The sequence below is a fragment of the Hypanus sabinus genome, chromosome 31 (genome assembly GCF_030144855.1).
Source record: "Hypanus sabinus isolate sHypSab1 chromosome 31, sHypSab1.hap1, whole genome shotgun sequence".
NCBI classification, from domain to species: domain Eukaryota; kingdom Metazoa; phylum Chordata; class Chondrichthyes; order Myliobatiformes; family Dasyatidae; genus Hypanus; species Hypanus sabinus.
In genome coordinates this window covers 7,800,017-7,871,465 of record NC_082736.1, presented here as the reverse complement: position 1 = coordinate 7,871,465, position 71,449 = coordinate 7,800,017, and the positions used below count along the sequence as shown (strand labels likewise).

Below are 71,449 nucleotides of genomic sequence, written 5' to 3'. Positions count from 1 at the left end.
GGTGTCAAAGGTATGTGTTGGGGAGCACTTCGGGTCCAGTGATCACAATGCCATTAGTGCCAATACAATTATGGAGAAGGATAGGCCTGGACCCAGGGTTCAGATTTTTGATCGGAGAAAGGCTAACTTTGAGGAGTTGCGAAAGGATTTAGAAGGAGTGGATTGGGACAGTTTGTTTTATGGGAAGGCTGTAATAGAGAAATGGAGGTCATTTAAAGGTGAATTTTTGAGGGTATAGAATCTTTGTGTTCCTGTTAGGGTGAAAGGAAAGGTTAAAAGTTTGAGAGAGCCATGGTGTTCAAGGGATATTGGAAACTTGGTTCAGAAATAGAAGGAGATCTACAATAAATACAGGCAACGTGGAGTATATAGGATTATAAAGAGGATTATAAAGAACGTAAAAAAAATTTAAGAAAGAAATTAGAAAAGCTAAAAGAAGATATGAGTATGCTTTGGCAAGAAAGGTGAAAATAAATCCTAAGGTTTTCTGTTGTTATATTAATAGCAAAAGGGTAGTGAGGGATAAAATTGGTCGCTTAGAGAAACTGTGTGGAAAGCAATGTGCAGAGCCAAAAGAGATGTGGGGAAAGAGAAGGAAACTATGGTGATTAAAGAAGAGGAAGTACTAGAGCTTTTAAAGAAGATAAAAGTGGATAAAACTCCGGATCTTGACAGGATATTCCCTAGAAACTTGAGGGAAGTTAGTGTAGAAATAGCAGGAGCTCTGACAGAACTATTTCAAATGTCATTAGAGACAGGGATGGTGCCGGAGGATTGGCGTATTACTCATATGATTCCATTGTTTCAAAAGGGTTCTAAGAATAAATCTATCAATTATAGGCCTGTCAGTTTGACGTCGGGAGGGGGGTAAATTAATGGAAAGTATTCTCAGAGATGGTATATATAATTATTTGGATAGACAGGGTCTGATTAGGAACAGTCAACAGGGATTTGTGTGTGGAAGGTCATGTTTGACAAATCTTATTGAATTTTTTGAAGAGTTTACTTCGAAAGTTGACGAGGGTAGAGCAGTTGATGCTCTCTGTATGGACTTCAGTAAAGCCTTTCACAGGGTTCCATGCAGAAGGTTAGTTAGGAAGGTTCGATCGTTGGGTATTAATATTGAAGTAGTAAAATCGATTCAACAGCGGCTGGATGGGAGATGCCAGACAGTATTAGTGGATAACTGTTTGTCGGGTTGGAGGTTGGTGACTAGTGTTGTGTCTTAGGGATCTGAACTGGGTCCAATGATGTTTGTCATATACATTAATGATCTGGAGGATGGGGTGGTGGATTGGATTAGTACGTATGCAGATGATACTAAGATTGGTAATTTGTGGATAATGAAGTAGGTTGTCAAAACTTGCAGAGAGAATTAGGCCAGTTAGAACAGTGGGCTGAAATATGGAAGAGGGAGTTTAATGCTGATAACTGTGAGGTGCTACATTTTGGTAGGACTACTCAAAATAGGACACACCTGGTAAATGGTTGGGCATTGAGGATTGCAGTAGAACAGAGTGATCTAGCAATAATAGTGCATAGATTCCTGAAGGTGGAATCTCATGTGGATAGGTTGGTGGAGAAAACTTTTGGTATGCTGGCCTTTATAAATCAGTGCATTGAGTATAGAAGTCGGCATGTAATGTTCAAATTGTACCAGGCATTGGTGAGGCCCAATTTGGAGTATTGTGTACAGTTCTCGTCACCGAATTATAGGAAAGATGTCAACAAAACAGAGAGAGTACAGAGGAGATTTACTAGAATGTTACTTGGGTTTCAGCACCTGAGCTACAGAGAAAGATTGAACAAGTTAGATCTTTATTCTTTGGAGCATAGGAGGTTGAAGGAGGACTTCATAGATACATGTAAAATTATGAGGGGCGTAGATAGACTTAACGTATATAGTTTTTTTTTCCATTGAGAGTAGGGGAGTTTCAAACAAGAGGATATGAGTTGAGAGTTAAAGACCAATAGTTTAGGGGTAACACGAGGGGGAACATCTTTACTCGGAGAGTGGTAGCTGTGTGGAACGAGCTTCCAGTAGAAGTGTTAGAGGCAGTTTCGATTTTGTCATTTTAAATAATTGGATAGGTATATGGTCAGGAAAGGAATGGAGGGTTATGGGCTGAGTGCACGTAGGTGGGACTAGGTGAGATTAAGCGTTTGGCACGAGCTTGAAGGGCCAAGATGGCTTGTTTCAGTGTTGTTGTTGTTATATGGTTTATAAGGTCAATGACAGTGGAAGCAGACTGGCGAATTGTCTTTTTTCTTGCCATGAGTGAGGAGATGGCAGCTGCCATTTATGAAGGAGCTGTCCCACATTTTGTCCGCTAGTATTTCGGCTTGATCAGAGTTTAAGAGAAGGCATAATGATGCTTTAGGTGATCTGTCGGAGTAGCGATCATTTCCAACCCAAACGTTATTTGTGAGATGCTAGTTGGTAGGATATAAAATGCAGGGTTTTGACTATTGGAGTCTGTACCTGTTCTGAGTGATTCAAGATATTTGCTGATTGAGAACAAGGACCCGTAAACTACCGACAGTTACTTACTGGGAAGAAGGCAGTTGATGGATGCTGGTCTGGAGCAGAGCCGATAAAAAAGCCTTAAAGTTCAGACACATGATCTGCAATCAATCACATTGGAATGCAATATATGTATGGTTTAGAATAGTTATGCGTGCTGGCGGCCGTATCTCTGTAGAGGACCAACTATCGCCGATGTTACGCACCCTACGGACACATGAAGATTGGAGGCCGGACAGTATGGAAGATGTGGCCAGAAGCAGACACCACTTTTAAAATCGTATGATATTTTTTTTTCTTTGACTGTTCATGGCAGGACAGGAAAACTTGGTGTGCACACAAGGTATTCAGTGTATGAATTAACGTACTTGGTAATTTAGAGAATAAAGATATTTCTCGGTAACTACAGATCCCTGTGTCCCTACATGATCATTATTACGAAGAGTGATTGTTGTAACAGAATTGACGTTGCTATTGTGATCTCGAGTTAAAATCTCTCCGTCAGCGGGAAGTTCAAGTCGGACCACGTGGGTGAGAATCAGCGCTCGGGGACTGGGTAGTTTTGTGTACAGAGCCAGGATTAAGATATCAGAGAAGTCTGCAAGCCCGAAGGAATTGAGTTGTGTTGATTGGAGGGGATTCTTCCAATGTACGTATTGGGGAAATTGGCACAATACGGGGAGCAGCGGCAGAGGCAGTGAAGCTCTTTTTAAAATTGCCAAAAAGGAATCTGTCAGACAAGGAACTTAGCAGCCAGTGAAGTCAGTAGCAGTGGCATGTGTTATTGGGAATTTAATAGGATATCGACAAAAAGTTGTGACCAAGTGGGACAGATTATAAAAGGAAATGCCTGTATATGGGGGAAAATTTTGATAGAGCTGGATAGATTAGAGAAGGAGGTAGAAACCCTTATGGGAAAATTTATCTACCTGCAGGGACAGAAAAGGGGGACTTTGGTGCATACGATTAAAATTTCAGCTGGTATGAGAAAATGGTTAAAGAAAGTAAAAGGACAAATTTAGCTGTTACAGCGGAAGAAATTAAAGGAACAGTGAAGTGATTTCATAGCAGCTCTAAACGTGATGCAAAACCAATAGAGAAGTAGGACTAATGACCATACAGATATGGAAGCTGCACGACCAAATTGCTGCGCAGAGAAGAATAACAGGTGCCTGTGGATCTGAAAGTGGGAAAGAGAATGAATATGATGATATGGATCAGCAAAATTTAGAAATTCTCAAGTGACAAGGGAAGTTACGGACTGCAAAACAAAAGCCAAAGAAAGGGCTTGCCGGGGAGGAAATGTGAGTGCGAAGCTGCATGATTGTGAAGCTTTTAATATTTTATAATTGCCCACTTCAAAACCTATACGAAGGAAAACATGAACTATGAGGGTACACTAACCAATAATACAAAGCAGGGCACTAACCGATTACAGCAGGACAGGCAAATTGGAAGAATGGGCAAAAAAGCGGCAGTGGAAATGCGGGGTTGGAATTGTTTTAAAATGCATTTTGATAAAAGGCAGCAAGGGTGCAGACTGTTAACTAAATGAGAAGAAAATTCAACATCAGAGATTCAAAGGGACTTAGATGTTCTCGTGCATGACTTTCGGAAGGATAATTCCTAGGTTGTCAGTGGTAAATAAGGCAAATGCAATGTTAGCGTTTATTTCAAAGGCAATAGAATATAAAGTTCAGAATAAAACGCACGTTAGTCCGCAATTGGAGTATTGTCAACAGTTTTGGGAACATAGTTTAGAAAGGATGTATTGTTATTGGAGAGCGTATAGAGGAGGATCACGGGAATGGTTTCGTGAATGAAAGGTTTACCAGATGAGGAGCGTTTGACAGCTCACCGGAATTTGAAAAAAAAAGCATACCGAATCTTGGAATGGCTTGATCATGTGGACGTGGAGAGGTTGATATCTCACGTGGGGGTATCCAGAGCTAGAGGTCACACACTCGAAATTGAGGGACGAGCTTTTATAACAGAAGTAAGGAGAATTATTTTCGGCAACAGCGGTGTATCTATAAAATGCTCTGCCATTGACAGCGGTGGAGGTCAAGTCCTTGAGTATATTCAAAGCAGCATTTGTTTTATTCCTCATTGGTCGGGGTATCAATGGATATGGTGGGAAGGTATATGTATGAGGCTAAATGGGATCCAGTATCAACCAGGATGAAATGGCGGTCTTGATGGGTTGAGTGACCCAATTCAGCTTCTGTATCTTATTACACGACCAGCTATGTTTATGATGAGGGACCTGCAGCCGATGACCCAGGGCCGACGTACAATCAGAAAGAACCATTGCTACTGTCGGCACTAATGGCTACCCTATTTACTATCGGAGGTAGGAGCCGCAGGAAATGAAAACCGGAATAGACAATACACCTTTTGGGTTACAGCAGCTTAGGATAGTGGGACACATATGCCCGGGATGCTCCTAAGGAATTGTTCCAAGCAATTAATCTTTCAGAACACAATGCTTAAATAGATAATGCTAGTCACAGGAACTTGATTATAATGTGCTTGCATCAGAATATCCACTCCGCTTTGCAAGAACACAGAAAAAATGAGTAATTAAAAGTGCAGTACAGACAATTATGTGCAAAAACAGCGGGCACCCAACACATGAGATCCGTAAATGTTTGGAGAGGGAAGGAGAGCACCGTGGTGCATTTGTGTCCCCACTGTGGATACTGTTCCATGGGATGTGTGGATCAAAATTAGATCACAATCATTTACACCCTCACCCAAACATAGATGATTAAGAACAGTGGTGCTTCATAGCGCTGACGAATTGAAAATAAAATGTTGGAAATGTTTGATTCCAGAGACACGACGCATACTGAGACAAGGGTTCTTTGGAAAATCATTGGATCATGGGGGAGGTTGGGAGCTAGGTTTGAACTTTAAGAATATTCTACAGGGAGCTCACCTGTTTGGCTTCGAGAAAATGCACAGAATATCGTGTGGGGAAATGGAGGTCAGGGCAGAAACCAGCAGAGAGATTGTAGAAGAGAATTAACGCAGCGCCCGTATGCACTTTTTCCCAATGAGGGGAGCTGTTGTTGGAAACAGTACAGTACTCAAACTGTGGATTCAAATGTGGTCATGTGGGGTGTTCTGTTCGAAACTGGGCAGGCGACTTTCATGGAATGCAAATGACAACACAAATCAGAGATTGAAGTTACCGAAGCGACAAAATATGTTGAAATTTTGGTTAATATGGTTATTTCATGCTTTAAGCTTGTTTACTTGTGCAAGACGAATAAGTTCTAACATTTTGTTGCTCTAAAAGCTTGGAGTAATTCATTTCTTCGGTGTTACCGGATTGTTACTGATTTATTTTAGCAAGGGTTTAACCCCTAAGCGAAAACAATTTTCTGGAATGGTTTAAAGTGTAAATGTCTGTATTTTATAATTCTGTAAACTGTGTCCACGTGTGAGTTTACATGAAAGTAACTTGCTTGTGTGTGTGTGTGTGTGTGTGTGTGTGTGTGTGTGTGTGTGTGAGAGAGAGAGAGAGAGAGAGAGAGAGAGAGAGAGAGAAAGAGAAAGGAGTTGTTTTCAGAGATTGCATCAGTATTGAGGAGTCCCACCAAACAGCCCGATTTCTTCCACTTCGTTGTTTGGAAAATATGTAAATGTTTATCATCGTGGGAATTAACTACTTATTCTAAGTTTTGCTGGTGCTTGTGGAAGGCTCTGAAAGAAGACAGTACAAGGGTTGTCTTTTGTGTTTTGTCTTGTTTGTGTTTTCGTTTGGGGTTTCATTGTTTTTCCTTGAACTGATATTAGAGAAACTCAGCTTCCACACTGGCCAGTTGGAGACTGGGCTTAATTGGGAATGTATGCATTTCTATATAGCTTTGTATGAAAATCTATTCCTAATATGAAATGCCGACATTTCAAAGGGGAATGGACAGTCAGGAAAATTGCTCATTGGCAGACAGTAAAATTTGTAATTTGAAGTTAACTTCTGGGGAGGAATCTTAAAAGCTGATTTAGCAACAAAACTGCTTCCTCTTTCAGAATATAGAATATGCTGCTCAGGACCTTTAGACACTGGAACTAGACACTAGAGTACTACAGTATATTACAGACTCTTCGGGCCCCAAAGTTGTGCGACCCATATAATCCTCTAAAAAGATGTACTAAACCCACACTACCCCGTAACACTCCATTTTTTCTTTCATCAATGTGCCTGTCCAAGAGGTTCTTAAATTCTCTTAATGTTTTAACCTCCACCACTATCACGGGCAAGTCATTCCAGGCACCCACAACCCTCTGCGTAAATAAAAACTTACCCTTGATGTCTCCCTTAAACTTCCCTCCCTTAACTTTGTGCATATGCCCTCTAGTGTTTTTCGTGCCCTGGGAAACAGGTCCATGCTATCCACCCTATCTATCCCTCTCGAAATCTTGAAGACCTCTGTTAAGTCCCTTCCAACATTTTGCGCTCCAGAGAAATTCTAGCTTTGCTAACCTTGCCTCATAAGACTTATTTTGCAATCCAGGCAACATCTTGGAAAATCTACGCTGTACCCTTTCGTTGGCTTCCACATCCTTTCTATAATGAGGTGACCAGAACTGAGCACAATCCTCTAAGTGCAGTCCACCAGCGATTTGTAGAGTTGCAACATGACCTCTCTACTCTTGAACTCAGTCCCCCTATTAATGAAGCCTAGCATCCCATAAGCCTTCTTAAACATCCTATCAGCTTGTGCAGCGACGTTGAGTGAAGTATGGATTTGAAACACTCGGTTCATCCACACACTTAAGTAACCGACCATTAACCGTGTACTCAGCCTTCTGATTTGCCCTTCCGAAATGCATCACCTCACACTTATCTGGAGTGAACTCCATCTTCCTCTTTTCTGCCCAACTCTGTATCCTGTCTATATTCTCTTGTAACCTCCAACAACTTACAGCTCCATCCAGAACTCCTCCAATCTTCGTGTCATCCGCAAGCTTACTCGCTCATCCTTCCGCGCCTTCATCCAGGTCATTTATAAAAATCACAAAGACCAGGGTTCCCAGGACAGTAACTTGAGGCACTCCACTAGTCACTGACCTCCAGGCAAAATATTTCCCTTCCACTGCTACCCTCTGCCTTCTTCCTGTAAGCCAGATTTTTTTAATCTAAACACCCAGGGTTCCACTGATCCCATTCCTCATGACTCTTTGGGTAAGCCTGTCGTGGGAAGGGGGGCATTGTCAAAAGCCTTGCTAAACTCCATGTAGACCACATCTACCGCCCTACCCTCATCAATGTATTTTGTTACCTCTTCAGAAAAATCAATTAGGCTCGTGAAGCCCGACCTTCCCTTCACAAAGTCATGTTGACTATCCTTGAGTAGACTGTGCTTCTCCAACTGCTCGTATATCCCATCCTTAAGAATTCTTTTCAGTAGTTTGCAGACCACCAACGTGAAACTCACCGCTCTATAGTTCCCAGGATTCTCCCTATTACCTTTCTTAAACAAGGGAACTACATTTGGTATTTTCCAATCCCCCGGCACCTCCCCTGCAGCCAAAAAGGATTCAAAGATCATAGCTACTGATCCAGCGAACTCTTCTCTCAATTCTCACGGCACCCTGGGGTATATCACATCCGGCCCTGGGGCCTTAGCCACCTTGATGTTTTTAAGAAGGTCCAACACTTCTTCTTCCTCAATCTCCACATTGTCCAGCACACAGACCTGTTCTATTTCACCCTTACCCTGATCAATGTCCTTTTCACTTGTGAATGCTGAAGCAAAGTATTCATTTGCTTCAGCCTCCCCAACCTTCACCGCCTCCCGACACATGTGGCCTTCTTTATTCTTTAGTGGCCAAATCTTCATTCTTGTCATTCTTCTGTTCTTCACATACGCATAGAACGCCTTGGGGTTCTCCTTAATCCTACATGCCCAGTCCTTCTCATGGCCCCTTCGAGCTCTCCTAAGTCCTTTCTTAAACTCCTTCCTGGCTACCCTATATTTCTCATAAGCAACACCCCCCCACCACGCTTCCTGCTTCTTATATCTAACATATGCTTCCTTCTTTCTCTTGACGAGTTACCTCATGTGCTTCGTCAGTCATGATTCCCTTTTCCTATTTTTTTTCTCGTCTCAGTAGGACAAACCTATCCTGAACCCAGCACAAGTAGTCCCTAAACTTCGTCCACATTACTTCTGTGCTTTCACTCTTGAACATCTACTTCCAATTTACTCTCGCAAGTTCCTGCCGCATCACTTCGTAGTTAGCCCTTCCCCAGTTAAACACTCTCCGTTTTTGTCTTGTTTTTTTTTTATCATTTACCATAGCTATGCTGAAGCTAAGCGTGCTGTGGTCATTCTTACCACCAAGAGGTCTGCACCTGACCAGATTCATTACCCAGAACTGGATCCAGTCTTGCCTCTCCTCTCGTCGGCCAGTCCACATACTCAGTCAGGAATCCTTCTTGAACACGCCTGCAAATTCAGCCTCACCTGCCCCCTTGCAGTCAGGAGGTGGCAGTCAATATGAGCCAACTTGAAATCACCCCTAACGACAACCCTGTATTTTCTGCGCCATTCTAAATTCTGCCTGCTTTTTGGAGGCATATAGTCTACTCCCAACACAGTGATTTATCCCTTCCTGTTTCTGAGTTCCACCGTACAGAGACTCAGTGGACACTCCCTCTGCAGCGTCCTCTCTTTCTATAGCCGTGATACTATCCCTGACCAGGAATGCTACTCGCCCTCCCCTTTTCTAACTCCCATCCTATTCCTTTCAAAACACCTAAACCCCGGGACATGCATCAGCCAATCCTTCCCTTCCTCCAGCCAAGTTTCAGGAACCGCCACAACATCGTAGTTCCACGTACTGGTCCATGCTGTAAGTTCATACTCTTAATTTCTAACACTCCTAGCGTTGAAATAGACACATCTCAACCCCTCTAACTGGCTACATTTGTGTTTGTCCCCTGTCTGTCCTTCCTCACCAACTCAGAACACATTGCACCATGCCCTTGTCCTTCTACCCTAATCTCCACACACATTCTGATTCCCACCCCCTGCCCACCTAGTTTAAACCCTTCCCAAGAGCTCTAGCAAACCTACCCGTAAGGTTACTGGTCCGTTTCCATTTCAAGTGCAGCCCATCCTTTTTGTAGAGGTCTGACCTTCCCTAGAAGAGATCTCAGTGATCCAGAAATCTGAACCCCTGCCACCTGACCCAACTCTTCAGCCACGCATTCATCTGCCATACTTTCTTGTTCCTGTCCTCTTAGTCTCGTAGCACAGGCAGCAATCCTGAGATGTCTCTCCTTAAGGTCCTATTATTTAACTTCTTTCCTAACTCTCTTTGGCCCTTCTTCAGCACCTCTTCCCTACTCCTATCTATGTCATTTATCCCCACCTGGACCATGACATCTGGCTGCTCACGCTCTCTCCTGAAAATACCGCGAACTCGTTACGACATATCGTGGATCGTGGCACCAGAGAGACCATCCAAGATTCTCGATCTCTCTTATAGAACCTCTTATCTGTGCCCCTAACTATCGAATCCCCATATTACTAATGCTCTCCTCTTTTCCCTCCTTCCTTTCTTAGCTAAGGGTCCAGAATCGGTGCCAGAGACGCGACGACTACAACATGTCGCAGGTAGGTCCTTCCCAACAACAGTATCCAAAACCGTATACTTATTGTTGGTAGGAACTGCCACTGGGGTGCTTTGCTCTTCCTGTCTGTTCCCCTTCTCTCTCCTGATAATCACCCAGTTACCTGTCTCCTGACTTTTAGGGGTGACTGTCTTTCTGAAACACCGATCTATTTCTTCCTCTTCCTCCCAGATGATCCAAAGTTCATACGGCTCCAACTCCAGTTCCCTAACTCCGTTTGACAGGAGCTGCAGCTGGATGCACCTTTTTCAGGTGTAAGTCTCAGAGACAATTGTGCTGTCCCTGTCTTCCCACACCCTACAATCGGAGCACTGGACTGCCCTATCTACTGCTTTTATTACCAACTCCTAGGTTAATTAAATTAAAGAAACTTACCGGGCCTTACGTCGCTGTGGGCAAATTAGTCCTCCACCTCGCCGAAGTCTCTCGAGCCAATGCCTCAATGTCCCACTCCTTCACTGGCCCACTCAAACACCGGTCGCTCCGCTTGAGCTACTCCTCTTTTTATTTGTTTCAGCTCTTAATTTTCGATTGCCCAATCAGCGGCGTTCTGTTGAGTCTGAACTAATCAAATCTTGATTAACCTGTTTGCACAATCCAACTGCCAAAGCTGCCAAAACCTCTCGAGCCAAAGCCTCAAAGCTCCACTCCTTCACTGGCCTATTCACTCACTAGCCGCTGTCCACTGACATATTTTGGCGTATTGATTTTGAGTCTGAGGGCCATTGGGAAGATACTTCTGAAATAACAAGTGTTTTGTAATGTAATGTGTAAATGGGAGTCCAATTTAAATATTGGACTTGTCCAAACAGCACTTCCGTAATTATCTAACCACTGTAGGATGCTTTGATTAAAATGTCCTGATCAGTCAGTCTTAGCACCGCAGGGTTCAGATGTACCCGAAAAAGGTATCAAAGATTCCACCTTCCTTGCAAATAATCTTTATTGTCCTGCAGAATGGCATGGCGTCAGAATATAATAGTGAATAAAGTTCAAAATTGAAAGATTAAAATATATTTAATATTGAAGTATATATACTTCAACATATGAAGATTCACAGTAAACATCAGGAAACACAAGAGAATCAATGAAAGACTGCACTCAACAAACACAGCAAACAAACAATGTGCACAAGACTATAAACTACACAAATACAGTAAAAAAAAACAAACAATATATTGACATCAAATAAATTATCAACTAAAGTTGAGAACATGAAATAATCAGTCTTGAAAGTGAGTCTCTAGGTACTGGGTACAGTTCAGTGTTGGGTAATTCAAGTTAACCGTTCTTTTTTAGGAATCTGATGGTTGAGGGTAATGGACCTACTGATGTTTTACCTCTTTCCTGATGGTGCTGTGTGAAGAGGGCATGACCTGCATGGTCGGCGTACAGCATTCTGGGTAGATGTGCTCAGCAGTAGGGAGGCCTCTACCTGTGCTGAACTGGGCTGTATCCATTATGTTCTGTGGGCTTTTCCGTACAAGGGCATGGGTGGTTCCATGTCAGGTCCTCAAGCCACCAGTCAATGTACTCTCCACCATACATCCGTTGAATTCTGTCAAACGTTTATATGACATGTAGAGCGCTGCCGTGCCTCTTTTGTAATAGGAGGTATTTAACTATATAATCACATAACAATTACAGCACGGAAACAGACCATCTCTGCCATTCTAGTCCGTGCCGAGTTTTGGTATTCGCCTAGTCTAGTATTTGCTGGGCCCAGGAGAAATAATCTGAAATGATAACACTGAGGAATTTATACCTACTCCCTCATCCCTCACCTTCCACACTGTGCTCTCACTCGGATTTTCTCATAGATCTCCTTCTCACTTCTTTAATTTCATTTCTAGTGCAAAGTTTGCCAACTCACTAATGTAACTTCACTTTAGTGACAGTTTAACGACCTCACAATGTCTCCAGTGCTTCTTACGTTGTTGTCTTCTAGAGCGCCGTTTCTCCAAAGGCAGAACACGCTGCCAGGAGGTTATGACCATGGTGTATTTATTGATGTCCACATGCAGCTAATCTTTAGACAATTCCTCTGAGGTATTTCCAGGCCTGTTCTTCTTCAATATTCCGACTCTCCGACTCTCTTTGTCACATTTACTCTTTCAGTTTTCTAGATACAGCGCTTTTTGCAGTTAACTCTCTGTGTGTGTGTGTGTGTGTGTGTGTGTGTGTGTGTGTGTGTGTGCATGCACGCGTGTGAGATTCAGACAGACAAAAATACATACTTTATTGATCCTGAGGGAAATTGGGTTTCGTTACAGTCGCACCAACCAAGAATAATGTAGAAATATAGCAACATGAAACCATTAATACTTAAATAATAATAAGTAAATTATGCCAAGTGGAAATAAGTCCAGGACCAGCCTATTGGCTCAGGGTGTCTGACACTCCGAGGGAGGAGTTGTAAAGTTTGATGGCCACAGACAGGAATGACTTCCTATGACGCTCAGTGTTGCATCTCGGCGGAATGAGTCTCTGGCTGAATGTACTCCTGTGCCTAATCAGTACATTATGGAGTGGATGGGAGTCATTGTCCAAGGTGGCATGCAACTTGGACAGCATCCTCTTTTCAGACACCACCGTCAGAGAGTCCAGTTCCACCCCCATAGCATCACAGGCCTTATGAATCAGTTTGTTGATTCTGTTGATGTCTGCTACCCTCAGCCAGCTGCCTCAGCACACAACAGCAAACATGATTACATTGGCCACCACAGCCTCATAGAACATCCTCAGCATCGTCTGGAAGATGTTAAAGGACCTTAGTCTCCTCAGGAAATAGATTCACCAGCAGATATAATATCGATTTAATGTTTGGGAACTCATTCCCTGACCAAACAACTTAAGTCAAGAGTCTGCCTCTGGGAGGGGGGGGGGCGGGGGGAAGGAAAATTTCTTTAATCAAAAAGGCTCTTAAATTACATTTTTTGTGGCTTGTTTTGGTATGTGTTGATAGCTCTCGTTCAATTAATCAATTCGAATTTTATTTTTACAATATAAGAACATTTCTCAGAATAGCTACTTAATCAAAGATTTGGGAATATGTTATCAGGAAACAGATTCACTGTTTTGGTAAGTGAGATAGAAGACACGGATCAACACACACAGAATGCTGGAGGAACTCAGCAGGACAGGCAGCATCTATGGAAAAGAGAACAGTCGAGATTTCGGGCAGAGACCTTTCAGCGAGACTGGAGGGAAAAAGAAGATGAGTGGTAGAATTAAAAGGTGGGAGGAGTAAAGGGAGAAGCAAGGTGATAGTTGAAACCGGGAGGGGCTGGGGTGAAGCAAGCAGTTGGGAAGTGGTTTGGCGAAAGAGATACAGGACTGGAAAAGAGGGAGTCTGATAGGAGTGGACAGAAAGGCCATGGAAGAAACCAAACGGAGGAGGCGAGCACCGGAGGGAGGTGATGGGCAGGCAAAATGAGATAAGGTGAGAGAGGGAACAGGAGATGAGAAATGGGGAAAGGGATAAGGAGCATTACAGGAAGCCCGAGAAATCGAGGCAGGATCGAATTGAATTGCGGAGCAGGCTGGAGAAGCTGGATAGTCCCCTGCGACTTCTGTTTTCAATTTTCGCTCTTTGTGATCGGTGACTCAGAAAGAGGATTTCCAGCACATTTGACAACCCGGATATATTTCAATGAGAGATAGTATGCTCTCATGTATGATGTCCAGGATTCAACCCCCGGCACCTCCAGGTTGGTGACAGTGAATTGAAAAATCGGCGGGAACTCCCAGATGGCGAAATTCCGAGCAACACACAAAATGCTGGAGTAACTCAAATGGCCACGGGATAAGCTACTGCCAAACTGCCTTTACACCGTCCTACGTGGGAGAGTTAAGGCCCGGCCTTTACTGGGCGGGTCAGAGAGTAGGGAAGGTGGAGAAAACGAGAAAGAGGCGAAACAGGGAATCAACAAAAGACAGTGAAGTACGCGGGTATGAAACGGGAAAAACACGGGACGGACCCAGACATATACAGCCACAGAACCAGACTCAGACATGTACAGACACAGAACCAGACAATGACATGTACAGATACAGAAACATAAACGCATACATACATAGATACACACAAAAAAGCGTAGCATTCATAGTTCAACAATTGAATTCTTTTCTTGTAGCAGAGTGGCGCAGCGGAAGCGTGCTGGGCCCATAACCCAGAGGTCGATGGATCGAAACCATCCTCTGCTATATTCTCTGTTGGCGGTAGCAGGTATCTTGTGTTTTAAAATACGTTTGCAGCTATAACAAAAAATCGCTTTTCAATTGAAATTTGTCATTTATTCGTACTTTTAAATAGTCGTCTCTGTGGCGCAATCGGTGAGCGCGTTCGGCTGTTAACCGAAAGGTTGTTGGTTCGAGCCCACCCAGGGACGCTAGTGATTCATTAGGTTTTTTTCCTCTCTCTCTCGTACAAGAGAAAATTGCAACAGCATGTATGGAATAAAGTACACAGTGTGGCGACCCATTTCCTGGCACATCCGAACCGGCTCACAATTAGATAGCCTACGGGGGTTTGCGAGCACAGAGCTTTGGAGCTTCTGCGCCACGGGGGGGGGGGGGCGGGTTGAGGGAGGCTTAAAAGTGAGGCTGAGGATTTCGAATAAAGTTTTTTTTCCTTCGACTGCAGTTACCGACTCCGTGTCGTAATTTTAGCGCTGCGTGTAGCACACCGCTACAATTGGTGACCCCGGCGGTCCAAACGATTTTTGGGCCAGAAATGACCGACGCCGCCTCTGTTCATGCGGTTTCGTTGAAACTGCCGGGTTTCTGGGCAGAGCGACCGAACCTATGGTTCCAGCAAGCCGAAGCAGTCATATATTACCAGTTGGAGAACAGAATGTGAATTGAGTGTCGATATGTCTCATCACAGGTCCATTACAAAATATACTTTTCTAGTTGATAGAATGAAGTTTGTGATACTTATAAAGGATGTGGTTAATTGTACGGCCCAGTTATCTAGTCGTACTGAGAAAATTGAAATTATTGTGAAAGCTGCTGAGAAGTGTCTATGTTTTTAACTGGTGTTATGTGCAAAACTGTAAATTATGCTTTGATAGGTGGGGTGTCTATTTCAGCCTCCTGCAGATACATAATGGGATTAAGAATATTGTAGTGGATTGTGAGAACTCTGATCGTCAAGATTATTAAGAAGTTTACAACAGTCAATTTTTCAGGTCGAAACCCTTCTTCAGGATCCCGAAGCAGCCTGGGTGCTGAGTTCCTCCAGCATTGTGTGTATGTTGCTTGGATTTCCAGCATCTGCACATATTCCCGTCTGTGATTCGACTGCTGCACTGTGAAGTCTCTTCCGTGGAATTGAATTCAATGGACTTCATTAATTACGTCCTTCACATACATGAAGAGTAAAAAATTTTACGTTACGTCTCCGTCTAAATGTGTAATGTACAACATGTAATTTATATGTAATAAATAGTATGTACAACAGGATAGTCAATATAACACAGAAATACGATTGTATCAGCGTGAATTAATCGGTCTGATGGCCTAGTGGAAGAAGCTGTCCCGGAGCCTGTTGTTCCCGGCTTTTATGCTGCCGTACTCTTTCCCGGATGGCAGCAGTTTATTTCGGATTTATCAAATTCACCAAATAACGTATCTATTCAGGAAACCTGGCTGTTACCACGTTTATGTTTCCCTTTGCAGGATTATGTTGTAATTAGATGTGTTAGGTTAATCGGTAGAGGGGGTGGTGTTGCAAGTTTAATAAGGAAAGAGATCAGACATAGAGTTGTGGATGTAAATAAAGTGTGAGGCACTTGGAGTCGATGTATTTGATTCAACAGGTAGGGGTTTTAAAGTGGTAAAACTCTTGTGGAAAGCTTTGGATTGATTTGTTGGAAAGTATCTGTAGCTCCAACTCACTAACGTTTGTATGGTATGGGTATTTCAGTGCACATAGGATCACTGACAATAATGACAATACATTATATTTGAAGGCTTTATTTTGTTAAAAATAAAATAGTATCTCTGTTGTCTAATGAAAATAGAGGAATCAAATGTGTTAGAACAGGTGTTCTGGTGGAGAATTTGATAGAAGAGATTCCATTTCATTTATTGGGATGCAAGATTAAGAAGATGCTGCATGTGATTGCAGTGTGTCACTGCACTAGTTCACTGTGGATAATTCATGGAATGGCTTGTTTGTAGAAGGATTTTTAGGTGTTTCCAATCATTGTGCCTTATTGATGGGAAAAATATGAGATTTAATGTTTATAATAGTTTAGAAACTGCTGTAGATTTAACTCCAGTTTCAAGCATTCTGGCTGGAGTGAGTGAGTTACAGTATGTCATGGGTGATGAAACATTGGGGAGTAAACACAAGGAAATCTTCAGATGCTGGAAGTTCAAGCAATACACACAAAATGCTGGTGGAACACAGCAGGCCAGACAGCATCTATAGAAGCACTGGCAATGTTTCAGGCCGAGACCCTACGTCAGGACACAGGTCTCGGCCCAAAACGTCGACAGCGCTTCTCCTATAAACATTGGGGAGTGGTCATTTTCCTATATTTATAAGTTTGTGCTTGGAGTTACATTGGGGACAGGAGTCTGTTTTTGGGAGTTGGAATTTTGGTGGTGGAGTCAGATACAATAGAGTCATTTAAGAGACTCCTGGATATGTACACGGGGCTGAGAGACATACAGGGCTATGGGTAACACCAGGTAATTTGTAAAATAAGTACAGGTTTGGCACGGTATCGTGGGCTGAGTGGCCTGTATTGTGCTGAAGCTTTTCTATGTTTCTAACTAGTGGATGCATCTCAGTTCATCACAGGCAAAGTCCTCCCCATCACTCAGTACATTTACAGGATGCACTTCTACAAGTAAACTGCATCCATCATCAACAACATCCTTCATCCACCTCATGCTCTCTTCTCACAGCTGCCATCGGGAAGGATGTACAGGAGCCTTAGATCCCACACCACCAGCTTCAGGAAGAGTTATTACCCTACAGCAGTCATGGTCTTGAAATGACACAGGTATCTTCACTGAACTGATTCCATAATTTGCATAATTTCAAGTATTCAATTGAATTTTACAGTAAAATTTATTTGTTTTATTATTTGCATGATCTGTCTTTTGCACATTGGTTGTCTATCAGTCTTTGCTGTTTATGGTTTTCATAAATTCCATTGTATTTATTTTCCTGTAAATACCTGAAAGAAAATGAATCTGAAAGTAGTACCCTATTGTGCCAGAGGTTCCAACAAACTGGACCTCTACTGCACTACAATAAGGAATGCCTATTGTTCACTCCCGATACTGCATTTTGTTTAGTCAGATAATTTGACTGTACTTGTCCTCCCTGCATACAGACAGAGCCTAAAGAGCAAGACTCCAGAGATCAGGCTTGTCTGAGTGGCATAATTACAACAACCTCTCACTCAGTGTCAGTAAGACCAAGGGACAGATTGCAGACTTCAGGAGAGGGAAACCAGACATCCATGAGCCAGTAATCATTGGACAATCTGAAGTGAAGAGAGTCAATAACTTTAAATTCCAGTGTGTCACTGTCAGAGGATCTGTCCTGGACCCATCATATAAATATTATTGTGAAGAAAGCACGACTGCACCTTTACTTCCTCAGGGCTCTCAGAGATTCAGCATGTCATCGAAAACTTTGTCAAACTTCTATAAATGTGTGGTGGAAAGTGTACTGACTGGCTGTAATACAGCCTGGTATTGGATCCAATGCTTTTGAATGGAAAATTAATACAAAAGGTAGTGGATTTAGCCCAGGTACATCATGGGTAAAACATCCATAACCACTGAGCACACCTACATGAAACATAGCCGTAGAAAAGCAACATCCATCATCAAAGATCCTCCCCACCCAGGCAATAGACTTTTCTCACTGCTACCATCATGTAGAAGGCACAGGTACCTCAGGACTCACACCACCAGGTTCAAGAACAGTTACTAACCCTCAAACATCAGGGGTTTGAAGAAAAGGGGATAGCTACATTCGTGTCAGCGCTCATTCAGGGGCTCTGTTATATCGTTATTTCATGCTCATTATTTATTGCTATTTATTTTTCTGCATTTCCACTGTTTGCTTACAGTTTATAGTTCCTCATATTTACAGTTCACAGTTACTGTTCTATAGATTTTCAAAGAATGCCTGCAGAAAATGAATCTTAGGGTTGAGTGAGGTGACATGTATGCATTGTAAGAAAAAATCTTACTTTGAACTTTGAACTATATGGTGAAATATGCACACTGTGATAACCCCTATGAAATGACCCTCATCAGGTGTCAGATCTCTCGGTGGGAGAGCAAAATGGCGATAGTGATCCCAATTCTACCTCCTTTACGATAGCATTGGAGAGAGATAAGAACTGATATGTCAGAAAAGGGTTTAATTGGAGTAAGGGTAATAATGAGGCTATCAGGCAGGAAATTGGAAGCTTAAATTGGAAACAGATGTTCTTAGGGAAAAGGATGGAAGAAATGTGGTAAATGTTCAGGGGATATTTGTGTGGAGTTCTGAACAGGTACTTTCCAATGAGACAGGGAAGTTATAGTACAGTATAGGAACCATGGTGGACAATGGCTATCATAAATCTAGTCAAGAAGAAAAGAAAAGCTTACAACAGTTTCAGAGAGCAAGGTAATGGTAGAGATCTAGAAGATTAAGAGGCTAACAGGAAGGAGCTTAAAAAGAAAATTTGGAGATCCAGAAATGGCCATATGAAGGCCTTGATGGGCAGGATTAAGGAAAACCCCAATGCACTCTACAAATATATGAAGAGCAAGAGGATAAGACGTGAAAGAATAGGACCTATCAAGTGCAACAGTGGGAAAGTGTTTGTGGAACCGGAGGAAATAGCAGAGGTACATAAAAAATATTTTACTTCAGTATTCACTGTGTTAAAGGATCTTGGTGATTGTAGTAATGAATTGCAGCCAGCTGAAAAGCTTGGACATGTAGATATTAAGAAACAGGATGTTCTGGAACTTTTGGACAGCAATAAGTTGGATAAATCAACATGTACGAACAAGCTGGATGAACTCAGCAGGTTGGTTACCTGCTGAGTTCATCCAGGTGTTTGTACGTGTTGATTTGACCACAGCATCTGCAGTGTACTTTGTGTTAAGTTGGATAAGTCGCTGGGTCCAGTTGAGATATACTTCTGGGTACTGCGGGATGTGAGGGAGGAGATTGCTGAGCCTCTGGGGATAATTTTTGCATCATCAATGGGGATGCGAGAGCTTCTGGAGGATTGGAGTGTTGTGGATGTTGTTTATTCAAGAAAGGGAGCAGACATAGCCCACGAAATTATAAACCACTGAGTCTTATCTCAGTGGTTGGTAAGTTGATGATGAAGATCCTGAGAGACAGGATTTATGAACATTTTGAGAGGTATAGTATGATTAGGAATAAGCAGCGTGGCTTTGTCAAGGGTAGCATGTGCCTTATGAGCCCATTGAATTTTTTGAGGATGTGACTAAACACATTCATGAAAGAAGAGCAGTAGATGTAGTGTACATGGATTTCAGCAAGGCTTTTGGTAAGTTACCTCATGCAAGGGTTATTGAGAAAGTAAGGAGGCATGGGATCCAAGGGGACATTGTTTTGTGGATCTAGAACTGGCTTGATCACAGAAGGCAAAGAGTGGTTGTAGACAGGTCATATTCTGCATGGAGGTCGGTAACCAGTGTTGAGCCTCAGGGATCTGTTCTGGGACCCTTACTTGTCGTGATTTTCATAAATGACCTGGAAGAGGAAGTGGAGGGATGAGTTAATATGTTTGCTGATAGCAGAAATGTTGGTGGTGTTGTGGATAGTGTGGAGGGCTGTCAGAGCTTACAGTGGGACATTGATAGGATGCAAAACTGGGCTGAGCAGTGGCAGATAGAGTTCAAGCCAAATAAGTGGGCACACACTTCAATTCCACAGACCACCCCCACTCTGACATGTCTGTCCATGGCCTCCTCTACCGTCAAGATGAGGCCACACGCATGTCGATGGAGCAATACCTTATCTCCCGCCTCGGTAGCATCCTACCTGCCAGCATGAACATCCAACTCACAGTGCTCCATTGATACCCCTGCCCCCATCCCTATCTATTATTTTAGTCTGGTTCTCTTTCTCTCTCTTTTCCCCCCTCACTACAATCTCCCCCCAAACCTACCTTCCTTTCTCTTTTATTTCCCATAATTCTCCACCTTCCCCCGAGCCCATTTCCCTCCAGCCTATCACTTCCCAGCTCTCTACTTCATCCCTCCCCCCACTTCTTATCCCCTCTCCACCATCCCATGTTACTTCACTCCTGAAGAAGGGTTTTGGCCCGAAACATCGTTACTACCTCCTCCCATAGATGCTGTCTGGCCTGCTGAGTTCTGCCAGCATTTTGTGCTTTTATTTATTTCCAGCATCTGCAGGTTCACTCGTCTGACTTTAAGTGTGAAGTGGTTCATTTTTGTAGGTCAAATATGATGGCAGAATATAGTATTAATAGTAAGACTCTTGGCAGTGTGGAGGATCAGAGTGATCTTGGTGACCGAGTCCACAGACGCTCAAAGCAGCTGCGCAAGTTGACTCAGTGGTTAAAAAGGCATATGGTGTATTGGCCTTCATCAATTGTGGAATTGAATTTAGGAGCCGAGAGGTAATGTTGCAGCTATACACAAACCTGGTCAGACCCCACTTGTAGTACTGTGCTCAGTTCTGTTCGCCTCACTACAGGAAGGATGTGGACGTCATAGAAATGGTGCAGAGGGGATTTACAAGGATGTTACGTGGATTGGGGAGCATGCCTTACGAGAATAGTTTGAGTGAACTCGACCTTTTCTCCTTGGAGCGACGGAGGATGAGAGATGACCTGATAGAGCTGTATACGGTGATGAGAGGGATTAATCATGTGGAGAGTCAGAAGCTTTTTCCCAGGGCTGAAATGGTTGCCACAAGAGGACACAGGTTTAAGGTGCTGGGGAGTGGGTACAGAGGAGATGTCAGGGGTAAGTTTTTTACTCAGGGAGTGGTGAGTGCGTGGAATGGGCTACCAGCAACAGTGGTTAAGGCAGATATGATGGGGTCTTTTAAGAGACTTCTGGAGCTTAGAAAAATAGAGGGCTATGTATAAGCCTAGTAATTTCTAATTAGGGACAAGATCGGCACAACTTTGTGGGCCGAAGGGCCTGTATTGAGCTGTGATTTTCTAGGTTTCTATTAAGTAAATTTGGATTAAAATTTTGGCTTTGACAATATTTTTCCGTAACGTTCTTTTTTCTTAAAGGGGTCAGTGATCTAGTGACAACATTTTTTTTACCCTAAATTTAAAAGATTATCCACACGAAAATATACAAAATACAAACATCAGATATTTATAAGACAAATTAAAAGGTGAATATTACTATCTATAACACACTCAATTCCCGTGGGTGGGGGGGGGGGTAACTGTTCCCGAAAATCCCCCTCTGTACCTACACTGTTACAATGCACCCAATATTTCTGCAGCTCCACTGATTGACAGTTCTCTCTGCACCGCCTCCCGGGCTGTTGACAACGTCACGTGATACAGTGGAACGTGATGACGTCACAGAGGTCCCATCGTCACCGACGTCGTTTCCTGGGGAACGGTCCGGAATGGTGGGCACGGGGTTGTGGTAAAGTGGAGTCGGTCTCTACTTTGGGTTTCGGCTCCACTGTGGGAATCGGCCTCTCCTCTTCCTGCCCACGGAACAGTGAGTGTCTGTCAGCGCCTCACCGCACCGGCTCTCTGCCTCAGGTACAATATTTAAACCATATTTGTACAGTTACATGGATAGGAAAGGTTGAGAGGGACACGGGCCTAATGCAGGCGGATGGGACGAGTTCAGGTCGACAACTTGGTCGGCCTCGATGAGTTTTACCGAACGGACGGTTTCAGTTCTGTATAAATCACTGACTCTATTCTGGGCGGTTCAACCAGGGCAGGATGTACACAGTGAATGACAGGTTCCTGAGAAGGTTTAATGAACAGAGACTTTGCGGGTTTCTGCCCCCACACTTCCTCTGGCAGCTGATTTAGGAGAGCAGCTATTCTCTGTGTGAAGTATGTACCCTTCAGATCCCCTTTAAATCTGTCTTTAAACAGTTTTGTACAATTCTAATGAGAGGCGATTCGTTGGCTGATAAGGCAAGTAGATCACACAACCCTGTCTCTCTGCGATGCCACATACAGGGAACTGTGTAACAATATTAGAGACACATGCACAGGTACTTTGTTGAGCAAAGCCCGGATGGATATGAAACTAATGCAGGAAAGTGGGATTAGTATAGCTGTGCGTGATGGGGGAGCATAAATGTGATGGGCCAGAGGGTCTGTTTCTATCCTGGACAACCCTGGCAACAGCAGTCCTCCACTGCAGTGGGGTTTGTTACCTTCATTCTCAGCTGCAAGCTTGTTCCACTGAACCCCTTATCCTCTAAGAAGATATTTGCACCCTTCCATTGTGACCAAGCTGTCCGCCATCTCTCCTAATACTAACCAGTGTTCTTAACCGAATTCCAATTTAAAAGCACTGTTACTTGTGCATGGGGAATGGGTGCATTTTGGTAGCCTTTTTAGGAGGTTGATTCACTATTAACCCTAATCCAACAAAAATCTATTGTTCTGTGTTCTGAGTGTTTTAAGTAAGGCCATCCTGAAGTTCTGTGTTCCAGGTTCCCACTGAACTTTCACAGTCAGTGGTTTCTGCATGTCTATACTGACCATCGAGAATCTGTCTCCACTAACTCAGCACTTGGTCTGTCTCCTACCCTGCCCTGGTCATTCAAATGCTCAATCAGATGGTCCTGCACCACCCCCTCAGGCAGAGTGTTACAGATTGTAATCTCCTTCATTTTGCCAGCTGGTCCACATCCCACATCAAGATTTGCTAGCCACCTATACTGCCCATCGTACCCCTAATCTTGGTGTCATCTGCAAACTTGCTGATCCAGATTGTTTATACAGATGGAAAACAACAATGGAACCAGCACCGGGAAGTTAAACCAGGGCAGGATGAACACAGTATTGACAGATTCCTGGGACGTGTTCAGGAACAAAGACTTTGTGTGTCTTTGTCTCCACCACCTCCTCTGGCAGCTCAATTGGGATACCAACTATTCTCTGTGTCAAATATTTACCCTTCAGATCCCCTTTAAACCACCCCCCTCTCACCTTATAACCGTTCCCTTTAGCTGTAGACAGCCACATCACGGGAAATAGTCTCTGTCTCTCTAGCATGCCTCACATAGGTTTATCCACCTCCATCAACTCACCCTTCAGATTCCCTTTCAACCTTCACCCTGTCACATCAAAACTATTCCGTGCAGTTTTAGGATGGAGAAAACTGTTCCTTCCCTAGACGACTCTGGGGAGTGAACAGTTTCTGCCTTCCCATCCCTAGAAGATGTCCCATTGATGCATGAAACTGGCACTCTGTCCCCTGCATCAGCTCCTGAGCCGCACATTCATCACTGGTATCTCTCTATATCTCCCCCCACTAACAAGTGTCACTGGGAGTAATACAAAGCTTATTACATTTTAGTTTCTGTCTTATTTCTCTAAATTCACTGCACAGGACCACATCCTTCCACCTCCCTACATTGCTTTTACCAACACGATGTCTGGCTGCTTAACCTTTCCTTTGAAATGTCATGCAGCTACTCCGAGACCATCGGACCATAAGACACAAGAGCAGAATTAGGCCATTTGGCCCATCCTGTCTGCTGCCCCATTCTGCCAGGAATAAGAGATCATGACAGATCTTTTAACCCTCTGAAACACTCTTACCCCCCCCCCCCCCCACACAATCGAGAACCTCCGCATTCAATATACACAATGAATTGGTCACATCCGTCTATGGGGATGAATTCAGAGTTAGGACCAGAATCAGATTTATTACCATCGGCAGGAGTCAGGAAATTTGTTAATTTAGCAGCAGCAGTTCAATGCAGTACAGGATAATATAGAAATAATAAGATAAATTACAGTATATATGTATATGGATATGTATATTAAGTAGATTCAAATAGCGCAAAAACAGAAATAATATAAATAATATATATAGAATACATCTACAGCAGTTTTTGGGAGTTTTAAAGTGACAAACCAAATATCTTCAAACTACTGATGAAATATGTCTGCTGTCTTGCCTTCTTTATACTGTAGCTGCATCAATAGATCCTCAGAGATATTGACACCCAGGAACTTGAAATTATTCACTGTCCACTTCTGATCCCTCTATGAGGATTGGTTCGTGTTCCCTCGTCTTACCCTTCCTTCAATCAGCTGTTTTGTCTTACTGACATTAAGCCCAAGGTTGTTGCTGTGACACCACTCAACTAGCTGGTATATCCCACTCTTGTATGTCCAATCATCTCCATCTGAGATTCTACTGACAATGGTTGTATGCAGCATATTTATAGATTGCACTTGAGCTATATTTAGTCACATAGTCATGGGTTTAGAGGGAGTAGAGCAGTTGGCTAAGCACACATCCTTGAGGTGCACCAGGTCCGGTGTTGTTCATCAGTGAAGAGGAGATATTTGAATTTGAATTGACTTTATTTCTTGCATCTTTCACATACATGAGGAGTAAAAATCTACGTTATGTCTCCAACTAAATATGCAATGTGCAATCACAGTAATTTATAATAATTGATATTAAATAGAACAGCCAATGTACATAGAGGTACCTTCAAAGCAGTCTGATAGCCTGGTGGAAGGAGCTGTCCAGCAGCCTGTTGCTCCTGTCTTTTATGAAGCAGTACCGTTTCCCGGATGGTTGCTGCTAGAATAGATTGTGCTTGGGGTGACTGGGGTCCACAATGATCCCACGGGCCCTTTTCTCACACCTGTCTTTGTAAATGTCTTGAATCATGGGAAGTTCACAACTACAAATGCGCTGGTCTGTCCGCATCACACTCTGCAGAGTCCTGCGATTAAGAGAGGTACAGTTCCCATACCAGGCAGTGATGCAGCCAGTTGGGATGCTCCTATTTGTGCCCCTGTAGAAAGTTGTTAGGATTTGGGGGCCGATAGCAAACTTCCTCAGTTGTCTGCGGTGAAAGAGGCGCTGTTGTGCCTTTTTCACCACTCAGCAGGTACGTACAGACCACATGAGATCCTCGGGTATGTTGATGCCGAGGAATTTAAAGCTGTTTACCCTCTCAACCCCAGATCCATTGATTTCAATAGGGATTAGCCCATCTCCATTAATCCACACAATCTCTGTGGATTATTACCAATCCCCACAGATTGTGGTCTCCCGGTTGGGAAGTCGAGGATCCAATTGCAGAGAGACCAGGTTCCGTAGCTTATTGATCAGGACTGTGGGAATGATGGTGTTAAATGCTGATCTCTTATCAATGAACAACGTCCTGACATAGGTAGCGCAGATTCACTACCCTTTACTAAGGAAATTGCTGCTTATCTTTGTTCTAATGGTATGTCCTAGTATTGTGAGGCTGTGCCCTGTGGTCTTAGACTGCTCCACTTTTGGAAACACCCTCCCCACTGTATTCAAGGCCTTTTGATATTTGTTCGGTTTCAATGAGATTCCCTCATTCTTCTGAAGTCCAGAGAGTACAGGCCCAAAGCCATCAAACAATCCTTGTTCATTAACCCTTTTATTGCCAGGATCATTTTTGTGAACCTCCTCTCCGCCTTGTCCTATGTGAGCATGTAGTTTTTTAAATAAGGGGCCTAAAACAGTTCACAGTACTCCAAGTGTGATTGGACCAATGCCTTATAAAGTCTGAGCTGATCCTATGGTTATTAAATATCTTTTCCAGTGATATCCCTCCCACTAATCTAAGAGTCACCAGGGTACAGTTTCCTTTTTTGTCCCTATTGCAGTTATTAAAAAGAGGAAGAATATTTCATTTTCCACTCTTCTGCATCTTGGCCTGTAATTAAAAGAGTGTAGCGGTGTGCTACAAGCAGCGCTAAAATTACGACACGGAGTTGGTAACTGCAGTCGAAGGAAAAAACTTTATTCGAAAACTTCAGCCTCACTTTTAAGCCTCTGTCAACCGGCCCCCCATGGCGAAGAGGCTCCAAAGCTCTGTGCTCGCAAACCCCCGTAGGCTATCTAATTGTGAGTCGGTTCGCATACGCTAGGAAATGAGCCGCCACATAACCCCCCCCCAGAACCGGCGATACACCCTCCAATGTCCACAGCCTGGGCCAGAACCTGCTTGGGAGGTCGGCCTCTGCGCCGAGGCGCCGGAAACTCGGCCGGTTGCGCCAGGTCCACATGGGCCGGCTTGAGGCGGTCCACCGTGAAAACCTCCTCCTTCCCCCCAACGTCCAGCACGAACGTGGACCCGTTGTTCCGGAGCACCGTAAACGGCCCCTCGTATGGCCGCTGCAGCGGTGGCCGATGCCCGCCCCTTCGTACAAACACAAACTTACAGTTCCGTAGGTCTTTGGGTATGCAGGTCGGGTGCCGCCCATGCTGTGAAGTGGGTATGGGGGCCAGGTTACCGAGCTTCTCGCGAAGTCTGCCCAGGACTGCAGCGGGTTCTTCCTCTTGCCCCCTCGGGGCTGGTAGGAACTCCCCGGGGACGGCCAGGGGCGCGCCGTATACCAACTCGGCCGACGAGGCGTGCAGGTCGTCCTTGGGCGCTGTGCGGATGCCGAGAAGGACCCAGGGAAGCTCGTCCGCCCAGTTGGCTCCTCGCAGGCGGGCCATGAGGGCCGACTTCAGGTGACGGTGGAAACGCTCCACTAGCCCGTTCGACTGTGGGTGGTAGGCAGTGGTGTGGTGCAGCTGAGTCCCCAAAAGGCTGGCCATAGCTGACCACAGGCTGGAGGTGAACTGGGCGCCTCTGTCGGAGGTAATGTGGGCTGGTACACCAAAGCGGGATATCCAGGTGGCGATCAGGGCTCGGGCGCAAGATTCGGAGGTGGTGTCGGTGAGCGGGACCGCCTCTGGCCATCTTGTGAACCGGTCCACGATAGTCAGGAGGTAACGCGCTCCGCGCGACACTGGCAGGGGGCCCACGATATCCACATGAATGTGGTCGAAACGCCGGTGGGCGGGATGGAACTGCTGCGGTGGGGCTTTGGTGTGCCGCTGAACCTTGGCCGTCTGGCAGTGCATGCACGTCCTGGCCCATTCACTGACCTGTTTGCGGAGTCCGTGCCAAACGAACCTGCTGGAAACCATCCGGACAGTTGTCCGGATGGAGGGATGCGCCAAGTTATGAATGGAGTCGAAAACACGTCGTCGCCAGGCTGCGGGGACGACCGGACGGGGCTGGCTGGTGGCGACGTCACAGAGTAGGGTCCTCTCACCTGGGCCCACGGGGAGGTCCTGGAGCTGCAAACCAGAGACTGCAGTCCTGTAACTCGGAATCTCCTCATCTACCTGCTGTGCCTCTGCCAGTGCCTCAAAGTCTACCCCTTGGGAAAGGGCATGAATGGTAGGGCGAGAGAGCGCATCCGCCACGACATTGTCCTTACCCGAGACGTGCCGGACATCCGTTGTGTATTCAGAGATGTAGGACAGGTGGCGTTGCTGGCGGGATGACCAGGGGTCGGATGCTTTCGTAAACGCAAAGGTAAGCGGTTTGTGGTCCGTGAACGCGGTGAAGGGCCGACCTTCTAGGAAGTACCTGAAATGCCGGATTGCCAGGTAGAGCGCCAACAGTTCCCGGTCAAAAGCACTGTACTTGAGCTCGGGTGGCCGCAGGTGTTTGCTGAAAAACGCCAGGGGTTGCCAGCGACCTGCGATGAGCTGCTCCAGCACCCCACCGACTGCCGTGTTTGATGCGTCCACTGTGAGGGCGGTAGGGGTGTCCATTCTGGGATGTACTAGCATTGCGGTGTCAGCCAAAGCTTCCTTCGTTTGAACGAAAGCGGCGGCGGACTCCTCGTCCCAGGTAATGTCCTTGCTCGGACCCGACATCAGGGCGAACAGGGGGCGCATGATCCGGGCAGCTGAAGGGAGGAAGCGGCGGTAGAAATTGACCATACCTACGAATTCCTGAAGGCCTTTGATCGTGGTGGGTCGGGGGAAGTGGCGGACCGCATCCACCTTAGCGGGCAGAGGGGTTGCCCCGTCTTTAGTAATCCTGTGGCCCAGGAAGTCAATGGTATCAAGTCCGAACTGGCATTTGGCAGGGTTGATTGTAAGACCGTACTCACTCAGTCGGGCGCAGAGTTGACGGAGGTGGGACAGATGCTCCTGACGACTGCCGCTGGCTATGAGGATGTCATCCAAATAGATGAACGCGAAGTCCAGGTCCCGTCCCACCGCGTCCATTAACCGCTGGAACGTCTGTGCGGCATTCTTCAGGCCGAACGGCATGCGGAGGAACTCGAAGAGGCCAAACGGGGTGATGAGAGCCGTCTTGGGGACGTCGTCAGGATGCATCGGGATTTGATGGTACCCTCGGACAAGGTCGACCTTGGAGAAGATCCGGGCGCCGTGCAGGTTTGCCGCAAAGTCCTGAATGTGCGGCACAGGGTAGCGGTCCGGTGTGGTAGCCTCGTTCAGCCTGCGGTAGTCGCCGCACGGTCTCCAGCCCCCCGTCGCTTTGGGCACCATGTGCAGGGGGGAAGCCCAGGGGCTGTCGGACCGCCGGATGATCCCCAATTCCTCCATTCTCTGGAACTCCTCCTTCGCCAGTCGGAGCTTGTCCGGGGGAAGCCGCCGAGCACGGGCATGGAGGGGTGGTCCCTGTGTCGGGATGTGGTGCTGTACGCCGTGCCTGGGCATGGCTGCTGTGAACTGCGGTGCCAGAACCGATGGGAACTCCGCCAGGACCCTGGTGAAGTCGTTGTCGGACAGCGTGATGGAGCCAAGGTGAGGGGCTGGCAACTGGGCCGCGCCCAGGGAGAACGTCTGAAAGGTCTCGGCGTGTACCAGTCTCTTCCTGGGCAGGTCAACCAGCAGGCTGTGAGCTCGCAAAAAATCCGCACCCAGAAGCGGTTGAGCTACGGCGGCCAGTGTGAAGTCCCACGTGAACTGGCTGGGGCCGAACAGTAGCTGCACCTGACGGGTGCCATAGGTCCTTACTGTGCTGCCATTCACGGCCCTCAGGGGGGGACCCGGTGCCCTGCTGCGGGTGTCGTAACTTGTCGGAGGTAAAACGCTGATCTCAGCCCCAGTATCGACCAAAAACCGGCGTCCCGACCTTCTATCCCACACATACAGGAGGCTATCCCGATGGCCAGCCGCCGTAGCCATCAGCGGCGGCTGGCCCTGGCGTTTCCCGGGAACTTGCAGGGCGGGCGGCAACGGCGGGCTTCTGCGCCCCACCGCTGGTGGTAGAAGCACCAGTGGTCATTGGGCCGGGGGTTAGTGGGCTCAGCGGCCGGGCCTGGACTGGTTTGCTGCCGGGAGCGTGGCTGGGAGATCTGTGCGATGGACGCCCCGCTCACCTTTTTGGCGTTCCACAGCAAGTCCGCCCGGGCTGCCACCTTCCGGGGGTCACTGAAATCCGCGTCGGACAGCAGCAGGCGTATGTCCTCGGGCAGCTGCTCCAGGAATGCCTGCTCAAACATGAGGCCTGTGTGTCCCTCGGCCAGAGACAACATCTCGTTCATTAAAGCCGATGGAGGTCTGTCGCCCAAGCCATCCAGGTGCAGTAAACGGGCAGCCCGCTCGCGCCGTGAGAGCCCGAAAGTCCTGTGGAGCAGGGCTTTGAATTCCGTGTACTTGCCGTCTGCCGGGGGCGACTGTACGAACTCCGCGACCCGGGCAGCTGTGTCCTGGTCGAGGGAGCCCACCACGTAGTAGTAGCGGGTGTCTTCTGAGGTGATCCGGCGAACGTGGAATTGGGCTTCGGCTTGCTGGAACCATAGGTCCGGGCGCTGTGTCCAGAAACCCGGCAGTTTCAACGAAACCGCATGAACAGAGGCGGCGTCGGTCATTTCTGGTCCAAAAATCGTTTGGACCGTCGGGGTCACCAATTGTAGCGGTGTGCTACAAGCAGCGCTAAAATTACGACACGGAGTCGGTAACTGCAGTCGAAGGAAAAAACTTTATTCGAAAACTTCAGCCTCACTTTTAAGCCTCTGTCAACCGGCCCCCCATGGCGAAGAGGCTCCAAAGCTCTGTGCTCGCAAACCCCCGTAGGCTATCTAATTGTGAGTCGGTTCGCATACGCTAGGAAATGAGCCGCCACAAGAGCATCAGTTTTAAGTTTTGTTAAGATTTTGTCCTTATTTTATCCCTCAAGCATCAGGTTTTTTAATCAAAGTTCAAAGCAAATTTATTATCAAAGTACGTATACGTTCTTCAACTTTGAGGTTAGTTTCAAACAGGCTGTCGTGAAACAAAGAGAGCCAAAAGAACCCACTAATAAAATAAGACCATCAGACACCCAGTGTGCAGAAAGAAAGACAAACCCTGCAAACAATAAACACAAGCAAATTCTGTAGTGTTTTGAACTGAAATGCTCAAAGAGAGTTTGTGCACAGATTCTTAGTTCAGTGCAGAGTGGAGTAGCGAGCTGAACCGGCTTGTCCCTGGCCTCGGGCAGAACAACCTGACCTTTTCATTCTGGCCCTGCGTCTAAATCGTCGTCCAAACATTGGGTTCAGTCGCTTTGATACGATCTGGGGCCTGGTACCCACCACCTCGATTTGGCCTGTACTTGACTTTTCCATTTCAGCCCGGAGTTTAAATCAACCGTACTTTAGGTCTTCCTCGCCTTGGTTCTGCCACATCAAATTGCATTCAAGTCGAAAGGAAAGTTACAGGCTATTTGTTTACCAGAAAAAGAAATTCGCTGGTGTCACTTTAAACCAGAACCGGTGGAGATAACTCTATTTAACTTCACTTAACTCACCACAATCTATCCCTTCACTTTCAATGATTCTGCATCTAATGTTCTCTATTTATTTAATTATGATGATTATTATTTTCTCTCCTACGTTATACAAGTTTGCACATTGGTTATTTGGCCACCCTGTTGGGTGTGGTTGTTGGATTTACTGAGTAAGACCGTAGAACATAGCAGCAGAATTAGGCTATTTGACCCGTCGAGTCCGCTCTGCCATTCAATCATGGCTGACCCTTTTCTCTCTGTGCAGCCCCACTCCCTGGTCTTCTCCTAATAACCTATGATGCCATGTCCAATCATGAGCCTATCAAGCTGTGCCTTAAATACACCCAGGGTCATGGCCTCCACAGCTGCCTGTGTTTATAAGTTGCACTAATTCACCACCTCTGGCTAAAGAATTTCTCTGCATTTCTGTTTTGAATGGACACCCCTCTATCCTGAGGTTGTGCCTTCTCGTCCTTGACTCCCCCACCATAGGAAACATCCTTTCCGCATCTACTCAGTCTAGGCCTTTCAGCATTTGAAATGAGATTCCCCCCCACATCCTTCAAAATTCCAGCGAGTACAGACCCAGAGCTATCAAATGTTCCTCGTATGATAATAATTTCTTTCCCAGAATCATCCTTGTGAACCTCTTTTGAATCCTTTCCAATGCCAGCACATCTGTTTTTAGATGACGAGCACAAAACTCTTCACAATACTCAAGGTGAGGCCTCACCAATGCCTTATAAAGTCTCAGCATCACATCCCTGCTCTTGTATTCTAACCGCTTGATGTGAATGCTAACATTGCTTTGGCATTCCTCACCTCCGACTCTACCTGCAAGTTATCTTTGGGTTGGTCTGCACAAAGGCTCCCAAGTCCCTTTGCATCTCAGATTTTTGGATTTTCTCCCCTATTTGAAAATAGTCTGTACATTTATTTATACTACTAAAATGCACGACCTTGCATTTTCCAAAAATGTATTTCATTTGCCATTGTCTTGCCAATTCTCCTAATCTAAGTACTTCTGCAGCCTACCTGTTTCCTGAACAGTACCTGCCTTCTTGTCATCTGCAAACTTGCAACAAAGCCATCTATTCTATCATTTAATTCATTGATATACAGCATAAAAAGAAGTGGTCCCAACACTGACCCCTGCGGAACAACACTACTTATTGGCAGCCAACCGGAAAGGATCCTTTTATTCCCACTTGTTTGGCTTGCTGCCTTCTACCAATCAGCCAATGTTCTAACCACGCCAGTTACTTCCCATTCATACCATGGGCTATTAACTTGGTAAGCAGCCTCATGTGTGGCACCTTGTCAAAGGCCTTTTGAAAGTCCAAATATATTGCATCCGCTGCATCCCCTTTATTTATCCTGAGTGTAATCTCAAAGAATTCCAACAGATTCATCATTACCCCGGTGATTTCCCCCGGTGCAAACCATGCTGACTTTGTCCTTTCTTGTCCTGTGTTTCCAATGCTCCATAACCTCATCCTTAACAATTAACTCCAGCATCTTCCCAACCACTGAGGTCAGACTAACTGGTCTATAATTTCCTTTCTGCCGCCTTCCTCCTTTCTTAAAGAGTGGAGTGGCATTTGCAATTTTCCAGTCCCTTAGCACCATGCCAGAGTCCAAAACGTGTTGAAAGATCATTACTAATGGCACCACAATCTCTACCGCTACCTCTGTCAGAACCCTAGGGTCCAGTTCATCTGGTCCAGGTGACTCATATACTCTCAGGGCTTTCAGCTTTTTGCACATCTTTCTCTTATAATAATAACTGCATTCACTTCTCTTCTCTCACACCCTTCAACATCTGGCACATGGTTAGTAACTTCCATTGATGCAAAATATTCATTTAGTTCATCTGTCATCTCCTTCCCCCCCCCCCCCCACCCTGTTATTATTTCTCTGGCCTGATTTTCTAGCAATCCAATATCCAGTCTCATCTCTCCTTTATGTTTTACATACTTGAAAAAGCTCCAACAATCCACTTTGATAATATTTGCTAGCTTGCTTGCATATTTAATCTTTATCCTCTTTAGGTTGCTCTGTGTAAGGTGTTAGAAGCTTCCCAATTCTCTGTATTCTGACTGTTTTTTTCTTTGTTTTATGCCCTTCCTTTTGGTTTTATATTAGCTTTGACTTCCTTGTCAGCCACAGTTGTACTATTTTGCCACTTGAGTATTTATTTGTTTCTGGAATACATTTATCCTGTACCCACCCTCATTTTTTTTCGGAAACTCTCACCATTGCTGCTCTGCTGCCATCTCTGCCAGCATCTCCTTCCAATTTACTTTAGCCAACTCCTCTCCCATACCACTGTTACTACCTTTACTCCACTGAAACACTGCTATGTCAGACTGTACTCTCTCTCTGTCCAATTTCAAGTTGAACTCAATGATACTGTGATCGCTGCCTCCTAAGTGTTCTTTTACCTTATGTTCCCTAATTGCCTCCTGTTCATTAAATAACACACAATCCAGTATAGCTGATTCCCTCGTAGGCTCAATGACAAACTGCTCTAAAAAGCCATCTCTTAGGCATTCAACAAACTCACTCTCTTGGGATCTCTTTCCAATCTGATTCTCCCAAACGATCTGCATGTTGAAATCTCCAATAACATTGCCTTTTGACATGCCTTTTCTATTTCCTGTTATAATCTGCGGTCCACATCCAAACAACTGTTGACGGCCTGTTTATAACTGCATCAACGCCCTTTTACACTTGCAGTGTTTTTTAACTCTACTCACAATGATTCAGCACCTTCCGATCCTATGGCACATCTTTCTACTGATTTGATACCACTCTTTACCAGCAGAGCCATGCCATCCCCATTGTGTATCTTCCTGTCCCTCTGGTATGTCTAACTTGGGCATTTAGCTCCCAACTATAAATACCTTTTCAACCGTGATTCTGTGATGATCACATTATACAAGACAATCTGCAATAGGGCAATAAGATTATCCACTTCATTTTTTATACTCTGTGCATTGAGGTATAACACTTCAAGTATTGGATTTGCTACCCTTATTGATTCTGCATCCCTGTGCTGGCTGTAGTTATGTCCTATCATCTGCTCGCTCTTCCTGACAGTGTGACTGCATGCTATCTTTTCTTTCTTTACCATCTGTACTACCCTGAGTACTTTCATGTCAGTTCTCACGCCCCTGCCAAATCAGTTTATACCCTACCCAAGAGCTCTAACAAAGCAGCAGTATTCCCACAAGAAAATAAATCCTGGGGTTGCGTATGATGTGAGAAATGTATTTTGATAATACATTTACTTTCAGCTTTGAACTTTGTAGTAGAGAGCCGGGTGTTGTACTGGTCTGTGTCCTCACTGGCCGGTGCTGTGCTCTGGCAGCTCAGTGTGCTTGGAATACAGTGTCAGTGTTTTTACAGAAGTGTGTCCTCATTACACAATTGATCTTGTCCACCCTGGAGTTTGGAAGATTGACTGGAGACCAGAATGATTTTTTCAGACTGTTATTGGTCACAGGATCATTCTGGGATGGTCTGGACTATCTGACCCATCAAGTTTATACCAACTCCTGCTACAACATTTCCACAGTCCCATTCCCCACTCTGTCCCCACAGCTCTGCTGGTTATTTCCCCTGAAGGACCTGTCTAATTCCTCTTTGAACACTGGTTGTTCCCGCCACCACTCTAGTGAGTCCCATATTTCCCAAGGCAAAGTCAGGAATGTCTCCCTCCCTGGTGGACCATCTACACACTGTTTCAGGAAACTTTGCTGAACACACTTAACAAATAATGCTCCATCCAAGCCTCAGGTGGTAAGGGAGTCCCAGTCACTCTGGGGAGATTATTCACTCAGCAAAGCTACTCTGTTGTTTTTACATCAGCCCATAACCTGCCGACATATTTGTTCCTCTCTCTCACTGGCTGTTCTCTTATTTCTAATATTTGTTTATCTGTGCACTTGTAGTGCTACTGAGACACTGTAATTTATCTATTTGGACTTACCTTCTGTGTTAATCCACATCCGTCAACTCCACTACTGACCTTTCACTCTTCCCATCTCCTCTCCTGAAAGAGAACCCAATGATCCATGTAACAAAAACCTCCGTCCTGCACCAGCTTGTGAGCCACACATATAACTGTACCACCTTTTTCTTTCTTCCCGCGCTAGCAGCTGACACTGGGATTACCCCCCTCCTCACTACAGAGTTTCTACTTAACTTGTTCCCCAACTCCCTAAGTTCTGTTTGCAGGACTTTGTCTCTTTTGTTAGAACCAATATGAACAAGGCCTCTGTCTGATCACCCTGTCCTTTCAGAATGGCCTGTACTTGTTCAGTTACATCCTTGGCCCTCGTACCAGGGGGGTAATGCACCATCCTGCAGTCTCTCTCCTTGCCACAGGTACACCTGTCTGTGACCCCGACTAAAGACTCCCCCGTCACTGAGGCTCACCGAGAACACAGAACAGTACAGCACAGGAACAGGCCCTTCTTCCCATGATGTCTGTGCTAAACACGATGTCAAATGAAACTAAATCTCTTCAGCCTGTGTATAATTCATGTGCTTCAATTATCTGAATATTCATGGCTTATCTAAAACCCTGTTAAATGTCATTATCACATCTACTTCCACTACTCCCTATGGCAACCCGTACTCGGCCCTCACCACTCTCTGTATGGAAACAGAAATCTCACCTGCACTGAAATCCTCTTTTAAATTCTCACCCTGGCATTTTAAAGCTGTGCTTCTCATATTTGATATTTCTACCCTGGGGAAGTGATTCTGACTGTCTACCTTGTCTGCACCTCTCATAGTTTTATAAACTTCTGTCAGGTCTCCCCTCAGCCTCCTTCACTCCAGGGAAAACAGTCCCAGTCAGTCTGATCTTTCCTTGTAACTCAAGCCCCCAGTCCAGGTAACATTCCTGTGAATCGTTTCTGCACCTTTCCAGCTTAAGCACATCCTTCCTCTCGTGGTGACCAGAACTGCACCGGGTACTCCGGGTGTGGTGAAATTATTGATTTGTACAACTGTAATGTGATGTCCCAACTCCTCTCAGAGCCTTTGCTGATGAAGCTAAGCATTTCATGCACCTTCTTCACCACCTTGTCTACCTGTGTTGGCACATTGAGGGAACTATTTACCTGTGCCTCAGGTTTATCATTTCATCAACACTCCTCAGGACCCTGCCATTCACTGGGTATGTCCTGACTCGCTTTAACTTCCCAAAATCCATCATTGTGCATTTGTCTGACACTGTAACAACACTGCTCTGTTTCTCTGCACTAATGCCCCAGCAATAAGTAATGAACCATTCACCTCTGAACCTTGGTCATATATGGTCTTATGAACCCCTCACTGCACCCATCTCTATTTTGTTGTGCAGGCAACACCTCGACCCCTCTCTGTTTCTCTCATTTACAATTTATCTCCACATAAATAGTAGTGAACTTTGATTCCTCCTACCACATGCCATCACACTTCACCACATTAAACTCCATTTACCAAGTATCCGACACCAGCTTCCCCATATCCTGTTGTAGAGACCAAATGTCCAATCAGAACATGCGCTTACCACATTCCCGTCATTGACAGTCGTGATTCATCACACTCTGCTCCTCCTCCTTGGAATGTTGGAGAATGAGTTGCGATATTGCAAAGGTGTATAAAATTATAAGGGGCCTGGGTTGAGTCAAAGATGACAATGTTTTTGCCAGGGTTGGAGAATGAAGAAATAGAGGGCATTGGTTTGAGATGAGATTTAATAGGAACCTGAAGGGCAACTTTTCCACACACAGGCTGGTCAATGTATGGAGTGAGCGGCCGGGGGAGTGGTTGAGTCAGATATATTAAAAAGGTACTTGGTCAGGTAGATGGGAAGGAAAGGTTTTGAAGGATATGGGCGAAGGAGGAGGATAGCCTTGTTCTTAATGTGGTGATGAGGGGGTTACAGACCACAAGCTCAGATGGGAACTTTGGTCAGCGTGGACCATTTGTGCTGAAGGGCTCATTTCTGTGTGCTGTGTGAATCTCACTGTAAACCCTGTTGACTCAGTTCAATCACATTAAACTTTTCTAAATGACTTGTTATTTCTTCACAGATTATAGACTCCAGTAGCTGAAGTGAAGTTAACTGGACTACAGTCACCTGCTTTTTATCTTCCACCCTTCTTCAACAATGGTTTTCAACTCCACTGGGACCTTTCCGTAACAGTGAGTTTTGACAGACTTCAGTGTCTCTACTTTCTCTCCAGACTTCAGTGCAGATCATTGGGATCTGGAAATGTTTGCGTTCTGTCCCATTAGTTTCACCCTTCTGATGGTGATTGTTACACATTATGGCACAATGTTGAAATGTCACTGTTCGATATCTCTGGGATGTTTGCTGTGTCCCCACTGTGAACACTAATTAAAATTACTGAGTTAACCTATCTGCTTTTTCCTTGTAAGTTTTAGCTTTTGTCTCATCACTGGTTCCTGGAAAAATCCTGATCTTCTTTTCTACTGCCAACCGTTGCCTCTTTTTATGCTCTTTGATTTAATATTTCCCTTGAACTCCATTGACCACAGAATGTTCTTTGCTCTCTGTGATCCCTCTGCAGAATTAGCATCAACATCTGCTGACTGTTATGAACAGTCTCCTTAAACATCGCTGCTGCTCATTACTGCTCATATTTACCCCAAATCCACTCCACTGTCACGTCTCTGTAATTGCCTTTATTTACATTGAGGACACTGGTTCTGGACCCTAGTGTTCACCCTCAATCTGTGGTCTGGCATTCTGCCACATTGTGATCACTTCTTCAGGGATCCTTCACCACAAGATCTCTCTGTATTCCCACCTCATTACACAGATTACATCTGAAACGTCCTGTTCCTGGGTAAGGTCCTGCTGTAAGAAACTGTCTCTGACCACTCCACAAATTTCTCTTCCACTGTACCAGTTTGATCAGCTTAATCAACACACAGACTGAAGCAAACACACACAAAATACTGCAGGAACTCAGAAAAGAGTCGACATTTCGGGCTGAGAACCTTCATCAGGATTAGAAAGAAAGGGACAAAAGCCAGAATAAGGTGCTGGGGAGGGGGAGGAGGACAAGTGAGTGGGGGCAGAGGGAGTGGTTTGTGGAGGGATGATGATGAGAGGACTTGGGTGACAGACAGGAAAGGCAAAGTGATGAAGAGAAAGGAATCCAGTAGGAGAGAACGTTGGACCATGGGATGACACGAAGGAGGTGGAGAACCAGAGAGAGTTGATGGGCAGGTCATGACGGTGCATGAGGAGAGGTGAAGGGGGTAAATGGCACCAGAATGGGGGAAAAGTCAGAAGAAAAATAGTAGTTCAGTGAATGTGTGGAAACAGAGGGCAGTGACTTCTGAAATTTGGAGAAATCAATATCAGAATATGAGATGTTGCTCGTCCAACCTGCAGTTGTCCTCATCGTAGCAGGAGAGGAAGCCATGGACAGATACATTAGTGATGGCCCTCTGCTGCGTCAGGGTCGACCATGGATATTGTGCCCTCGCTGTGAAAGTCAATTTGTAAACCAGGGTAGCACGGTACGTAAAGCAAGCTGTTGCCCATGCAGGGGCTCCTGCTCTCCATGCTGCTGATGAATCCAGATCAACCGCAGGCACCAACGGTGTCACAGGATTACCAGTCTGTATTGAACATCGGACTGACAGGGAATCCAGCTCTGGATTGTTCCTCCGGGTTTACTCCCGAAGCCTTGCCCATGAATGGGTCGAGCCACAAGCCAGTAGAGGTTTCAGATCAGAAATTTGCTTCCACTAGATGAGCTGCCAACCGTGGGTGAAAGCCCCATTTGCCCATAGCAGTTAGTTATATGATGCCAGTAAACCCATTTAGACCCTCCCCGTCACTAGAAAGAGTTTGTCAGGCTTTGTAGCGAAGCCATATGTAAAAGCTAGGAGCTGGACTTGGTTGACAGAGGCAATTTGAAGCAGCAATTATTAGGAAGTGACATCTTGTCCCCATTACCGCCCCACCACTGGTTGAGACAGCTGTAAGGCACCAATATGTCAGTATGTGAATGGGAAATGGAACTAGAATGCATTGCCACTGGCAGATTGTTGTTGTTGCAGCTCACAGAGTAGAGGTACTCGATGTTGTGGTACATCAATCTGCTTCCGATTAAATCTCTCATGACAATCACATTTCCATTCTCATCTCTCTTTGATATTTACCCTTTTGTGTTTTATCCCTTCGGGAGGAACACCTGAGGATCTTGAGACCACTCCTCCCCGTGTCTTCTTTCCCTCCCCTTTCACCATCACTGTCCCTACATGTAAGGTACCTATGAAAAGTATTCATGCTGCTTTAAAGTTTTCATGTTTTATTGTTTTACAACTTTGAATGACAGTGGATTGAATTTGGCATTTGTTTGACTGATCAAGAGAAAAAGACTTTTGTGTCAAAGTGAAAACAGATCTCCACAAAATGCTTGAAATTAATTACAGATATAAAACACAAAATAATTGACTGTATAAATATTCACCCCAAATCATCAATTGTACAGCCAAGTAGTTTTAGGAATTACATAATCAGTTAAGTGGAGGTCACTGTGTGAGTCAAGGTGTTTCAATTGATTGTAGTAAAAATACACGACTGTTGGTAGTCAGTATCCTGGGAGAAACTACACCATAAAAACAAATTAACACTCTGAGCAGCTCTGCAAAAAGGTAATTAAAAATCACAATTCAGGAGATGGATACAAGAAAATTTTCAAGTCACTGAATATCCCTTGGAGTACAGTTAAGTCACTCATCCTGAAATGGAAAGAACATGGCAGAGCTGTAAATCTGCCAGGATTAGGCCATCCTCAAAAACTGAGTGACTGTGCAAGAAGGGGACGAGTGAGGGAGGCAACCAAGAGACCTATGATAACTCTAGAGAAATCACAATCTTCAGTGGCTGAGATGGGAGAGACTGTGTATACAACTGTTGCCCAGATGCTTCACCTGTCGGAGCTTTTTGGGAGAGTAGCAAAGAGAAAGCCATTGTTGAAAAAAGCTCTCATGAAATCTCACCTGCAGTTTGCTAGAAGACTGAAGTCAACTGGAAGAAGGTTCTATAGTCTGATGAAATAAAATTGACCTTCTTGGCCATCAGGTTAAGTTTGGCACAAGACAAACACGGTGCAGCATCAAAAACACACCATTCCAGCATGGTGGAGGCTGCATCCTGCTGTGGGGATGTTTCACTGCAGCAGGCCCTGAAAGGCTCAAAAAGTAGAGAGTAAAATGAATGCAGCCAAATATAGTGAAATCTTGGAGCAAAACCTAATTCAGTCTGCAAGCGAACTGTGACTTAGGAGAAGATTCATTTCCCAGCAGGAGAATGACCGCAAGTATAAAACCAAAGCTACCCAGGAATGACTTAAAACCAAAGTTAATGTCCTGGAGTGGCCAAGTCAGAGTCCAGACCTCAATCCAATTGAGTATTTGTGGCTGGACTTGAAAAAATCTATTCACTCATGAACCGCATGCAATCTGCCAGAGCTTCAGCAGTTTTGTAAAGAAAAATTGGGAAAATTTTCAGTGGCCAGATGTGCAAAGCGGATAGAGACCTGTCCACACAGAGCCAACGGTAATTACTGACAAAGGTGCATCAACTAATTACTGACTTGAAAGAGGTGAATACCAATGCAATTAAATTATTTTGTGTTTTATATTTTCAATTAATTAGATCACTTTGTAAAGATCTGTTTTTCACTTTGACACCAGGGAGTCCATTCTGCTGATCAGTGTGGGAAAATAAACCCAAATTAAATCCACTGTGAATAAACGTTGCAAAACAATAAACATGAAAACCTCCAAAGGAGACTGAACACTTTTGATGGCACTGTATCCACCCCTTCACCAGCACGTTATGAACAAATCCATCCTGCTCCTTTCCATTTTGCCAATTCCGTGTGGAACATTAAACATGTAGGAATGTCAGATTCCCAGTCCAAGTCTCTGTAACCGTCCCTGCAATAGCTGGTAGATCAAACATATTCGTCAGTACACAATATGGAACAGATGGCAACCTGCCCTTCAGTCCACAATATCTGTACCAATCATAACATTGAGACTTTATAAAGTACTGGTGAGGTCTCACTGGAGTATTGTGAGCATATCTTAGGAAGGATGAGCTGAAACTGGATGTGTTTCAAAGGAGATTCTCAAAATTGACTCCAGGATGAAACAGCTTGGCATATGAAGAGTGTTTGATTGCTCTGGGCCTGTACGCACTGGAATTTATGTCAATGAGGGCTGACCTGATTGAAACCTTTCGAATGGTGAAAGGCCTTGATAAAGTGGATGTGCGGAGCATGGGAGTGTCTGAGACCAGAGGATGCAGCCTCAGAATAGAGCGTTGTAGAATTTGGAGATGAGGAATTTCTTTAGCCAGAGAGTGGTGAATCTGTGGAATTTGTTGCCTCCGGCAGCTGTGGAGCCAAGACTTTATGTATATTTAAGGCAGAGGTTGCTAGATTCTTGATTGGTCAGATTATGAAGGGTTACAGGGAGAAGGCAAGGGATTGAGGCTTTGAGGGAAAATGGATTAGCCATGATGAAATGAAGGAGCAGATTTGATGGGCCAAATGGCCTAATTCTGATCCTATATCTTAGAGTCTGTATCACCTCCTCAGAAACCTCAATCAGCTTTCTCAAGTGTGATCTGCCTGAACAAAGCCATGCTGATTGTCCCTGAGCAGGCCGTGCCTTTCCAAATGTGCATAAACCCTGTACCTCAATATCCTCCCCAGTAGCTTCTCCACCACTGAAATGAGGCTGCCTTGCTTATAGATCCCTAGGTTCTTGTTATTTCCTTTCTTGATCAAAGCTGCAACATTTGCTACACTCCAGTACTGAGGGACCTCATATGTCGCAATTCAGGACACAGACAGACATACTTTATTAATCCGGGGGGATACTGGGTTTTGTTATAGTTGCACCAACCAAGAATAGTGTAGAAATATAGCAATATAAAACCATAATTAAATAATAATAAGTAAATTATGCCAAATGGAAGTAAGTCCAGGACTAGTGTATTGACTCAGGGTGTCTGACACTCCGAGGGAGGAGTTGTAAAGTTTGATGGCCACAGGCAGGAATGACTTCCTATGATGCTCAGTGTTGCATCTCGGTGGAATGAGTCTCCGGCTGAATGTACTCCTGTGCCTAACCACTACATTGTGCATTGGATGGGAGACATTGTCCAAGATGGCATGCAACTTGGACAGCATCCTCTTTTCAGGCACCACCCTCAGAGAGTCCAGTTCCACCCCCACAACATCACTGGCCTTACGAAGGAGTTTGTTGATTCTGTTGGTGTCTGCTACCCTCAGCCTGCTGCCCAGCACACAACAGCAAACTGGATAGCACTGGCCACCACAGACTCGTGGAACATCCTCAGCATCCTCTGGCAGATGTTAAAGGACCTCAGTCTCCTCAGAAAATAGAGACGGCTCTGACCCTTCTTGTAGACAGTCTCACTGTTCTTTGACCAGTCCAGTTTATTGTCAATTCGTATCCCCAGGTATTTGTAATCCTCCACCATGTCCACACTGACCCCTTGGATAGAAACAGGGGTCACCGTTGCCTTAGCCCTCCTCAGGTCCACCACCAGCTCCTTAGTCTTTTTAACATTAAGCTGCAGATGATTGTGCTCGGACTATTTGACAAAGTTTCCCACCGTAGCCCTGTACTCCGCCTCATCTCCCTTGCTGATGCATCCAACTATGGCAGAGTCATCAGAAAACTTCTGAAGATGGCATGACTTTGTGCAGTAGTTGAAGTCCGAGGTGTAGATGGTGAAGAGAAAGGGAGACAGGACAGTCCCCTGTGGAGCCCCAGTGCTGCTGACCACTCTGCCTGACACAGTGTTCCAAGCGCACGTACTGTGGTCGGTCAGTCAGGCAATCAATAATCCATGACACCAGGGAAGCATCCACCTGCAACACTGTCAGCTTCTCACCCAGCAGAGCAGGGCGGAGGGTGTTGAACGCACTGGAGAAGTCAGAAAACATGACCCTCATTGTGCTCGTCGGCTTCTCCAGGTGGGCGTAGACACGATTCAGCAGGTAGGCGATGACATCCTCAACTCCTAGTCGGGGCTGGTAGGTGAACTGGAGGGGGTCTAAGTGTGGCCTAACCATAGGCCGGAGCTGCCCTAGAACAAGTCTCTCCAGGGTCTTCATGATGTGGGAGGTCAATGCCGCCGGTCTGTAGTCATTGGAGCCACTGGGGCGCGGCGTCTTCGGTACAGGGACAAGGTAGGACGTCTTCCACAGCACATGAACCCTCTGGAGACTCAGGCTTATATTGAAGACATGGTGAAGTGCTCCACATAGCTGGGGGGCACAGGCTTTGAGCACCCTGGGGCTGACACCATCCGGGCCTGCAGCCTTGCTTGGGTGGAGACGTTTCAGCTGTCTTCTCACCTGTTATGCTGTGAAGCCCACCATGGTGGTTTCAGGTGGGGGAGGGGTGTAGTCCTGAGAGCAGGGTGGGGGGCTGTGAGGAGGAGTAGGAGGGGAGAGTGGAGTATATGTTGGTTGGGGGCCGATAACAGATGAATCGTGTGAGGGATGGGCAGGGGCCACAGTGTCAAATCTGTTGAAAATCAGGTTAATTTTGTTGTCCCTGTCCACACTGCCTTCAGCTCCTCTGTTGCTAGTTTGCCGGAACCCAGTGATGGTCCTCATCCCACTCCAGACCTCTGTCATGTTGTGCTGGAGTTTCCACTCAAGCGTCCTGACGAAGGGTCTCGGTCCAAAATGTCGACTGCGATTCTTCCTATAGATGCTGCCTGGCCTGCTGTGTTCCACCAGCATTTTGTGTGTGTTGTTTGAATTTCCAGCATCTGCAGATTTCCTCGTGCTTCCTCCTACACCTGTCTTTAGCTTCCCTGCTCTTGGCTTTCAGGTCCCTCTGTATTGTCCTCAGCTCCTCCCTATTTCCATCTCTAAGTGACCTCTTTTTAGCGTTCAGGATGTCCTTAATGTCCTTTGTTACCCATGACTTGTTATTTGAATAACGAAGGACAGTCCTTGCCGGAACATTGCAGTCCACACAGAAGTTGATGTAACCAGTGATGCACTCTGTGAGCCCATCAATGTCCTCCCCATGTGGCTCACAGAGTGCCTGCCTGTCTGTCACCTCAAAACAACTCTGGAGTGTCTCAGATCAGTGGTCCCCAACCACCGGGCCGCAAAACACGTGCTGCCAGGCTGTGAAGAACAGATATGATTTGGTGATATGAAACGATATGAGTCAGCTGCACCTTTCCTCATTCCGTCACGCTACTGTTGAACTTGAACGCACACAAGGTCATCAGTCAGTATGAGTAAAAAACAATGTCGCTTGAGAGTTTCTTTGGAAGAGGTGGCAGGGGACATAAAAGGCCCAATGATGACGACCACGCAGAGACGGCTGAGGCCAAGACTACAAAAAAAAAGAAAGCTTCCTTCAACTGAAAATACGACGAGTCGCACATAAAATATGGCTTTATTGCGACCGGTGACTCGTATGCTCCAAGCCCCTGTGTGTGATATGTGGAGACATGCTGTCTAATGAGGCAATGAAGCCCTCAAAACTGCTTCGGCATCTCGAGTCCCAGCTCCCTTCACTTAAAGACAAACCCTTTAAGTTTTCTGAGTGGAAAAAACGTCAGCAAGCAGGACAGAAGCAAGTGCTGAGAGCCACCACCTCCACAAATGCTGCTGCTCTGAGAGCGTCATAGTTAGTGGCTAGCCGTATTGCTGAGGTTAAGAAGCCTTTCACTGTTGGGGAAGAATTGATTCTGCCTGCTGCCAAGGACTGTGAAATGTGCTGTGAACTGTTGAGAGAAGCTGCAGCTAACAAGATGGCACAGGTTTCTCTTCCAGCTACCACAGTTTCAAGGAGAATCGATGACAAAGCGGAGGACATCGAAGCACAGATGTTAGAACGGCTTAACGAGTCACCATGGTATGCTATCCAGGTCGACGAGTCTACCAATGCGACAACAAGGTAACACTGCTGGTTTATGTTGTTACGCCTGTGCTTCCCCCTCCCCCCCCCCCCCCCCCCCTTTTTGAGAATCGCAAGATCGCTATTAAGTCAGGTCAGGAGACCCAGGAAATGAGAGAAAGACATGCAGAAAATCCACAGAGAGTCTAGAATGTGTCCTGACCTCCAAAAGGCAGAACCATTGATAATGGCTATTGTCTCTTGGAGTTGGAATTGTGTTTTGAGCGCTGTGCTATTCATCGATGCCCTCAACGAATCAGGCAACAGGGGCTGGTTGGGGGATGGCATCCTCCCCAACCTGATTGACATCTGAGACCCCGTGAGTGGGGATAAAAGATGGTCTGTGGGAACAGCCCCTCAGACGTACCAGAAGAAACGCTCAAAATCCTGTAACAGCGTAATAGCGAAAGCCGGTGGAAAGCCACGTGCGTCCTTTTCCATTTGCCTCGGAATTGGTGGGCCTTGCCTCAGTAGAACGGCTTTAGCCGACAACAAAGGGGAAATCAGCCCCCAACGACTCTCGAAGGATTGACATCATAAAAGGAATGGGCAAGTTAAACATCCGTCTTCCTCTTCAACCAAAAGCTGCAGTTTGAATGAACTTGAGTGACTTTTATATTTCCATCGGACTATACATTTTGCCCTAGACAACGATAGAGCTATTTCTTATTGATTATTATTATACCCGCGCTTTTAGATTCAGTATTGACGATGTATATTATCTGTATGTTTGCATTGATATTATTTTTGTGTATTTTTATCAATAAATACTGTTAAAAGTAGTACCATCAGACTTCAATGGACCTCTCTATCTTTGCTGGTAAGTGACCCAGTTACAGGGTTCGTAATGTGCAATATATATTTCAAGATGATGTGCACGAGGATACGTTGTGCGCACTGCCACTGCCAACTAACACAACTGAGGCAGAATTGTTCAAATCGTTGAATGATTACATGTTAGGCTAATCGGACAGGTCATTCTGTGTTGGAATATGCACAGATGGGGCTGCAGCTATGGCTGGACGGCTGTCTGGTTTCACTACCCGAGTCAAAGAGGTTGCTCCTGAATGCCAGTCTGCAAACTGTGTCATAAACAGGGAGATGCTGGCCAGCCGAAAAATGTCACCTGATCTTAACAGTGTATTTAGTGACATCGTTGAAGTTATCAATCACATCAAAGTAAAAGCCCTTAACTCACATCTGTTTGAGCAGCTTTGTTAAGTAATAGATACAGAGCACAAACGCCTGGCCAAGTACCAAGCCCTGGCCAAGGTTTTTGAGTTAAGAGAGCAGCTACAGAGATTTCTTTCAGGAAAAACATCACCACAGGCAGCACACTTGACGAGGGGCGGATAGCAAAACTCGCTCATCTGTGTGACATCTTCAACCTGCTCAATGAACTCAATTTGTCACTTCAGGGGAGGATGACAACTATCTTCATTGGCAGATAAAGTGTCTGCTTTCAATGCCAAACTGGGACTGTGGGGACAGCAAGTGGACAGGGGTATGTTTGACATGTTCCCAACATTAACCGTGATTTTGGGGGAAACTGAGGCTGCACCGTCCTTCTCACAGCTGGTGTGCGATCACCTATCTTCGCTGTCGACAGAATTCGAGCGTTACTTCCCAACTGCTAATGACCCAAGATGTGCAAAGGAATGGGTCGCTGACTTATTTGTGAATGTTCCCGGTGAATCATCCTTGACAGCGTGGGAAGAATATCAACCCCTCGAGCTTGCAAATGACAGTGGGTTGAAAAATATGTTTGACATAACATCTCTGCCGGCATTCTGGATCAAAGTCAAGGCTGAATATCCTGAGATAGCCACGAAAGGACTGAAAACGTTGCTTCAGTTTCCAACATCATATCTCTGTGAAGTGGGGTTTTCTGCAATGAATGCAACAAAAACTAAATTCCGGAATAGACTGGATATAAAGAGCAAACACGAGGAAATCTGCAGATGCTGGAAATTCAAACAACACACACAAAATGCTGGTGGAACACAGCAGGCCAGACAGCAACTATAAGGAGAAGCACTGTCGATGTTTTGGGCTGAGACCCTTCGTCAGGACATAAGGAACCCCCTTTGAGTATTGCTGTCTCCCATCACCCCTCGATGAGTCTGCCTTATTGCAGGGAAACAAGCCCAGGACTCTTACTGATTCACCGATATTGGTGTGTTGCAATGATTTTATATGTTCATACGAGGAAAACATGCGCTGTGTTTAATATCCAAATGTTACTTAAAATGTTATGATGCTATTGACTTATAAGTGACCTATAATTGATTTATCACTATATTCATGGGAGGAAAATATACACTGTGTGTTTAATATTAAATTCTTTAGATAAACCCTTCTAGAAACAAAATTGAGTGTATTAATTAGCCAGTTATAAGTGACTTATAGTTTCACCTTTATTCTGGTATATATTAACAAACCCCCCCCCCACCGGTCCGCAAGAATATTGTCAATATTAAATGGGTCCACGGTGCCAAAAAAGTTGATGACCCCGACATAGATCCTTGTCAAATCCCCAGCAATCTGCTCACTTGCTTCTTTCACTATTGTAGGAGATATGCCTTCAGTTCTCGGAGTCTTATCCATCTTATTGCTTTTCAGACATCACAGCACAGCCTCCTCCTCAATCTCTTTTTCTTTTCTTTCTAAATCTTTTTATTAATATTAGTAATATGGACAGAATACAAATGATATATTGATAAAGAAATTACCAATATAAATTCCATTACATATGAAAAAAAACATACATAATAGTTACAATATAAATGAGTTTACCAAAACATAAGCCATAAAATATATGTATGAACATAGTAAGTCTAAATATTTCATAATATATGATATAAAGAAAACAGAAAAAAGAAAAAAAAAACAAAAAAAAATAATGCCAAACTAGCTAATTTAATCTAATAACTAATATAGAAGAAAAAATAAGCAAAAAAAGAAAAAAAAGGGGGCTGTTTATAATATCTCCCAAAAATAAGTATTCATCAATGCCGTCATTTCCGGTCCTCTCAAAATCCATAAGCTAAAAGCTGGGAAATCAAATGAACTTGGCACAGGGTCATATTACATCATATGAAAATGTTGAATAAATGGTCTCCATAACTTTTCAAATTTAATAGAAGTCTCAAAAGTACCACTTCTAATTTTTTCTAAATTTAAACATAACATAGTTTGAGAGAACCAATTAAATTAATTTCTTTCCAATTCAACAATATAGATCTTCTAGCCATCAGAGTTAGAAATGCAATCATTCGAAGGGCAGAAGAAGATAAATGCAGTGAGTCTAAGATTGGTAAACCAAAAATTGCAGTAATAGGATGAGGTTGTAAATCGATATTCAAAACCGCAGAAATAATATCAAAAATATCTTTCCAATATTTCTCCAAAAATGAACAAGACCAAAACATATGAGTTAAAGATGCAATTTCAGAATGACATCTATCACAAATAGGACTAATATGAGAGTAAAAATGTGCTAATTTATCCTTGGACATATGGGCCCTATGTACGACCTTAAATTGTATTAGTGAATGTTTGGCACATAACGATGATGTATTAACTAATTGAAGAATTCTATCCCAATTCTCACTAGAAATACTAAGACTAAGCTCTCTTTCCCAATCCTTTTTAGTCTTATAAAGAGGCTCTGAACATATCTTCATAATTATATTATAAAGTTTTGAAATAAGCCCTTTTTGAAAAGGGTCTAATTCAAATAAACTCTCCAAAATATCTGAATGCACAAAATTTGGAAACGTAGAGAGTACAGAACTTAAAAAATGTCTAATCTGTAAATATCTAAAAAAATGAAATCTAGGCAAGTTATATTTGTTGGATAATTGCTCAAAAGACATGAAACAATTATCTAAAAATAAATCAGAAAATCTTAGTAATCCCTTAGTTTTCCAAGCCGAATAAGCTTGACCTATAATGGAAGGGTGAAAAAAACAATTAGATACAATAGGACTATTTAAAACGAATTGAGTCAACCCAAAAAAATCTCCGAAATTGAAACCATATACGCAAAGTATGTTTAACTATCAGGTTGTCAATTTGTTTTGACAATTTAGAAAGAGCAAAAGGGAGAGAAGTCCCTAAAATAGAACCCAGAGCATAAGCTGATACCAATTTAGTTTCTAAACTCAGCCAACAAGGGCCAAAAGATCCACCCCCATCTTTCAACCAACATAACAAATATCTAATATTAACTGCCCAATAGTAAAATCTGAAATTAGGTAATGCTAACCCGCCTTCCTTTTTTGTCTTCTGTAAATATGTTTTACCTAACCTGGGATTTTTATTCTGCCATATATATGAAGAAATTTTAGAGTCAACATTAGTAAAAAAATATTTCAGGATAAAAATTGGTATCGCTTGAAAAATATATAAAAACTTAGGTAAAATAACCATCTTAATAGCATTACTCCTACCTATTAGGGATAAAGATAAAGGTGACCACTTAGTAAACAAATCTTTAATCTGATCAATTAAGGGTAAAAAATTAAATCTAAATAAATCTTTATGGTTTTTTGTGATTTTGATCCCTAAATAAGTAAAAGAGTCATTAACTAATTTAAAAGGTAAATTTCCATAAATTGGGACCCGTTTATTCAAAGGAAACAATTCACTTTTATTAAGATTTAACTTAAACCCAGAAAACTCACTAAATTGAGCCAATAATGATAAAACTGTTGGAGTGGATTTCTCCGGGTTAGAAATGAATAGTAATAAATCATCTGCATACAAAGATAACTTATGAATATCTGTCCCACGATTAATACCCAAAATATCCTGTGATTGTCTGATGGCAATTGCCAAAGGTTCTAAGGCAATGTTAAATAGTAATGGACGAAGAGGACATCCTTGTCTAGTGCCCCGAAATAAGCGAAAAAAGGGAGATCTTTGATTATTGGTAAACACTGAGGCTACTGGAGTATGATAAATCAATTTAATCCATGATATAAATATCGGACTAAAATTAAACTTCTCCAACACATTAAATAAGTAAGGCCATTCAACTCTATCAAATGCTTTCTCCGCATCTAATGAAATCACGCATTCTGAAGTGTCATGTGAGGGAGTATAAACAATATTCAACAATCTCCTAATGTTAAAAAAAGAATAACGATTTTTAATAAAACCAGTTTGATCATCTGAAATAATTTTGGGTAATACCTTCTCCAATCTAGATGCCAGTAACTTGGAAAAAATCTTGGAGTCTACATTCAATAAAGATATAGGTCTATAAGAAGCACAGTTAGTAGGGTCTTTATCTTTCTTCAATATTAAAGAAATGGAAGCTCTATAAAAAGATAGTTACAAATTCTTTAATCTAATGGCTTCCTCAAAAACCTTACCTAACCAAGGGGAAAGAGTAGCGGAAAAATGTTTAAAAAATTCAACTGTATAACCATCTGGACCCGGTGCTTTCCCAGAATTCATTGAGGAAATAGCCCCCTTAATTTCTACATCCGTAATAGGAGTATCCAATATTAAAAGATCATCAGATGATAATCTTGGAAAATTTAATTTCCCAAGAAAATCAGACATGGTATTATGATCTTGAGGAAATTCAGATTGATACAGGGAGGTATAGAAGTCTTGAAATGCCTTATTTATCTCATCATGATTAACTGTCAGATTCCCATTCTGTTGACCAATCTTAGTGATTTGACGTTTAACCAAAGCATTCTTCAATTGACTAGCTAACAGTTTACCAGATTTATCACTATGTATGTAAAAATCAGATTTAGATTTCATTAATTGATTTTCAATCGAGGATGTAAGTAACAAACTATGTTCCATTGAAGTTCAACCCTTTGTTTGTAAAGCTCCTTACTAGGAGCAATCGAATATTTATCAATCTCTTTAATTTTATCAACCAATAAGAGAGTTTCCATCTTAGTACGTTTCCTCAAACCAACAGAATAAGAAATAATCTGTCCACGTATATACGCTTTAAAAGTGTCCCAAAGTGTTCCGCAGGAAATATCATCTGTAGAATTAGTTGAAAAGAAAAAGTCGATCTGCTCCTCCATAAATTTTATAAAGTCAGAGTCTTGCAACAAGGTAGAGTCAAATCGCCATTGTCTAGCATTAGAAGCTGTATCCGTAAATTTCATAGAAAGTAATAATGGAGCCTGATCAGAGATAGCTATAATATCATAGTTACAACCGCTTACCAATGGAATAAAACAAGAGTCTACAAAAAAATAATCAGTTCTCGAATAAGAGTGATAAACATGTGAGAAAAAAGAAAACTCTTTGTCATTAGGATGCTGGAATCTCCAAATATCAAAAACTCCATTGTCAGTCAAAAAAGAGTTAATACAAGTGGCCGACTTATTAGTAAAGTCTTAGGTAAAGTCTGAATAGAGAAAGCTTTATCCATCAGAGGATTTAAACAACAATTAAAGTCACCACCCATTATTAACTTATATTAGTTTAGATTGGGTAAAGAGGTAAATAAAGACTTAAAAAAGTCAGGACAATCCACATTTGGAGCGTAAACATTAACCAAAGCAACCTTTTTATTACAAAGTAAACCCGGAATTAACAAAAATCTGCCATTCGGATTGGAAAAAATATCATGTTGAACAAATGAAATAGAGGAGTCAATAAAAATTGAAACTCCTTTTACTTTAGCGTTTGAATTTGCGTGATGCTGTTGACCCCGCCAAAATCTAAAAAAACGAAATTTGTCCTCCTTCCCCACATGAGTTTCTTGTACAAAAATGATATGAGCATTAAGTCTTTGGAATACTTTGAAAATCTTCTTTCGTTTAATTGGATGATTTAAACCATTAGTATTCCAAGACACAAAATTAATGGTCTGAGCCATAATTCTAAAATCAACCCTTTGGTATAGAAAGGGTTAACCAACATATAAACTCATGCACCCGGAAGAGGAACAAAAGTAAAGAGAAGACCCGGAAGTGACGACAACACAGACATATTTGAAGTTCAAAAACAGCCCAAATAAAAAAACTAACACAAACTGGTACAAAAAAAAATAAAATTAGAAAACAGACCATCCCCCCACCCCCCCAAGAAAAAGAAAAAAAGCCAAACTATGACTTAAAAAGGGTAAAAATAAGACTAATCCTACCCCCATGTCAGCTGAAGAACACTCCATATATAAAGGATATATATAAAAGAATCACCCCAACTTTAAAAATTAAAATCGCTATAATAAAAACCATATTTCTAAGTATAGTTAGTTGTAAAAAGAATAAAAATATAATCACTAAAAAAAATTATAAATTGGGCTCTAGCCCAGAAAAAACAAAAAATATTTAAGCTATGATAAGCGATGGATTGTAGCAAAACCAGAAATCTTTATCAAAAAACCACCATCTTAATCAAAGAAAAATTCACCTTCAAAGAATTAAAAATATACCTTCGAAGGAACAAAGTTAATGGACAAGTATGAAGTTAAATGATTAAAATATATAAGGCAAAACAATTAACATGACGAAATCACACTTTAACTTACGTATAAAGTATAGGATGAACCTACACCAATAACCAGATTTTAATTCTGGTTTAAGAGATCGAGAACCATCTTACACGATCAGAATCGTTCATTTATTAGAGACTGGTGTCTGTAGCAGTAGGGAAGTTCTCCTCCAGATATTTTCTCACTTCTGAAGTTGAAGTGAAAACTTGTTGTGGAGCATTCGACGGAGAAATTTGAAGCTTCGCAGGGTATAGAAGCGCAGGTTTCAGATTTTTCTCATAACATTCAGCCATCAACGGTTTAAAAAGAAGCCTTCTTTTTAAAAGGTCAGGACTAAAGTCTTCTACCAGGCGGAAGCAAAATTCTTTGAATTTAATCATTCCTGCTCGACGAGCTGTTCTTATAAGTTGTACTTTGTCATGTACATAATGGAACCGGATAATTACCACCGAAGGTTTGTCTGTAGCACTCGGTGATCGACATCGAATTCTATCTGCCCGATCCAATAAAGGAGGGTTATTCGGGAAAATCGTCGGAAACGCTTCTTTTAAAAGTTGAGCAAAATATTTCGAAGGGTCATCTTTTTCTATGCCGTCTGGAAGACCAAGTATACATAACTTCTGTCTTCTGGACCGATTCACAAAATCGTCACTCTTGGCTTTAAGGGCTTCCATCAGCTTAATGGTCAAAATTAAATCCTGTTGCAGTTTTTCAATAGTCAAATCTCGCTTCCGAGCATCTTCTTGCAGAGACACAATAAGAGCTTGTTGCTGTTTAATTACTAAATCCGTCTTAACCATGTACTCTTGAAAAGCCTTTCTATCTTCTTTAAAAAATTGTTGTAGTTCAGCAAATTTTTTATCCAAAACCTCCATAAACAATTCAAAAGTTAATTGAGTTTTTTGTGGCGGAGCCTGCTTCTTTCCGTTACCGTTCGGATTGCGTCCGGGATCCCGTCCCTTAGACCTGAGATACATTTCTGTTTGCATATCTTCAAAAGTTCACAACAAACTCTTGGCAGTAAATCCAAACAAAAAAAAACAAAGAAACTTTCGGTATAGGTAAAAATAAACTGAATAAGGGTGATCAAAGGTTAAAAAAAGTAAAGGTTATGGAGCGAATCCAAAACAGTACTCACTCCATGAGCGTCTCCAGCACATTAGCATGTCTCGCTCTGTTTTCATTGACATTCAATTCCTTCTCCTCGGTAAATATTGACACAACGGACTCATTTAGTACCTTAGCCCCTTGGTCTGACTTCACATCATTCCTCCTTTAATCTTGAGTGGACCTTTCCAGTCTCTGGTTATCCCTGTTTAACTAATATAAATCAAAAGGCCTTGGGATTATCTTTGATCCCACTCCACGAGGACGGTTTGAGGCCCCATTTGGCCTTTCCTATCACCAGCTTTCGCATTTCCCCGCTATCTTTATATTCCAAAGATACCCAGTCTGATTTTAGCTTCATAAACCTTCCGTATCCTTCTGACTAAATTCAGGATCTCTCCATTCATCCAAAGTTCCCTTACCTTACCGTCCTTGTCCTTACTCCTTACAGGAACATGCTGATCCTGAACTCTGAGCTGCTGCTCTTTAAACAAATCCCACATGTCAGATGTCGACTTGTCTGACAGTGGCTGCTCCCAATCAATGCCCCTTGGCTTCTGTCTTACTCATAACTAACAAACAAAATAAATGGTGATCGTCAGCTGTACTGGCTCCTTTCCCTAAACTAATTCCCGTCTGTTCTCGCCTCTGGTGGGGCTCTGTACATATTGTTTCAAACACTCCTCGGAATCGCTGAAGAAATCTTGAGCATCTAAGCATTGAGCAAGATCCAGTCAATTCGAGGGAAGATAAAGTCCCCACTATGACAGTTCTGTTCTGCACCTCTCCCTAAACATAAACCTCTGTGTTCATCCACCTTCCGGTGGTTATTGGGGGCCAATACTATAATCCAGTCCGTGTGACTGTAGATTGCCTCTGTAAGTGAGCCCTCCAGTTTGCTGTGACATACCCAGTGGGGTAACCTCTGCATCTTATAACCCCCCTCCTCCCCACTCACATGTAAAACAATGAAACCTAGAGATATTGAGCTGAACGTCCGACAACATAATACTCCTAATGTTGAAATAAACTTCTTTCAGCCCACCAATCCCACCATGTTTATTGGCCTGACGTTGGCTCTCGTTCTTTTCAGACTGTCTTGTCAGACATACATTCTCCCACTTGCTACTCCAGTTCCAATTCCGCCAAGTGACACCATCAAACCTCCTGGTGAGGATATTGGTTCCCCTCCGGTCCAGATGGAAATGGCCTTGTTTGTCCCGGTCTCCCACCTGACTGGAAGGGAGCCCATTGATCCATGAATCTGAAGACTTCCCTCCTGCATCGGTTCCTCGGCAGCAATTGCTTCCTCACCACACCAGCACAAGGTTTGGGCCACAATTCGAGAATTACAATCCTGGAAATCCTGCTTTTTAACCTATTTCCTGAAAATCACTGTGTAGGACCTCATACCGGCTCGTTTAAACTCTTCCGTGTAGCACGAAGAGAGCTCCCGTAAACATATCGGCTCCCCTCCTTGGACCCGTCTCACCTTTCCCTCGGGACCTCAATGATCCTCGTACCTAAAGCCCTCACCCACCTCACACCAGCTCCTCAGCCACCACTTTACCTGGGCTTTAGAAGGCGCCAAACCGAGGTCTGTATATCCTTATATCTGCCGATATATCCTGGTCCTTTATGTGACCGGACTTTCATTTCCCTCGCGACCCAGGGGAACAATTGTTCTGATGAATTAACCCTCTCATCACTGGAAGTGACTGCACCCTCGGCCACCAACTGCTGTGTGTGAGGACGCTCGCACTGGTCATGAGGAAGGGGAGGGACAGACTGAGGTCCTCCGGGATTTGCGGAATGGAAAAAGCACTTCCTATAACTTAAAGCAGGAGAATCAGCAAATTTCCAGAAATCCTCCGGTCTGTACGTGTTTCATGCCATCTTGGACAATGATTCCCATCCACTCCATAATGAACTGGTTAGGCACAGGAGTACATTCAGCCAGAGACTCATTCCACCGAGATGCAACACAGAGCGTCATGGGAAGTCATTCCTGCCTGTGGCCATCAAATTTTACAACTCGTCCCTCGGAGTGTCAGACAACCTGAGCCAATAGGCTGGTCCTGTACTTATATTTCCACTTGGCATAATTTATTATTATTGAATTATTTATGGTTTTATATTGCTATATTTCTACACTTTTCTTGGTTGGTGCGACTATAGCGAAACCCAATTTCCCCCGGGATCAATAAAGTTTGTCCCTCTGTCAGTCTAGAGTGGATGTGAAGGGGTTGTTTCCTACAGTGGGGGAGTCTAGGATCAGAGGACAGAGATAGAGTGGATGTGGAGAGGATGTTTCCTATAGTGGGGGAGTCTAGGACCAGAGGACACAGATAGAGTGGATGTGGAGAGTATGTTTCCTGTAGTGAGGGAGTCTGGGATCAGAGGACACAGATCGAGAAAGAGCTCTTTGTGTCGGATAGACCGTTGGAAATTGGCTGATGTGGTAAAGTGAAGGCGGAGCTGGACGATGAGAGGCCGCTCTCGGCTCTGTCCGTCACTCTGACTCTGTCTCCTCCCCTCCCCGCCTCTGTCTCTCTGCGCGTTTCTCGGGCAGGTCGGGGCGCTGTGTACAAAAGGAGACATCAGCAGTCGGTTTGTCACTGAGCAGCGACCTGAGTGAAACAGCATCATGTCTGGCAGAGGGAAAGGAGGCAAAGGACTGGGCAAAGGCGGAGCCAAGCGGCACCGTAAAGTGCTCCGTGATAACATCCAGGGCATCACCAAACCGGCCATCCGCCGTCTGGCTCGCCGTGGCGGCGTCAAGCGGATCTCGGGTTTGATCTACGAGGAGACCCGCGGGGTGCTGAAGGTTTTCCTGGAGAATGTGATCCGGGATGCGGTCACCTACACTGAACACGCCAAGCGCAAGACGGTCACTGCCATGGATGTGGTGTACGCTCTGAAACGCCAGGGCCGCACTCTCTATGGCTTCGGCGGCTGAAAAACTCCCACTTCCTCCCGAACACAACACAAAGGCTCTTCTAAGAGCCACCCACCGCCTCACAGAGGGAGCCGTGTCCACAACCTTTTAATTATTTTTATCGATATATTTGGCTGAGCTACTTTTGAAACAGATTAATCATTCCGCTTGAAATATATATAGCTGCGATTGTGCCTTTCCAGGCGGTGATTACCGTGAATGCTGGATGCATTTATATCGATCTTAATCATTCTGTCCATCTCGGACAGAAATCAGTTCACTCGTTTAGAGAGTCTATTCCGTAATCATGCATTCAAATCTAAACTGAGGGAATTAGATATTAAATGAAACAAAATACATGATCCGTGATAGAATTAATTGTAAATAAGAAGTTATCAGGCTGGGTGCTCTGAAATTGGCGGGCGGTTCGAAAATAATCGGGCGCCAATCACAGTGCATTCCGATTGGATGAAGTCCGACCGCCAATTAACAGTTTCCCATTTTGTCGTAAATTTTTATTCGCCGCCAGCCTGCATGAAATCAATAAACCAATCGCAGCAAGGAGATCCTTTAACAGACAGTTGGTGCACAGCCAGTCATAAGCGGTGGGACGGCCCTTCCCAGCCGTATAAAAGCCTGTGCTGGAGCCCGTTTCGTCTATCTTGTTCCTGTATTTCAGCCCGTGTTCTCACTCCTGAAGCAGAATGGCCCGCACCAAGCAGACAGCGCGCAAATCGACTGGCGGAAAAGCTCCTCGCAAACAGTTGGCGACCAAAGCGGCGCGGAAGAGCGCTCCTGCCACCGGCGGAGTGAAGAAGCCTCATCGCTACCGGCCCGGCACCGTGGCTCTGAGGGAAATCCGGCGCTACCAGAAATCCACCGAGCTGCTCATCCGCAAACTTCCCTTCCAGCGCCTGGTCCGGGAGATCGCTCAGGACTTCAAAACCGATCTGCGTTTCCAGAGCTCGGCCGTCATGGCCCTGCAGGAGGCAAGTGAGGCTTACCTGGTCGGGCTCTTTGAGGACACTAACCTGTGCGCCATCCACGCCAAGCGAGTCACCATTATGCCCAAGGACATCCAGTTGGCCCGCCGCATCCGCGGGGAGCGCGCCTAAGCCCAGCCTACACACCAAACACAAGAAAAGGCTCTTTTAAGAGCCACTACCACGGCAAAGGAAAGGGCTGTAGCTTGCTCATCATTACTGTAGTAGCGATCTGCCCTGCCGATCGATTTTGCACAAATTGACCTCGAGCATCAGTTCTGTGCAGACAGGGTAATTCAGCGAGGGGCAGGAGATAATAGACAATGGACAGTAGGTGCAGGATTAGGCCATTCGGCCCTTATAACCAGCACCGCCATTCACTGTGATCATGGCTGATCATATACAATCAGTACCCGGTTACTGCCCTCTCCCCAAATCCCTTGACCCCGCTATGTATAAGAGCTCTATCTCACTCTCTCTTGAATGCATCCAGAGATTAGCGCGCTTCCCTCCCTGTCAGGGTCTCATCCGGCCCTTCACTTCTCCCACAAAACTGTCGTGTACAGCTGGTGCGGCTGTTACCGTTTTGTTTGCTTTGGACATGGGGATACGTTCGTGTCCGCTGTGATTGGAGTGAAGCATGCCGACGCGAGGGGTAGAGTGGGGGTTTTCAGGGGGCGGTGACTACCAGGAAATAGTGATTTTTTAAATTAGATTTCACTCTCTTGTACATTTTTGATATTAGTGTTTTGTGTAAATTAACTATATAGTTTTTTAGCTGGGGCCTGCATGAAGTTCAGTCGGCAATGCCACCGGTTAGTTTATCATATATCCTCCCGCTGCAGTCCGTCCCAGAGACGGATCCCTCTCTCAACACGCCCCCTCCCCTCTCGCGTAGGTTTCAGCAGTACCCAATCAACTCAGTTGAATATCCGCTGGTGTCAATGTCTGTCACTCTCTCCCAGATCGGAGAAGGAATTGGGCCTGAAACTGCCCACATCCCTTATCTCTCAATCTCAGCTCGGGCATCCACGTTTCCTTTCAGACACCGCACCAAATGTCAGAGGTACCGGCAATCTCGGGTTCCATTGAGAAGTTCTCAATCGGACCCGGCGCGGGAATCACAACACTCCGAATCAGCTCTTTTCTGAGATGTGGGTGGCTCTGAGAAGAGCCGTTGGGTTCAGATACACACAAATGGTGGATTCTCAATTCACTTTTTGACTGCTGTCTTCTTGGGTTTCGCGGATTTCGACTTCAGCTTCTTGGCCGCCTTCGTGTTCGGGGCTGCGGCTTTCTTGGGGCTCTTGGGCTTCGGCGCCGCTTTCTTAGCCGCGGGTTTCTTACCTCCCGCTTTCTTAGTCGCTGGTTTCTTTGCTGCCGCTTTCTTAGCCGCGGGTTTCTTTGCTCCCGCTTTTTTAGCCGCTGGTTTCTTGGCGCCAAGCTTCTTGCCTGGAGATTTCTTTGCCGCTGGCTTGTTCGCTTTCTTCACCACCTTCACGGCAGTTTTCCCTTTACCGGATTTAAAGGATCCCGAAATACCCGAGCCCTTGGCCTGAACCAAGGAGCCGCTTTCCACTTTCCTCTTGATGCTCATTTTGACCTGGTGGCGACGTTTCGCCACATCGACACCGCTGTCGGCCAGAGCCTTCATGATGGCCGCACCGGACATACCCTTCCTATCGTGACAACCCGCCACGATCTTATCGATCTGTTCGCCCAGCGAGGGACCGGTTGGTTTACTCCGGGCAGCCGCCTTCTTCTTGGGAGTCTTCTTTGCGGCGGCGGGTGCGGCTGGAGGAGCAGTTTCGGCGGGTGCTGTCTCAGTCATGTCGGCGACTCTGGTAAATCCTTCTCACAATCAGAACTGAATGAGAAATGAAGCGAAAGGCGGCGGCACAGAGCCATTTAAAGGCAGCGAGCGGACGGGGCGGAGACATCCTGCTGGCAGCTCCCGGCGGCTTCATTTTTCTGTGTTTCTCTCTCCTCAAAAACTCACCGATTCCAACTGAAATCGGACACTGCGGAAACTCGGACTAGTCCCTGTCCGTCCCTGAGGCCGGAATGTTCGCTGAAAAGAAAGTTTAATCGGGATTAAAGGCAGCGCTTTCTATTTTAACCCGTTTCGTTACTGCATTGCCCGCGTTCTCTCTCCCGATCGTTGACCTGTTCTCTGCTTTATGGCTGAAATATTTAATCGAATTAAAACTTTGCGGTTAATCCCCTCTTCGGGAATGATCTGGGGAGTGGGGCGCTTCCGTAACAGAAAAATCTTTTCATTTTCTACAGGAGGCGCTGAGAAATCCTACGATGTGTTCAGACTCACAAACACAGTGACACTGGTCTAAGCCGCCCGCTCCTTTAACTCACTCTCTCTGACACAATACACACTCAATGCTGACGGAAATCAGCAACTCAGGCAGCATCAATGGTGGGAATAAACAGCCGACTTTTCGGGCTGAGACCCTTCCTCAGGACTCTGGTGGGAGATGCTGCCGGACTTGCTGGGTTCCTCCAGCATTTTGTCCGCGTTGTTCGCGATTCCCAGAATCTCTTGGCGTTATGCTGACCCAATGTTCACATCTGCACCTTCATCGCATTGTACTGCCGTCAAAATAAAATGACAGATTCCTTGTCATATAACACGGTGATAAATGATTCCGGTTCCAAGGAATAAAGGACAACGGACATTGTCTGACCAAACTCTCTGTGTAACTGAGAACCTCAGGTCCGGGAAACATCCTTGGAAATCTTTTCTACACTCTCCCCAGTTTAACCCCCTTTCCTATAACGGTGACAAGAGCTGTACACAATACAAGTGTGGCCTCCAGTCACTTACACAACTATAACATAATATCGCAACTGATATACTCAGTCCCCTGACTCATGAAGATCAGCATGTTAAACCCCGTTCTGCACCACCCTGTCTACCAGTGACACCACTTTCAATGTACTGTGTGTGAGAGATTTACCCCTAAATCTCTCCGGCCCATTACACTCCCTAATGACCGACCATTCACAGTGTAAGTTCTACACTGGTTTGACTTTGTGTGCAGTTTTGGTCAACAAATTTGAGGAAGGACATTCTTGCTATTGAGGGAGTGCATCGTGGGTTCACAAGGCTAATTCCCAGAATGGCGGGACTGTCACATGTTGAAAGATTGGAACGTCTGGGCTTGTATACACTGGAATTTAGAAGGATGAGAGGGGATCTGATTGAAACATATAAGATTATTAAGGTATTGGACACAGTGGAGGTAGGAAGCATGTTCCCGCTGATGGGTGAGTCCAGAACTAGAGGCCACAGTTGACGAATAAGTGGTAGGCCATTTAGAACAGAGATGCAGAAAGAACTTTTTCACCCAGACAGTGGTGGATATACAGAATGCTGTGCCCCAGAAGGCAGTGGAGGCCAAGTCTTTGGATGCTTTCAAGAGAGAGTTAGATAGAGCTGTTATAGATAGTGGGGACAAGGGATATAGGGAGAGGGCAGGAACGGGGTACTGATTGTGTCTGATCAGCCATGATCACAGTGATTGGCGGTGCCGGCCAGAAGGGCCGAATGGCCTACTCCTGCGCCTACTCTCTATTGTCTCTTGCAATGTGCACTGCCTCACCATTGAAATGCATTTATCACGCTGTGCTAAACTAAACAGTGCAAAAGAGGCTCAGGGAGGGATGCGATTCCAACGCTGAGAATGGGAAACCTGAAACCTGATCCATTCTTGCCTCTTTTACTCTTTAACTACCCGAAAGAAATCCTTATTCCCCTTTATACTATTGGCCAGTCACTTTAATAATTCATCTGTTCTCTCCATATTGCTATTTAGTTCCCTTCTGTTCTTTTTAAGTCCTCTAATCCTTTAGCTTCCCGCTAACTTTTGTGATATTCTCTGCTCTCTCATGTTCCTTTATGCTGCTTTTATCTTCCGTTGTTGGTGATGGTTGCCTCATTCTCCCTTTCAAATATTGTTTCTGCTGAGGGATGAACTGATCCTGCATCTGCCAAATTACTCCTGGAAACTCAAGCTTTTCATACAAAGGTAATCTGGTTAATGCAGGGGAGTCAAAATGCCCGGCTGCTGTAAGCCTGTTCCCATTATGTCTCTGTATGATTTACCAACATGTCTGCTCCTCAATATCTGAGCCTATTGGGAGGCCAGCAGTGTAATCCCATCAAAATCACCATTCATCATTTTATTTAAAATCTCTACTTACAAGACCTCATCATCCCTCACTAATTACTGTTGTGTTGTTCTCCTTAATCAAACATGCAACATCCCCCCACCAGTCAAGTAGCCTTTAAATGTTTCCCCTTCACCTTAAACAATTGTTTTGTAAATGTATGCTGCCCTACCCTGACACAAAGAGTGATTGCCTACTGATTTTGTAAACCTTTGGATGGTCACCAGACAGCTCCTTAATCTCTCTGGTGAGAAAGAGAGTCCCAGTCTGTCCATACTTCTGCTAATAATTCAAATCCTCCAGTGTCAGTAACACCCTCATCAAACCTCCCTCCACACTTTCCAGCTTCATGACATCCTTCCTGTAGCTGGGTGACTAGAACTGTGCACAATACAGTGCAATCTCACTTTGATGATGACATCCCAAATCCTGTAACAATGAAGATTGGTTCCCTGACCAATGAAGATAAATAGGCCAAACATCATCTTCACCATCCTGACTACCTGTGTTGTCACTTTCAGTGAATGTTGTTCCTGTATTCCATGGATGCTGTCTCTGCAATACTCTCCAAGGAACAAGAATTTACTGTGCAGCTGCTTCCCTGGTTGGACTTCTCAAAATGCAGGAGCTCACACTTGTCCACATCAACATCAATCTGCCATTCTTTGGCCAACTTCCCCATGTCATCTTGATCCCATTCTACTCTCAAAGAATCTTCACTGCCCACTCTCCCAACAACATTGCTGCCATCTGCAACCTCACTAATCAGGTTCACAATAATGTCAGAGAAACTGTTCACATTGATGACAAATGACAGTACCAGAACGGATCCCTGTGAACGTCACTGGTCAGAGGCCTCCAACCTGAATGACAAGCTGCCACGACCACCCTCTGTCTCCTTCCACCAAGCCAATTTTGTGACGCTGATATCAGGCAGAATCTTGTCTGGCATCCTTTCTGCTCCAAATGTGTAATACAGAAGAAATAAAGAATAAAGAAAAACATATCTTCCTCCAGCCTACACCTCTCAGAAGTGCCAAAGCCTCAACTCCACACTCCAATTCTGGCCCACTCATACAATGAGCTAACGCTCTCTTTAAATCTAACTTCTTTTTATTGGATCTGGCTAAGTGCCTAACTATGCACAATCAAACGTCTCCCTCAGAATGATGACATGCAAAATGTGCCAAATCCCCATGTTCACTTCATTTAAACTCTGTCTGCCTTTGCGTAATCATATGACTGTGGTACACAAAATTGTGATCTGCAGGAAATCAAAGTACATGCCTGCACTGTTCCACAAGGCCACAAACAATAAAACAAACAAAACACTGTATAACAAACACTCGAATCCCTAACTGAGAGGAGTGGAGATGCTGGATGACCATAAAGATTTAAAGAGAAGCAAGATAAATGTTTATAAAATCAGGGAAGTGGGAACGACATACAAGAGGAGGCTGATGACAGATCAGCCTTTACATGAAATTGTGGGTGAGGGACTAAGAGAGAACACACTGGAGGGTTTATCCAGTGTGAATAGAGCTCAGGATAAGAGAGGTGCATTCACCAATGGAGTTGTGCTACAGGCCTCCCAAATGCCAGCAGGAGGTAAAGAAACTGAAATGTAGCAGGGAATGAAAAATGTAAATGCAACAGGGTCCTTGTAGTGGGTGACTAATTTCCCCAATGTTGACTGGGACTTCCTTAGAGTCAGGGGCTTACATATCACTGCATTTGTTAGAAGAATACTGGGATGTTTGATGATCTGGACCTGTACTCACTGGAATCTGGAAGAATGAGGGAGGTTTGTAGAGAAACACTTTGAATGTTGAAAGGGCTAGATAGCGTTGATATGAGAGGATGTTTCCAATAATGGAAGAATCTAGAACCAGACCACACCCTCAATACAAAGATGCCTCCTAGAATAGAAATGAGTAATTTCTTTAGTCAGAAGGTGATCAATCAATGGGTTTCCTTGGCATGAAGACAATCAGTAGGGTCTGTTTCGCAAAATGTTCATTTATATTCAAAGGCCTGGGTGGACGTGTTTTTTTCAGTAAATACCGTCGGTTCCACAGGGTAATCGTACCTTTGTAGACAGCCAGAGACCTGTATAGTTGTGCCGCGGAGAGCATTCTGACAGGTGGCATCTGTCTGGTGTGGAGGGGCTACGGCACAGCACCGAAAGAAGCTGCTGATAGTACCCAGGACATCTTCAGGGAGCGGTGCTCATAAAGGCAGCGTCCATTATTAAAGACTTCCAACACCCAGGGCATGCCCTTTTCTCACTGTTACCGTCAGGTAGGAGATACAGAAGCCTGAAAGCACACTCAGCGATTCAGGAACAGCTTCTTCCCCTCTGCCATCCGATTCCTAAATGGACATTGAAGCTTTGGATAATACCTCACTTTTCCAATATACAGTTTCTCTATTTTTGCACATTTTTAAAATAATCTATTCAATATATGTAACTGAATTACTTGTTTTTTAATTATGTGTTATTTTATTTATTATTTATTATTAGGTGAGGAGTGGCTCGACATGCTGGAGCTTTTTCCTCTGGAGAGGCGTCAGCTCAGGAGAGATCTGACAGAAATTTATACAATTTTGCAGAACATACTTGGTGTAAACAGCCAGTAATATTTTTCACAGGAGGGAAATGTCTTCTACTAAAAGACATGTATTTAAGATCAGAGGAAGAAAGTGAAGGGAACAGTGATGGGGATTTGGAACGCACTGTCAGGGGTGGTGGCAAAGGCAGAGAGCACAGGGGTATTTAGGGAAGTCTCAGACAGACAGGAATTTGGAGAGAAGTGACTGGTACTACGGTGCTGAAGAACTCGATCCACCCACCCCTCCCTTTTCTCCCTGGCACAAACCAAACTCAGAGCGACGCACCGCCTCACATAGGGAGCCTCTCGGCAGATCTGATCAAACTGACCCTGTCTTTCGCAAAATGTTCATTTATATTCAGAGGCCTGGGTGGACGAGTTTTTTTTTCTCTCAGTAAATACGGTCAGTTCCACACGGTAAATGTACCTTGGTTGACACTCAAAGACCTCTTTAGCTGCAACGCGGAGAGCATTCTGACAGGTGGCATCCGTCTGGTGTGGAGGGGCTACGGCACAGCACCGAAAGAAGCTGCTGATAGTACCCAGGACATCTTTAGGGAGCGGTGCTCATAAAGGCAGCGTCCATTATTAAACACTTCCAACACCCAGGGCATGCCCTTTTCTCACTGTTACCGTCAGGTAGGAGATACAGAAGCCTGAAAGCACACTCAGCGATTCAGGAACAGCTTCTTCCCCTCTGCCATCCGATTCCTAAATGGACATTGAAGCTTTGGATAATACCTCACTTTTCCAATATACAGTTTCTCTATTTTTGCACATTTTTAAAATAATCTATTCAATATATGTAACTGAATTACTTGTTTTTAATTATGTGTTATTTTATTTATTATTATTTTCCCTCTCTGCTAGATTATGTATTGCATTGAACTGCTGCTGTTAAGTTAACAAATATCACGTCACATGCCGGTGATGATAAACTCGATTCTGAAATGTAAAACGCAAATGTTATTTTTCTGTGAGGCGATGGGAATCGCTCATGAAGCAACGAACAGGCGATGTTCCCGCCTTCTGCACACCGTAACGGTCCGGGATCAACCCGCAATGTGGAACCCAGACAACGCGGTTCCAGGTGATGAAGAGCGGAGTCGTTCAGTGATCGGAGATTAAATTCTCCCTCCTGGGGCTGACTCCGGAAGTTCATTTCACGACTCTGCGCCTAGTGAACCCGCTGACTCTCTGCAAGGAGAGAGAGCTACATTCGGTCGGCTGAGAGTGGGAAACGAGCCGGGACTGAAACGAACCGGTTTCTGTGCAGATTTATATCGGTTTATTCGCGGAAGAAACAGGTCGAGACACTGACAGATGCAGGATATCAAAGCACCCGCCGCTCAGCCCTTCCATAGACATTGTGAATGGCTCTGAAAAGAGCCTTTGGGTAAATAGATTCAGCTCACGTCGCTTCACTTACTGGCAGCGCCGGTTTTCTTGGGCAACAGTACGGCCTGGATGTTGGGTAACACACCGCCCTGAGCGATAGTCACCCCTCCCAGCAGCTTGTTCAGCTCCTCGTCGTTGCGGACGGCCAGCTGCAGGTGCCGGGGGATGATGCGGGTCTTCTTATTGTCCCGGGCCGCGTTGCCGGCCAATTCGAGGATTTCGGCCGTCAGATACTCGAGTACGGCAGCCAGATAGACCGGGGCTCCGGCACCCACCCGCTCAGCATAGTTGCCCTTTCTTAGGAGTCTGTGAACCCGGCCGACAGGGAACTGCAGTCCAGCCCGGGACGAGCGAGATTTGGCCTTGGACCGAGCTTTGCCAGCGCCGCCTTTTCCACGTCCAGACATTTCCACAGTCACGATACAGCTCTAATGAAATTGAAGGCATGTTCACCCCGCCTCAACTCGCCCTTTTTATAGACTCTTTGCGAATGCAAACTGATGTTTGTGATTGGTGTGATCCTGCTTATTCTCATTGGTGAAGAGAAATGCTCCAATCGAAGAACTGCCATAATCACCAATCAGCAGTCCGTGAAGATAGAAGCGCGGAAAAACCGTCTCCTCCCCAAAGTGCACTGAAATCTGGAAAAAAGCCCGCCAAAAAGTAAATCTATTGTTCAAATTTAATTTCAAGTTAAATAATTGCCGTTCTGTTTTAAGATTGGGTCTTCGCATTTCCCTCTGTTACTGAAACTGGGCACATTTGATTTAAGTGTAGTTGATATTGGAGTGTCTGGGAACTCAATTCTTTAATTTCTTTCAACCCGTAACGGAACTGAATAGAACTGACCCTCAGCTTCTGCCCGCGGTCGGTCACTGTGTGAATGTTATCACGTTATGGAAAACAGCTCTTCTCAAATTTGACCAGCGACTAGTCTGTAATTTTATAAAGTTATTATATGAAATAGCCATCACGAGGAAATCTGCAGATGCTGGAAATTCAAACACACACAAAATGCTGGTGGAACCCAGCAGGCCAGGCAGCATCTATAAGCAGAAGCACTGTCGACTCTTCTCCATATGAAAGAGTCATGGGGTCTTTCAGGCTCGAGTTGAAATGAGATTCAGGAGTTACCCAACTGGAACCAATAAACCCCTGAAGCCACAAATAAAACAACAACGGCAGCAATCCTCTGCTTGGCATGGATATCGAGTGGGCGGACCGATGGGGAAGTGGGGGGGGGAGGTGGTAACAATGTCTTCGCAGTTCAGTAGGATGTTGTTCCAATCGCGATCTAGCTCTTGTAAAAAGTCACCAGACATAAAGTATGTGTAATTTATTACCTAAAAGCTAGTACAACTCTTACATTGAAATTCTGAGTGGCTCTTAAAAGAGCCGTTGTGTTTTCGATCATCTCACTGGGGAGCTTCACTTGGAACTGGTGTACTTGGTCACCGCCTTTGTCCCTTCGGACACGGCGTGCTTGGCCAGCTCCCCGGGCAGCAGCAGGCGCACGGCGGTCTGGATCTCCCGGGAGCTGATGGTGGACCGCTTGTTGTAGTGGGCCAGGCGGGAAGCCTCACCCCCGATTCGCTCGAAGATATCGTTGACGAACGAGTTCATGATGCTCATGGCCCTGGAGGAGATGCCGGTATCGGGGTGAACCTGCTTCATCACTTTGTAGATGTAGATGGCGTAACTCTCCTTCCTCAGCCTCTTGCGTTTCTTCCCTGCCTTACCCGCTGGTTTGGGCAAAGCTTTCCTGCCGCCCTTCTTCGGAGCGGATTTCCCTGGCTCAGGCATCTCCTCTGACCGTTTTGGACTCAGAAATAAGCGGAATCGGCTGGGAGCACAAGTTAAATAGGCAGCACCCAGATCAGTATGCTAATATGCGATGGGAATGCTTTGGATTCCCAATGGCTATTCGAAGAAAAGATACATGCAGTCAATTCATTTCACTGGATATCTGTAGAACACGTTCAAACAATCAGAACTCTCTCTCCGCGACCCATTGTCGTTTCGGCTAACACCGTGGACTGGGAATGGCGCTGATCTGGTGAGTTGCCGCTGCCAGTTCATTCGGCAGGAAGGAAATCTAACATACAAAATGGAGCATAAAGTACAGGCGCAGTATTCGGCCATTCGACCTATGGTGTCGGCTGGAAAAGCAGATGGAATGAGAAAAACACAAACTTGATAATATGAAACGTTTATGTAAAGAAACAGGGCAGCAGGAGATCGAAGGTCAAATTGTCATGAGAGACCTATTTCTGAGTGAGGTTGAAAGTCGAGTTTATAGTCATATCGGAGACACAACATTCACAAAATATAAACATACTGTACAGATTTATAGATAGAAGAGAATTTGAGCAAGAATCTCAAGACAGTCCATTGCTGTGTAAAGTGGTCAAAGTGGTGCTGTACTGAGTTGCGATGTGGGTTCTCCAGGTTTATTAAAGAACAAAATGTCTGTCCCTGTCAGTCTCTGGTACAGTGTCAGAGTGTGGGGTTCATTCTGTACCTGTCAGTCTCTGGTACAGTGTGAAACTGTGGGGTTCATTCTGTCCCTGTCACTCTCTGGTACAGTGTGAGAGTGTGGGGTACATTCTGTACCTGTCAGTCTCTGGTACAGTGTGAGAGTGTGGTGTTCATTCTGTACCTGTCAGTCTCTAGTACAGTGTGAGTATGTGGGGCTCATTCTGTACCTGTCAGTCTCTGGTACTGTGTGAGAGTGTGGGGTTCATTCTGTATCTGTCTGTCTCTGGTACAGTGTGAGAGTGTGGGGTTCATTCTGTACCTGTCAGTCTCTGGTACAGTGTGAGAGTGTGGGGTTCATTCTGTACCTGTCAGTCTCTGGGACTGTGTGAGAGTGTGGGGTTCATTCTGTATCTGTCTGTCTCTGGTACAGTGTGAGAGTGTGGGGTTCATTCTGTTCCTGTCACTCTCTTTACTTCAGCTTTCCCCTTTCAGGATTCACTTCGGTTTCTCTCTCCCCTACCCCCAACTTTTAAATCTACTTTTCAGCTTTTCTTCTCCACTCTTGCTGAAGGAGTTTGGCCTGAAACATTCACTATTTTTTCCTTATAGATGCTGCCAGGCCTGATGCGTTCCTTTAGCATTTTGTGTGTGTTGCTTAGATTTCCAGCATCTACAGATTTTCTCTTGTTTGTGACACAATGTTGTATATTGGTATCTCAGGGATGATGTATCTGGTTACATTGAACTACTCTGAATGGACTTTGCAGCAGAGCATCCAGAGCAACAAGACCAGACCATTGAATCCAACTCTGGGCTTGTGATAAACATTTAACTTCCCCGAGTCTCTGTGGGAGGGTTTGAATGGGGTGTATTGTGTAGCAATTCGGGCTGATGGAATTGAGAATGATTTTGACTGTAGATATGTAACCAGTGTGTCCACAGTGATCAGTGATGGGGCCTCTGTCTGATCAAATTAAAATACACAGGGGCTGATCAGATCACTGATGACATGAAAGTTGGTGCATTTGTGGGTGTTGAGGAAGGTTACCAAATGGACAGAACTGGATGCAGACCAGTTGGAAACAGGGACAGAGTTTAATCTGGATGTGTGAGGAGTTTTACAAGTCAAATGTTGGAGGAAACTCTATAGTAAATGGCAACACCCTTAGAAGTGCTGATACACTGAGGGACCTTGCTGTGTCTGTACATATCATCCTGCAAGTGACATTGAAGGGAAATAAACTGCTAAGATCAAAGAGGGGGAGCAGTGAGAGGATGGGGGGATGTGTGTGTCGGGTAATGTAATGGGTGGAAATCTCCATAATTAACGACCACCGACATTGAGTTGTGTTTCTCTTTAAGAAGCTGGACTGATGTTATGATGCAATTACGTGAAGTTTTTTTTTAAACTGTTTTTACATTTCTGTGTTTGGAGGAAAATAAATGAGTTATAGTGTTCCTTAAACAGAAAATGCCTCATCTCATTTTACTTGTGAAAACCCACAGTAATGCACTGGGTAACAAGTGACCAGTAGCTTTCACACCGCAAGAATACCGCAGTATCAATCTGCAACGAGAAAGCCCGATCACATTCTCTTCAGGTTCAATGGCATTGCTGACTCTGAGTTTACCACCGTCAAATGCCAGCAGGGTCACAATCAGCAGAAACTCTTACAAAGCAACCCTGTAAGTATTGTGTGTCTTCGGATGTCTGTGGGACATACCCAGAATATGAAGCTTATATTAATGGAGAGAGACAGACTGAGCCAAGTTACGGCTTGATGGGCAGAGAAAAAAACAGAATTTGATGTTGTTTCCTTATGTCTGAACTCTGGCTGGTTAGAAGTGTCGCTCCTCCGAATAGTGTTCAGCCTCACTGGAACAGAGTGACATCAGACATCATCACAAAAACTGAAATAATCTCAGCTAAAAGGTTATCTTTTACCTGTTGATCTTCTTTGCAAATATTTCACAGGATAGAAAAGGCAAAGAATTTCTGACTGAGAATCTCAAACACAGCAGTGTGTCAGGTCTGATGTGTCTGTCAGTTCCCCAGCATTTGAAGGCTACCAATAATTGAATGTGAAGGAGGAGATGGTTGAGAAGACAGCACACCAGTCTGAGCAAGGAGAACCCCAATACACGGACATGTCCTTGATCTGACCTGATAAATGGCCACAGAGTTGATACCGGTGAGCTGACATTCACCGCCTCTCATTTTGCCAGGGATTCACCAGGTCACTGAACTTGCAGACACACAGCAAGTTCACATGGGGAGAGGGCATTCACCTGCTCCGTGTGTGGGACAGGATTCATTCAGTCACATGAGCCCATACAACACCAGTCAGTTCACACCAGTGAGCAGCTAGACTTGGCTCAGTTGTCTCTGTCTCTCAGTGTAGCTTCACACCTGTTCCGAGCGTGGGACGGGATTCATTCAGTTCACCCACTTTGTGAGGCTCCAGTGAGTTTATCATACATAGAGGACAAACTTCGGTCTTGTGTCAGCAAAGAAATTTACTCAGTCATCCCACCTGATGAGACACTGGCAACTTCACATCAGGGAGGAAGTTGAAATAAGCTCTAGGTGAACATTTTAACCATCATGGTGACTGAATCTAGTTGGAAATTCATGTGAGACTCTTTGTGTATATTCAGCAGATACTGCATCTGTTCATCACACCCAGGACTGAACCCTGGTCACGGAGCATTGGAGGGTTGTTCTGCTAACGTTAGTCTGAAAATACACGGGCATTAATACTGTGGATCTGTGACAAATTAATCAGCTCTATTTCAAATCCTGTGTCTCAGGTGCTTCCTGCCTGTCACACAGCTAATGTACAGTTGAGAGGTGACTCAGTCCATCTGATACCTGCTCGTGTTCCTATTCCACACCAGAACTTTCAAATCCATCCCTGCTGTTCCCCTCTCACTCACCCTATAATATTCAGGCAGCAACTGGTCACCAGTCTGTGAATGCAGAGGTTCACTCTGTGAAAGAGATACAGGGCTGGAGAAGTGGAGTCTGAGGCGAGAGAACAGAAGGCCATGGAAGAAAGAAAAGGGGGGGGGGAGGAACACTAGAGGGAGGTGATGGGCAGGCAACGAGAGGGAAAAGGGGATGGGGAATGATGGGGGAGGGGGGGCATGACCGGAAGATCAAGAAATCGACATTCATGCCATCAGATTGGAGGCAACCCAGACAGAATACAAGTTGTTCCTCCTACCTGAGCGTGGCCTCATCGCGACAGTATAGTTGGCCATGGATTGACATTTCCAT

The 71,449-nt window shown here is 44.7% G+C and overlaps 5 protein-coding genes, 1 long non-coding RNA gene and 2 other non-coding genes across 8 annotated transcripts; 5 read left to right on the top strand and 3 right to left on the bottom strand.

Annotated features, from left to right (window-relative positions):
• Positions 1-14,309: 14,309 nt before the first annotated feature.
• Positions 14,310-14,381, top strand: trnam-cau (transfer RNA methionine (anticodon CAU)). Its single transcript has one exon. It is a non-coding gene; the product is annotated as a tRNA-Met (tRNA).
• A 111-nt stretch (positions 14,382-14,492) lies between these two features.
• On the top strand, positions 14,493-14,566 carry trnan-guu (transfer RNA asparagine (anticodon GUU)). The gene has a single exon. It is a non-coding gene; the product is annotated as a tRNA-Asn (tRNA).
• Positions 14,567-21,733: 7,167 nt separating this feature from the next.
• Positions 21,734-45,767, top strand: LOC132383840 (uncharacterized). Its single transcript, XR_009508768.1, has 2 exons — positions 21,734-21,946; positions 37,062-45,767. It is a non-coding gene; the product is annotated as an uncharacterized LOC132383840 (long non-coding RNA).
• Positions 45,768-55,644: 9,877 nt separating this feature from the next.
• On the top strand, positions 55,645-57,647 carry LOC132383765 (histone H3). The gene is made up of 2 exons (XM_059954968.1): positions 55,645-55,655; positions 57,214-57,647. The coding sequence occupies exon 2, from the start codon at positions 57,218-57,220 to the stop codon at positions 57,626-57,628; it is 411 nt and encodes a 136-aa protein (XP_059810951.1). The 5' UTR covers positions 55,645-55,655; positions 57,214-57,217; the 3' UTR covers positions 57,629-57,647.
• On the top strand, positions 56,223-56,534 carry LOC132383636 (histone H4). The gene has a single exon (XM_059954833.1). The coding sequence runs from the start codon at positions 56,223-56,225 to the stop codon at positions 56,532-56,534; it is 312 nt and encodes a 103-aa protein (XP_059810816.1).
• Positions 57,648-58,391: 744 nt separating the features above from the next.
• LOC132383754 (histone H1-like) lies at positions 58,392-59,703 on the bottom strand. The gene has a single exon (XM_059954957.1). The coding sequence runs from the start codon at positions 59,325-59,327 to the stop codon at positions 58,710-58,712; it is 618 nt and encodes a 205-aa protein (XP_059810940.1). The 5' UTR covers positions 59,328-59,703; the 3' UTR covers positions 58,392-58,709.
• A 4,506-nt stretch (positions 59,704-64,209) lies between these two features.
• LOC132383778 (late histone H2A.L3-like) lies at positions 64,210-66,098 on the bottom strand. Its single transcript, XM_059954983.1, has one exon. It carries the CDS (start codon positions 66,096-66,098, stop codon positions 65,715-65,717), a length of 384 nt encoding a protein of 127 aa, XP_059810966.1. The 3' UTR covers positions 64,210-65,714.
• An 841-nt stretch (positions 66,099-66,939) lies between these two features.
• Positions 66,940-69,639, bottom strand: LOC132383796 (histone H2B 1/2-like). The gene has a single exon (XM_059955002.1). It carries the CDS (start codon positions 67,492-67,494, stop codon positions 67,120-67,122), a length of 375 nt encoding a protein of 124 aa, XP_059810985.1. The 5' UTR covers positions 67,495-69,639; the 3' UTR covers positions 66,940-67,119.
• Positions 69,640-71,449: the final 1,810 nt, after the last annotated feature.

Excerpts from the sequence above, each read along its gene's own strand:
- LOC132383636 (XM_059954833.1), top strand. The coding sequence starts at position 56,223 with ATGTCTGGCAGAGGGAAAGGAGGCAAAGGACTGGGCAAAGGCGGAGCC.
- LOC132383765 (XM_059954968.1), top strand. The coding sequence starts at position 57,218 with ATGGCCCGCACCAAGCAGACAGCGCGCAAATCGACTGGCGGAAAAGCT.
- LOC132383754 (XM_059954957.1), bottom strand. The coding sequence starts at position 59,327 with ATGACTGAGACAGCACCCGCCGAAACTGCTCCTCCAGCCGCACCCGCC.
- LOC132383778 (XM_059954983.1), bottom strand. The coding sequence starts at position 66,098 with ATGTCTGGACGTGGAAAAGGCGGCGCTGGCAAAGCTCGGTCCAAGGCC.
- LOC132383796 (XM_059955002.1), bottom strand. The coding sequence starts at position 67,494 with ATGCCTGAGCCAGGGAAATCCGCTCCGAAGAAGGGCGGCAGGAAAGCT.